Below are 71,574 nucleotides of genomic sequence, written 5' to 3'. Positions count from 1 at the left end.
AAATTGCGTATAGCTGCTGGCACTTTTGGGTACCAAGAAAAGTTGTTTCAGAGACAATATGCATTTGTCTGTCAAATGAACCCGAATTTGCTCGGGAGTACCTCCCGTGCCTTAAACTCCTTAACCAAGCGTCTTTTTCCGATTTGGTTCCTCGTCCAATAAAGGCAGAAACAAGAATGTGACTTAAATGTACCGCTACCACTGGACGCGCACGCGCAGACAGACACACAGACAAACCCCCCCCCCCCCCTCCACACACACACACATATTTGCGCGCGCGCGCGCGCAAACACACAAGCTGGTGTGTGTGAGTGTGTGTGTGTGTGTTGTGTGTTGTGTGTGTGTGTCTGTGTCTGTGTGTGTGTGTGTGTGTGTGTGTGTCTGTGTGTGTGTGTGTGTGTGTGTGTGTGTGTGTGTTGCACAGGTTATTTTTACATGGAGACTCAACTAAACTGTTGAATTGGGGCACTATCAAGAATTGTCCTGGCACTATTAAGTATTATCCTCGTTGCGTGAGATCGCAATGTTCACGTCCCCAACCTTTCGCTGAGAACCTGGGTCCTTTAACGTGTGAAAGCGTGCACAGACACCAACAAAGATCCAGGCAAAAACAAAGTAGGCTCCATAAAATATACCCTTTCTCGATACAGGGACTCAAAACTGCGTAACAGCAACACGCTTGTTTCAGATCAGACTGACTCACTCTTAATCAAGCTACACATAATTCAGTCCCTGAGGTAGAGATAGCAGTGGAGATACAATAGTTGAGATGTTACAGAGACATTGTAGGCTAGATCAGTGCATGCAACGAACTACATTTTGACCTAGTGTCACAAACAGCCCTAGTCCTTGCTTGACCCAAAGACCAATGAGATTGGTTGTTGTACCTGTCACACACACACACACACACACACACACACACACACACACACACACACACACACACACACACACACACCACCCCCGAAAGCGGCGTATGGCTGCCTGAATGACGGGGTAAAAACGGCCATACACTTAAAAACTCACTCGTTCAAACACAGGAGTGAACGTGGGAGTTTCAGCCCATGAACGAAGAAGAAGAAGAAGAAGAAGAAGAAGAAGAAGAAGAAGAAGAAGAAGGAGGAGAAGGAGGAGGAGGAGGAAGAGGAGGAAGAGGAGGAGGAGGAGGAGGAGGAAGAAGAAGAAGAAGAAGAAGAAGAAGAAGAAGAAGAAGAAGAAGAAGAAGAAGAAGAAGAAGAAGAAGAAGAAGTACATGTCACCATGACTGAGATTTCATGTCTGAGGTCGAAAAGAGTGAGCGTACTTTCATCGTGCAAGCACAGCGGCTGCCATGCTACATTAGTAAGGTGCGAATTCAGTGACTTGGTTTTGACTTATCCGCCAAGGGCCCGCGAGGTTGACTGTTCTGCATGCTTTGCAGCTCTACAATTCTTTAAATATATTGTTAACTAAGTCACTCAGAAAGGCAGCCAGTCCTTCAGTCGACCAGTCGGTCATTTAGTGATCGGAGCACTTAGATAGTTAGTTACTTAGTTAATGACTTAGTTAGTTAAACCTACGTGAAGTTCAATTTAAGTTGTCTGTCTGTCTGTCTGCGCATGCCCGTCCAGTGGTAGCGGTACATTTAAGTCACATTCTTGTTTCTGCCTGTATAACTACGTAATAAAAGAAGTGAGCGGTGGTACGGATCTCTAATATTACCATATATACGTACGTGCAACATTGACAAGAACACGGCAACAAACATCTGAAACCAAGAAACGTGACTTTGCTATCCACATATTGGACATAGACAAGCTACTTAGACCTTACTCCTTTCTCTTACCACGCAAGTTGAAAACGCTGATTTTTTTCTCATGAAAAATGTATTACACCGTTGTAATGTTTTGGAGTTGTTATGTCTGTTGCAAACTTGTCTGGACTAAATTCGCCGTCTCGGAAGGTGGTTACTCTGTGGTTTTTACATTAATTTAGTCAAGTTTTGACTACATTTTTTAACATAGACGGGGAATCGAGACGAGGGTCGTGATGTATGTGTGTGTGTATGGTTTAAACTGTTTTATTCAACGTTTGTGCATTATTTACAAAAAACGCATATTGAGTAAACAACAACAAGCATAATGCTTATAGTGGTGTTTACAGTTTTCTAGAAAATTACATATAAATGGCGGCTATTGTACAGTTTAAATGAAAAGCAAGCAAACATGAAAGGAAAATTGAATGAAAATTGTACATCAAAACAAAAATCCGTTTAAGAATACATATATAATATTTATGGTGTTAGCGAGTAAGAGATAGGGAGGGAGAGAGGGAGGGAGAGAGAGAGAGGGAGAGAGAGAGAGAGAGAGAGAGAGAGAGAGAGAGAGAGAGTGTGAGAGAGAGAGAGAGAGAGAGAGAGAGAGAGAGAGAGAGAGAGAGAGACGAGTAGACGTATCGATTTTGCTTTCACTTTACATGTTTATCTGTTCGAAACGGCCGGACTGTCCTATAAATTCCTGCACTGTTAAAAAGATTTGTGTGTGTGTATGTGTGTGTGTGTGTGTGTGTGTGTGTGTGTGTGTATGTGTGTATGTATACATCGATTCAGAGCAAACTACTGGACTGATCTTTATGAAATTTCACATGAGAGTTCCTAGGTATAATATCCCTAGACGTTGTTTTCATTTTTTGGATAAATGTCTTTGATGACGTCATATCCGGCGTTTTGTGAAAGTTGAAGCCGCACTGTCACGTCCTCATTTTTCGATCAAATGAAACGAAAATTTGGTCTGCATTTCAGCTTGGAGGCGTAAAAATTAATTGGTGAGTTTGGTCATTACAAATCTAAAAATTGTAATTAAAATTATTTTTGTATAAAACGATCCAAACATAATGTCATCTTATTTTTCATCATGTTATGATTGTAAAAACATATACATATGTCATATTTGGATTAAAAACCAGCTCTGAAAATTAAATATATGAAGTTTATATACATTAAGTGTCCGGAATCGATTTAAAAACAATTTCATCTTATTCCTTGTCGGTTCCTGGTTCTAAAAACATATACATGTAGATATGATATATTTGAATTAAAAACAAGCTCAGAAAGTTAAAACGAAGAGAGGTACAGAAAAGCGTGCTATTCTGCTCAGCGCAATCACAACCGCGCTATTCTGGCTAGTCAATGCCTTTGCCACGAGCGGTGAACTGACGGTGCTACGAGTATACAGTCTTGGTGAGAGAAAAAAAATGCAGTGCGTTCAGTTTCATTCTGTGCGTATGACAGCTTGAATAAATGTTGTATTTTCGCCTTACGCGACTTGTTTCTCTTGCTCTCTATTTTGTTAAAGCCGAGATATCGTCCTAGGCAGTAGCAGTTGCCTGTTTGTTCTTCCTTGTTGCCTACAACTTTCTATCGACACTTCAAGTATCAAGTGTCACGTAAACCTCTTCGTCCTCTTGCAATAATTTCCTCTTGAGATTGTAAGGCATAATGAAGAGTATTATATATATGTATAGGGAATTTTCATCGCTGCTCAAATTAGAAGGGCTGCCATTCGCAATCCGTCAGCTGAGTTGTCAATTTCAGTGCTGAGTTTATAAGCTCCGTTTTTCAACGAACTTGGTAAGGTTGCGTTTCTGTTTTGGTGCCTTCACTTTCCGTTTCCTACAAATTCACTTTCATTTCTGTTGGCGATGGCTTTTTTTTTCTGACTTAAAAAAACATGAAATAAAATAAAATAATTACCAATATTTCAGTTTTACTTTTCTTTTGACAAAACGTGTTTTTATTCTTGTTGTTGGGTTTTGGGTTTTTTTCCCTCTAAAACTGACTTTAAGGAAAAATCACGGATATTTCATTTTCTTTTCTACTGCATGGTGGCCAATTTTCCCTATAAAGTAGACTAACAAATAGCATGCTGCGTTACAAACGCGAAAGGACAACACGATTGTTTTCCTCAGAGGAAAATGGGAATTCAGATAGTGTTACTGCGAAAGTTAAAGTAGAATTAAGTTGACTTAAGGTGGATTTGTTGATGGTCTTTTTCCAGAAAGATCACGAAAGAAACTATGATAAGCAGCAACTTGCCTAACAGGTCTGTATTGATTCTATCTATCGAACTTTGATAAGGCTTGCAGCAAAACACAAAGAGTAAGCCAAACAAAACGTGCAAGTTTGTCGGGCATGATCTTCTTGGCATTAGGTCACTCTGCAAGTCACGTAGGCTTATGCAAGTACTTAGAATTTGTTCAAAATACCCCCCCCCCCCCCCCCCCCCCCCCCCCCCTACAAACTCGTCACTACCCGCCTTTTGTTGCTTCCAAAGTCTTCTGTCACGTTTGAGAGATATGTCGTGCGCGAACTAAACTGAGAATCAACTTGTCATCTTGAAAAGCAATATTACCTTGGGACTAATGTTGCTATGGCTTATTTTCTTCAGCAAATGTGCCAAAATGACCTTAAAAGTTCAGGCAATTCTTGGAAGTTTACGGCAGCTAGTCCTTTGCGTCATTTAATCTCCCACCACCGTACAAGAATTTTGGCAGCGCTGCCAAAATGACGGCAAAGATTTCTGCTATTTGAAATACGTTCAGCTTCTTCTTCTGCGTTCGTGGGCTGAAACTCCCACGTACAATCGAGTTTTTGCACGAGTGGAATTTTACGTGTATGACCGTTTTTACCCCGCCATTTAGGCAGCCATACGCCGCTTTCGGAGGAAGCATGCTGGGTATTTTCGTGTTTCTATAACCCACCGAACTCTGACATGGATTTAATACAGGATCTTTTACGTGCGCACTTGGTCTTGTGCTTGCGTGTACACACGAAGGGGGACAAGCCACTAGCAGGTCTGCACATAAGTTGACCTGGGAGATCGGAAAAATCTCCACACTTAACCCACCAGGCGGCCGCGGCCGGGATTCGAACCCTCGACCTTCCGATTAGGAGGCCGACGTCTTACCACCCCGCCACAACGCCCGTCGTATACGTTCAGCTTATTGTCAAGCAAATCCTGGTATTAATCAAATGTACGTCCTTGCAAGCAGACCAATGCAAGTTTTTTGTGAGATGGATAAATAACTAAAGGCACGAGATTCTGTTTAAAACACATTTTATAACTTGGTGGTCTCCCCCCTTTTGATAAAAAGCAGCCTGCCTGAAGATTGTTATGTGTTCACGTGGAAGGATGCTTGTTCTCTTTGCCTGCGCGCGTATAGTATGTTGGTTATGTTTGGTTATAGTATGTTTGCTTATGTTTGGTCGTTATTTTTGCCTGTGCGTGTATTGTATATTTGGTCGTTTTCTTTGCCTGTGCATGTATAGTTTGTTGGTTATATTTGGTCGGTTTCTTTGCCTGTGCGTGTATAGTATGCTTGGTCGATGTATGTATTGTAAAGCGCTAAGAGTAGACAATTTTCTAGAATAGCGCTATAAAAGTTTGCATTATTATTATTATTATTATTATCCCGTGGTAAAGCCTCGACAGATCTTTGGTGATTTTCAAGATCGTTTCAACGAGAAGAAAATAAACATTTAAAGGCACAGTCCTCCCCGTAAAAACTAATGACTTTTTTTTTTAAAGAAATTAATTCATAAAAGAAATTCCCACTCTTCTCAGAAAGCGGCCAAGCTGAAGATGTTTGTTCTGTGTGTGACAGGGGAGGGAGGCTACCGCTCCTTTCACAGCAGACTCTGCACCCGAGTTGTTGGCCTTTTAGTCAACACCTCTGGATTGTGGAATTCTGTTTGTGATGGGGTCTGGTGGTTTCCGATTGTCTGTATGTTCATGGAAACCTTCGGGTTTGCATAACTGTTTTTATAGGGCTAAGAAATTGGCCCTAACATTTTCAATCCTGTTTGATTGCACTTCGTCTCCCGAGGTGATAGTAGTGTTTCGGCACTCGGTTACATCTGTACAAGAGGAAGAATGCTTTTATCCCGTATCAAAGCCTGGGTAGATCTGTAATGTTGTTTTTTCGTTCATGGGCTGAAACGGCCCACGGCTTTATCGCGTATGACCGATTTTTTTACCCCGTCATTTCGCCAGCCATACGCCGCTTTCGTGGGAAGCATGCTGGGTATTTTCGTGTTTCTATAACCCACTGAACTCTGACATGGATTTCAGGATCTTTTCCGTGCGCACTTGGTGTGCTTGACTGTACACACAAAGGGGGATAAGGCACTAGTAGGTCTGCACATCAGTTGACCTCGGAGATCGGAAATATCTGTACCCTTAACCCACCAGGCGGCCGCGGCCGGGGTTTGAACCCACGACCTTCCGATTAGGAGGCCGATGTCATATCCACTAGGTCACTGCGCCAGTCTCGAGATCTGTAGTGATTTACATGATGGTTTCCACAAGAACGAAGGTAGCTTGAATTTCGTGTACGTCACTTCCTGATGATGTGTTCGTGACAGCAAGGTAAAACAGCTTTCCTTGAAACAGCTCAGATGTTCGTAACATTTGACATTTTCCTCTCAGCTTTCAAAGAAAACATGACAAAAGCGATATTAAGGAAAACACTTGAATCAAAAGATCCGGTACACTATTCACAGTGTGTCCAATTTCACTAAACTGGGTATATCATATGACGTACAGTGACGATGGCTCCGCATGTCGTGGTCTATGTCATCTCTAAATGAAACTATGTTACCCTGGCCGATATATTACTTCTCCTTGGATGAATGCGGCAATCTTCTTAACAAGCGCACGCAAGAAATGACTTCTTTCAGTTCGGCTGCCAAATTCTCCCTCCTCCTCCTCCTCCCCACTCGCTAGAGAGAGAGAGAGAGAGAGAGGGGGGGGGGGGAGAGAGAGAGAGAGAGAGAGAGAGAGAGGGGGAGAGAGAAGGAGAGTGACATTGTGTGTGTGTGTATGTGCTTGTATGTGTGTGTGTGTGCGTGCGTGCGTGCGTGTGTGCGTGTGTGTGTTTGTGTGTTCGTGCGCGCGCGTGTGTGTGTGTGTGTGTGTGTGTGTGTTCGTGCGCGCGCGCCTGCTTGCGTGCGTGCGTGCCACTGAGTGCGTGCGTGTGCAAGCTTGCATGCATAATGATGGATGTGCGTGCGGCGTTAGTGTGTTTTAAGAAGCCGATGTCGATGAATTGAGGGGCATAGAATCTACAGCAAACGAGGTAAAAGGGTGGGGAGGGGGGGGGGGGGGCAAGTGGAGGGAGCAGGGGACAGAGTAGGTACGGCATACCCCATTTGCACAAACCTAGATCTTGCGTAGATTTATCTATGTGTCAGGAACACAGCAGCGTCGAGTTTCTACTGCGTCAGGACATTTCATTGTAATCCCGATCGACGGGCAAAGTTACACCTCAACCCAACATAGACTTCATACGGAAACAACACACCGCCACCCGGTCACGGTCGGCTTGTTCCCCCTTTATACTCTGGCCCACGTTTTTCAAGGTATCAGTTGATGCAGCCAAAATAATAATATTCTCATCTAGGTCAAGGTCGTGAGGTCATCACGTCATTACTTTATGTCAAAAGTACCATTTCCGAAACAGCGCATTATTTTGTGTCAATTGCTTATTCGAAATAGATAATAATTATACTCCAAAAATAAAGACAGCGAACAGAAAATAACATTTGCAAATAATTCCAGTGCAACACAATAGAAGGGTGGGGTTTGAAAGGGGGTGACTAGTCTAGAATGCCCCCTGATTGGGAATCCCTGATTTGCCTTAAAGGTTAAACTTAGTGTTGCCGATTTGTACATAAGACGAATCGTGCATGGCACGACGAATAACGAACTATCATTACCTTTCTTACATGCGTGGACGCACACAGATAGAGAGAGAGAGAGAGAGAGAGAGAGAGAGAGAGAGAGAGAGAGAGAGAGAGAGAGAGAGAGAGAGAGAGAGAGAGAGAGAGAGAGAGAGACTCAGAGAGAGAGAGAGAGAGAGAGAGAGAGAGAGAGAGAGAGGATGACTTGTCTAGAATGCCCCCTGAACGGGAATTCCTGATTTGCTTTAAGGTTAAGAACTTGGTGTTGCCGGTTTGTACGTAAGACGAATCGTGGGCACGACGAATAAAGAACTAACATTACCGTAGAGAGAGACAGACAGACAGAGAGGAACAGATATGTTGAGATAGAGAAAGAGAGACACACGCAGGTGGGGGGGGGGGGGGGGGCGGAGGGGGCCTTTGCACCATCTGGTTAAACAGTCCCATGTCTTGTGTAACTAACAGTACAAGTATCGCTGGAATTTAAACCTTGACATGAATGACAGCTAGACGCCAGTGGAGTACGAACATTTAAAGATACCCTCCGTTCACGAAAACAATCGGGGATATGTGTAGGGTTTTAATCGGGGTTTTTTAATTAAATTTTTTATTTATGTATTTAAATCGTCATTTGTAGAAAAAATTCCGAAACAAATAGACTGTAATCTTCAGAGAGCAACCACCAAAAGTGCCTTTCCCTTTTTTTTTCTTTTAAAACAGTATTTGCCTTTTTAGTCTAATATCCATTAGTTGGAAGTATTGTGAATGTTTAGTATTGTCGTTTGTTTCAGATGTTCTGAAAATAAAAGAATCCTTTTATTCTTGGGTAGAGATGTTCAGGCTGAAGGGGGAGGGGCATCATTGTTTGTTTTAACTTGCCGCGTCTACAATTCCTTAGATGTACAGTAACTAACTATCTAAGTGACCCACTCACTAACTTACCGACTGGTCGACTGAATGACTGAGTCCCTTTCTGATCGACTTAATCAACAATTTATCCAAGACTGCAGCATAGCAAAGTAATACTGTGGCTGGGAGTGGGAAAATCAAGTGCACTTGCCATGTCATAGATCTGACTTCCGGCTGCTTCTTTCCGGTGACCTTCAGAGTAGTTTCCGGTTGACAATTGGGTCGTCTGTTGGTGTCTGAAATTGGAACGAGTTACACCCCCTTATGTAAATGTAAAGCACGGTCATGACATCTGTATAGGCATTGTGATCACGCTGTTATGTCAAAGCAGGACTTTGAATATAAATCTGTTATTGTTTTTTTGTTTTTTGTAATACCCATGGCGCCTCCGTTCTTGTTTTTTGTTTTTGTTTAATGTTGTGGGGGTTTTGTATGTGCATGTATGTTGGTTTTTGTGTGGAGGGGGGATGGTGAGTGTGTGTGTGTGTGTGTGTGTGTGTGTGTATATGTGTGTGTGTCTCTCTCTCCCTCGCTCTCTCTCTCTCTATCTCTTTCTCACACTCTTTCTCCCTCTGTCTGTCTGTCTGTCTGGCTGGCTGTCTGGCTGGCCGGCTTTCTTGCTGGCCGGCTTTCTTGCTGGCTGGCTGGCTGGCTGGCTGGCTCTCTCTCTCTCACTTTGTCAAAGTATTTTACCCAAGTTGATCTTCTGAATGAATGGTTCAAGTCCAGTTTCTTGCAGTTGAATGTAGGCAAAACAAAAGAAATGATTTTTGGAGGAAAGAGTGATAATTGTGGTCCCCAAAAAGTGAGAATAAGCGACAAAGAAGTTGAACTTGTGGAAACCTTCAAATATCTTGGGGTTTCAATTGACAATAAGCTGACTTTTAGTGATCATGTTCATGCTGTTTATAAGAAAGCTCAGCAGCGACTTTTTCTTCTCAGGAAGCTTAAATATTTTAATGTCAATCAAAGTGTTATGGAACTTGTGTATCGCAGTTTGATTGAAAGCATACTGACTTTTAACATTGTGACATGGTATGGTACCACAAATGTTAAAAACAAAGCTCAACTCCACCGCATTGTTGCGACGGCTAGCAAGCTTGTTGGGCAACCCCAACGACAGCTGACCAGTCTCTACGAAGCTGCCATTAAGCGGAAAGCTCTCAAAATTGTCCGTGATCCGATCCATCCTCTCAACCCCTGTTTCGAAATTCTTCCTTCAGGTAAACGTTATAAGATCCCTTTGGCACGCAAAAACCAGTTTAAAAAGTCATTCCTGCCTTCTGCAGTCACCATTTTAAATTCTTCTCGCATCACGTAGAGGCTGGTCGGCTGGGAAAAAACAAACAATGTGTACATGTGAAGGTGTGTGGGAAATATTTGTAATGTGATTACTCGGCTGTGAAACCCAACTCCTGTGATATGAGAGGGTAAATTTACATAGTGCAATATCATATTTGATTGTATCCCTTTTATGTTTTATGTTTTATGTGTGTCGTCCTATACAATTGTTGTTATAATCGTTTACAGGCAGACAGGGTGTGCCGAAGAAAAATTTCCATTTTTATGTAATATTTTAATGGACAATAAAGTGCTGTTATTGTTATTGTTATTGTTCTCTCTCTCTGTCTCCCTCTCTCTCTCTCTGTGTCTCTCATTCTCAATCTCTCTCTCTTTCTCTCTCTCTCTCTCTCTCTCTCTCTCTCTCTCTCTCTCTCTCTCTCTCTCTCTCTCTCTCTCACACACACTCTCTCTCTCACTCTCACTCTCTCTCTCACACACACACTCACACACAGTCGTGAACAGATCTTTGGCAGTGAACATAGTCATTCACTCGGAAAGGACAATACCTTGGAATCGATATAATGTGTCTGCTTAGTGTGTGTGTTGGTGCTTGCACAAAACTACACTGAATGACATTCTGGTGTTGTTGTTGGTTGTTCTCCTCAGCAACTGTATGATATTAAAACCCGGCAGTTTTGCTTTCATATTACACGCAATACGCCTTCTCTGCAGTGTACGTAACTCGTACGAACTGAATGACTGCACAACTCTTTCCCTGTTGCATACAGCATACACACAGCTGCAGTTATTGTTCCTGTGTCGTATATCTCGGCGTTAAGCAATAAAGCCTACTTCAGTGCCAAAGAGCTCTTCCCTGTCAGTCTGCGCAGTATTAAAAATTGCTATGTACTTCTTTACCCTTGATTGCCTGAATTGCCAAACACGGTTCCTCTCAGTGATTGTTGGGAAAGTGGTTGAAAACGACGTTAAACACCAAATAAACAAAAAATTGTTGGGAAAAGAAAAAAGTATTCCTGTCAAGTATCTTTAACGAGGCCTATTGGAATTTGATTCTTCTCCTGTTGGGGACAGTAAACAGACAAGCTATCGAGTGTCTTTTAAGGCACACTTCTCGTGAAAACAGATCGGCTCATCGTCTTGGAACTGGCCAGGCTTTTCATGGGATAAGACCATCCCTCCACTTGGTCAGGTACCAAAATTGAACGTCCTGAGTTGGAATAGTTTGATGATTTGATTATAAACAGCCACTGGTGGGGTTTTGGGTGGGTGTTTTTGGTTTTTTTTTGTTTTTTGTTTTTTTTTTTGGGGGGGGGGGATTATTTCATGAAAAAAGTCCAACTGTGCGTGCACAGAGAGCAGCAAAGTTGTTCGTTTTCGGTATGTTGCCAGGTGAAGAGGTAGCGTCATTGTTTGACAACATAGGTGACAGAACTGACTTTTTTGGATACAAATTTGATTGTTCTTTCCACTGACACACAAAACATATTAAATTTCAGCTTTCTGGTTTTGGTTTTGGTCGATTTTAACGTGGGAATCTTGCTTTTGTAAATTTCATTTTCGGGGGTGTCTGTCAGTGTTGTAGGTTGAACTGTATAGACACTACCACTGTTTTGACCAAGCTGTTTGCTGATTATCTAAGGGGAATGGACGGCCTTAATTTGCACGCAATTCTCTGGTTGGACAATAAATTAACGGCCTTGTCACGAAGTATGCAACACGGAAAGAGTTGTGGGGTTGATCAGTCCGTACACTGAGTTTTTGCGTTGCACTGAACAGACGGCATATTGCATGTTATCTTACAGCGAAACAGCAAAACGAAGCATAGGATGTGTCAATGTCCCTGTAAACCCCCTCAACTTGGTGGGTTTACCTTGCCATTGCACCCACCCCTGACTGGCACAGTTGTCCCTTCAAGGTATATTATATGCCACCTCTGAGTTTACATCAGTGCATTCTGATAATCCTCGCTCCACGGCTATCGCCAGTTGTCTCTCTGACCGAACGCGAAAGTCCTACGCGAATCTATCAACAGAAGAATACAGATTTTGTTCACGAGCAGTGTTCGCGAGACGAAAATGATTGCAGATTGGCCGACTTCGACAGTGATCTCCGTTCTGTTCTTCACAGTTATGATAAAGACATCGTTCTAAGGTCAAAATAAGTCGAAATTTTGGGACTGCTGCCAGAAGGAGACCGTAATATATGGTTGCATCACTGTCAAAAAAATCGTCTGCTCCAGCGAGGGCCGAAACCAAACGGTTGATTAACACGTGACACTTATGCCACATTTAGAGTTGTTTGCACAGTAAAGACATCCGCGAAAAAAAGCTCGCTTGAAACTGTCTAAAATAAAAATTCCTCTGTAATTTTAAAATTACAAAACACCATGAAAAATCATTATCGACGATCGCGAATCTGCTTACATCCATAACACATTACAAAAAGCTCTAAATATGTACAAAAATCGATTTTCTTGCCAGACAAGGAAACTCAAGGCATCCTGTCAGGGAGAGAATGAGCCGAACAGGCTCATTTTGACCTGAGGTCAGGATGACATCAGTGTTATTTCACACCAGTGTTCTATGTTTAGACGGTATAAAAAGTAGTGCGAACTTGGTCTCTAGGTCGGCGATTATCTGCTGATATGCAATACATATTTGCACGCACAGAGACCTAGAGATCTACTAGTGCTGTATGTTTGTCTTCGTGCACTCACATCTGTTTGCTATTTGTCTTCAAAATATCGCTTGGCTTTGGTATCAAAGTAACAGATATCCTAGACTGGCATTATACGGTTAAAAACTGACTTCCCAACCCCATCCCCAGTCATAAAGCAAAAACACACACAAAACCCACTTCCGAGAAGCCAAAACGTATGTTCTTTGCAGCTATAACCTTTAGCACAAGAACAGCTCTATTACAACAACTTTTTCTTGACTACACCGATGCATACGATCATACCCAACGTCATCCTCGCTTTTTACACAAGTACGCTTCCATAACCATCAACACAGCGAAATGAAGACCTGTGTCTATACTCTTGTGTCCACAGATGTCCTTCAGCTGTCCAACAGCTCTGACCTCTGCAAGCTGTCCCAGATGACCCTTCACCCTGCCACTGACCCCAGCCTTCACGACCGTAGCCTTGACGACAGTTACCATGGGGACGAGGTGATGATGTACACAGAGCTGACCAATCACTACCGAGAATTCAGTCCGGGCTCTACTGGGGACAGTAACCTGGAACAAGAATTATCAGGTAGGTGTGTGTGTGTGTGTGTGGGGGGGTGTATGTGTGAGTGTGTGTGTGTGTGTGGGGGGGTGTATGTGTGAGTGTGTGTGTGTGGGGGGTGGTGGTGGTGGTGTGTGTGTGTGTGTGTTTGGTATGTGTGTGTTTGTGTTTGTGCGTGTGTGTGTGTGTGTGTGTGTGTGTGTGTATGTATGTGTTCGTGTGTGCGTTCGTGCGTGTGTGCGTGTGCGTGCGTGTTTAGTGTCGGGGTCGGGGTCAGTGGGAGAGTGATAGGGGGATAGTGAGAATTGTGTGTGTTTGGTTTACTGTGGGAAACATCCGGCGGCGCTGAATCAGAATGTTCGTCGCCAAAGACCTTGCGGCGAGTATTGGTACTTAGGGTGTAGCAGTGCTGATAGCGGATGGGAGTGAATCAGCTGGGTGCCGTGTGGTAATAATAATGAATAATAATACAAATGCACACGATTTATAAAGCGCGTGTTTCCAGACGTAAACCCTGCTCAGTCAAAGCGCTGTACACTCATGGAAAAAACAACCCAATAACATAACATTACAATCCCACACATATCAATGAATAACACATTGCATTATAATACATTATCACAAACACATTTGGTACGTGATGGACGTACAGTGACGACTTGATGACTTAATAATCCGATTTATTGACGTCAACAGACTGTGGCAGGGGCAGGGAAAGTGACCTAGATTGGTTTTTTTGGTTTTTTTTGAGTTCGTGATTGATGATTATCGTTTCATGACACATAATTTGCATACAACTTTGTTGAACCAACAGACTGTGGCAGTGGCAGTGACAGCGGCCTGGAGTCCCCCGGCTCGGGGGTCCGGTGGACGACGATCGCCGAGTGTCCAGTGTTGGCTATCTCCATTGACAACGATGTACCCCTGCCCCCAGTGGGCGAGCTCCTCTGTCACAGACCCACCGGGGTAGGTCACACCTGTCCTGTCATCGCTGGCTACTGTTCGGTACAGAAGTCCCTCTCATGAGCGGACACCCTTGGGCCAGAGAAAAATGAAGTGTCGCTACATTGCAGGTGTCCACTTAAGGGAGGGGTGGCTCATAGGACTCAGAACGCACCTTCTCAAACACACGCACGCATGCACTCACGCACTGCACGCACGCATGCACGTACGCACGCACACACGCACACACACACACACACACACACACACACACACACACACAATAACAAACAGAGAAGCCCTCAGTGTTCAACATGTTTATTAGAAGTAATTGTATCACACAAACCAGATGGGTTCATGATTGAACGTATGATACAAAACATCATTCACAAGCACATCCACCTATCGTCTTTAAATGCACAATCCTTCCCATCCACTCACCGTCCCAGGCTTTTACATTATTATATCATTATATGAAGTCTTATATCGCGCGCGTATCTCCAGACTCGGACTCAAAGCGCAGGGATCTATTTATGCTGTGTGAGATGGAATTTTTTACACAATACATCACGCATTCACATCGACCAGCAGATCGCAGCCATTTCGGCGCATATCCTACTTTTCACGGCCTATTATTCCAAGTCACACGGGTATTTTGGTGGACATTTTTTTTATCTATGCCTATACAATTTTGCCAGGAAAGACCCTTTTGTCAATCGTGGGATCTTTAACGTGCACACCCCCATGTAGTGTACACGAAGGGACCTCGGTTTTTTGTCTCATCCGAAAGACTAGCACTTGAACCCACCACCTAGATTAGGAAAGGGGGGAGAAAATTGCTGACGCCCTGACCCAGGGTCGAACTCGCAACCTCTCGCTTCCGAGCGCAAGTGCGTTACCACTTGGCCACCCAGTCCACGAGATAAGACATCCCCCTCCCCCTCCCCACTTAGACACATGACAAAATTCAACACTTCTGTTCAACAGTTGGAATTTAGGCCTATGTTCTTTCAAACGAATAAATTCTTTAGTTTTAAATGCAACCAGTGGTGGTTTTTTTAACATAAATCTATTCATCAAAAAGTGCAACTCATGATCACCACGGCAAGCAGTCAGGGTGTTGACGTTTTGGTTTGTGGTCAAGCGGGGGAATTGTCGATTAGTTTCGGGCTTTGCTTTTAGCAGGGAGATGTTTCAATTTGAACATACAGTCGAACCTGTCTGAAGAGACCACCCAAGGGACTGAGCAAAAGTGGTCTCTTTACTGAGGCAGGTGGTCTTTGTGGACAGGTGATGTATATAGTCGGAATAACCGTCGGGGATCCTTTGGGGTGGTCTTAATGGGCAGGTGGCCTTAATGGACAGGTGGTCTTAATGGGCAGGTGGTCTTAATGGCCAGGTGGTCTTAATGGCCAGGTGGTCTTAATGGGCAGGTGGTCTTAATGGCCAGGTGGTCTTAATGGCCAGGTGGTCTTAATGGCCAGGTGGTCTCCAGGGCAGGTGGTCTTAATGGCCAGGTGGTCTTAATGGCCAGGTGGTCTTAATGGGCAGGTGGTCTTAATGGGCAGGTGGCCTTAATGGACAGGTGGTCTCCAGGGCAGGTTCGACTATACCAGACCTCGATATAAGATGACCGCACAGCGTTGTTTATCGTGACTATAATGCATCCATTTTGATCCATCCAGGATGACTTCCTGGGCCTCAGCAACCGGCGCCCACCACCCTTGTCCCTCATCAAGACAGAAATCCTCGACTCGGAAGACGACTGCTGCCTCTCCCCCCACGACCTCCACCCCGACGCCTTTCACCACCACCATCACCACCAGTGCCATATCATCAGCAGCGGAATCCACCACGACTATATCATGGCGATGAAAGAAAAGGCGGATGAGAACAACAACGACGTGAAGACTGCGAGTTCCCCGCGCAAAGCACCCCAGGTGAAGTCGGCGCCCCTCCACAGCGGAGAGAAAGCACAGAGGAAAAAGCCTGGGAGGAAGAAGGGACAAGGTTGGTAAAATTATTGGTTGTTTTAGTGTGTGTGTGTGTGTGTGTGTGTGTGTGTGTGTGTGTGTGTGTGTGTGTGTGAGTCAGTGTGTGTGTGTGTGACGGTGTGTGTGTGTGTGTGTGTGTGTGTGTGACGGTGTGTGTGTGTGTGTGTGTTCGTGCGTGTTGACCATTCCTTTGAGCACCACAACAAACCCTCACAGTACTGTAGCAAGCGGACCAAGGGACACAACCCCTCTGTTGCGGTAGTTCTAAAGGGCACAATTATCTCCCATCGACGATGACTGATTATCACCTGTGCTGTGTGGACTTCCCAGCTAGCCCATTGTGCAAGGATAATTTTAATATGTTTAATAACGTTTATTCTAATGTGAAACTTTTGAATATAGTGGGGTAAACAAAATGTTTGGAAGATAGTCTTCTGTAGAATTTCAACACATACATACATGTAAAAACTCAAAAATTCAGCCCTCTGTCTGAACTTGAATACTAGATTTTTTGTTTAAATAACTTCTCTCTCTCTCTCTTTCTGCCTCTCTTAAACACACACACACGAACAGACAAAGACATACACACAAACTAACACACACACACGGACACACACACATAGTGGTAGTAAAATAAATGTTTGTTAAAAAAAAATTTAATAGAAAGAAAGAAAACAAAACAAAAAATACAAAAACAAAAAAAAAGATAATAGTAATAACAAAATAAAAACGCAGTCGTTTGACCTCATCACACAACTTTCCCCCCCTGCAGTGTCCAAAGTGCTACACCTGTGGGAATTCATCCGTGACCTCCTGAACGACCCCAACACCTCCCCAAGCCTCATCACCTGGGAGAACGAGGAGGAAGGTGTGTTCCGCGTCATGCAGTCCTCCGAGGTGGCACGATTGTGGGGGGAGAAGAAGAAGAACAAACGAACCATGACCTACGAAAAGTTGAGCCGATCGTTAAGGTAAGGTGTTGAATGGGTGTTCATTGATCTTGACGTGCAGATTTAAACATACATCAGGGATATATATATGTAAAATGTTGAACCTGTCTTAAGGGACCACCCAATTAAGGGACTGAGCAAAAGTGGTCTCTTTAGACAGGTGGTCTTTATGGACAGGTGATTTATATACATGTAGTCGTAAAAAACGCCGGGGATCGCTATGCTAAATTTCTATCATTGTCCCCAGAATAAGAATCTATTTGGGACATGAGGTGGTTGTACGCTAGGAGCCGGGGATCTTTTGGGGTGGTCTTTATTTAAGGACAGGTGGTCTCCTGGGCAGATTCAACTGTGTAAACATTTATCGTCAGCAAATTTGCACAAAAATATCCATACAATTTTTTGCCATTTTTGGACGTTTAAGGCAGTCCTGATGTCACCTTTCCCTATTGTTTACAATTTTAGTAACTCTGGCAAAATGATGGCTGCAATATTTTTTTATTTCGAAATTTGCACGGGCGTTTTGTGAACTATTTCATATTCTACAAGCACTGTGTCTGACGACTTTCCAAAATCCAACCCGTAAGTTCAAAACAGCAGATAAGTTATGCCAGATTAATTTCAAGGGTTTACTTAATTTCAAGTGAAGACACGAAAAAGTTGAGTGTCATGATCGAGTCTGTTGATTATAATGTTCAAGTTGTGTTATGCCACTGTTATTTTGGTAAATCAAGGGGGATAATCATAAATGTAAACCTCTGCTGGTTTTTGTTTTATTGTTTTGTTTGTTCTGGTTTTTTTTAAATTTTTTTTACATGACTAAGAAAACAATTCCTTCACAACACCGTAACTGATTGAAAATGTGTCGTTTACCCAACAGGTACTCACGCAAGGAGGGGTACTTCGACTCCCTGCCGAAAGACAGAGGTTACCCCAAGAAACTCTGCTTCAAATTCGGACCCAAGTCACACGGTTGGAGATGCTCCAGATACTGAGATGTTCATCTTCTGCGCCGGAAAAAAACAATTAGCATCAAACAGCAAAGACCATTAAGACTGTGTTCAAAGCGACAGCTGGAGTGTCTGTTTGCTTTCTGTGCCTTAACCTCGACTGTGCCTTAACCTCGACAAAAAAGACAATCTTGCCGCCTCCTTCCACAGAGGCATTGCAGCAATGGCTTGATTGTCCTATTTTGTTGTAACCGTCGTTACCATCTCAGACTGCAGTGTTTATGTTCACTGGAAATTTTACTGGTATTTTACTGCTGAAAATGTGAAAGTACTGGAATCTAAATCCCAGGACATACAAGTCCTATGGTTTTGACGTATTTGACCTTTTTTCAGGTTCACAGTTAAGATATCTGATTATTTGTACCGGTGTGCCGAACTCAATGACCTGTTCTTCTGGAAACCATTTGTTCCACTTGTTCAAACTCTTCTGGTCTTCATTTACTTAGACACCTGACTGGATGCGCTAGAATTCTAGTGGGGAAAAATATAATAACTATAAGAATTGAACCAAACACATGAGCAAGGAAAGTGAAAAGAGTACATTTTCAAACATGTGCATGTTAAAATAAATTATAGTTGTAGGAAGACCACGCACTTTACAATTTTTTGGAAAAATATTGTTCTTGCTTTAACGAACCTGATATACATGGTTCGTAACTGGTTATATTTTCAGTGAAATAACCTATGGACATGTATTACTCTACGACTTTTGGTGTAGAACAAAAGATTTACCGAACGTTGATGATCTGCATTCCAATTATTTCATTTTTGCAACCTATATTTTACTCTGTTTTCAGCTAAGAGTTAGAATTGTTAAAATAAAAACATGTCATTGTTATTTATAATATATATGACATGCCGATTGTTCCTTGAGCTTATGCTATGTTTATATTATTTTCTGTAAGAAGACACACTTGCAAGCCTGTATTATATAAGTCTATATTAGTCTATGTAAAACTACAACCATGAGTGTGATATTGTACATTCTTTGTACATGTATGTGTATTCTCCTTTTGTTTGGTAATTTAACACAGCAGAATTGTTTCGTAGAAATTGCATAATGATTCAGCTTTGAAGTAGAAGCTTGGTTCTCAAAGTAAGAGTAAAGCTAGCAATCACAACAAAAAACAAAAACAAAACTGTCTCAAAAACACACAAAACATACTTACCTTGCCATAATCATGATGACCAAGAGGCCTCAACTTAAGTTAATATGAACTGTCACTTCTGAAGAAAAATAGTACATGTCTCAACGTAATGCTCTGGAATTACATTCTTGAAAGTGCTACTTTCACTTACAGTGCAATAAAATAAGCATTATAATTTAAACATGTTAAGCTCAAATCTAAAAAAAATCTGGCCTAATTTCTCTGTCAATTAATTGTAACTGATTTGGAAAGAAAGTCACTTTTTGGATGCAGGCTGTACAGTTCAAGATTCGCAACATTCCTATACGTACATTATACTGTTTATCCTCATAGCTTTCCAACTGTATAATTTGTTCATTGCCCATTATCTGTACATATTTTGAAACGTTATGCCATGTATGCATGTGTTGCTGAGTGTGGGAATGCATGTGTCCTGAATGTGCATCACTACTATGTATGCAACTTGTTACATCCATCATGATTCTCAGTCTATCATTACCATATTTATATAATGCCAAAAAAAAAAAATTGTCTGTTTCTGGTAACATGGCTAAAAAAAATAGGGTCGGTAGGTCGGGATTTTTATTTTTTTAAATTTTTTTATTATTTTTTTTTACCCCAAATGTAGACCAATAAAACTAACTTTAAAAATCGCGCAAAGAGACTGGATTCACTATACATAGAGACAAGACACTCAACACATTTACAAATCGTCAGCGGACTTTCGTTTTCACACGTTTTTGTTGTTCATTTTCTCACCCTGTCCTTTACCACCAAAAAACAAACAAAAAATTTTGAGTTTGGAAAAAAAAAGTTTAGGGTCGGCGCCGAAATTTAGGGTCGGTCGGGTGACCAGAAACAGACAATTTTTTTTTGTGGCCTAATGCAAATGTTCCTTCTTATACCTTTTGAGACGGACAATAAGATGTCTTTTCTTTTTTGAAAAGATTATGTACAACAAATCTGAACAGTTTTTGAGTGATCATTTACACAGTGCAGTCTGATGGTGTGTTTGTGCTGCAATGAGAAAAAGGTGTGTTAAAAGCATTAGAGAGAGAGAGAGAGAGAGAGAGAGAGAGAGAGAGAGAGAGAGAGAGAGAGAGAGAGAGAGAGACTGGATGTGTGTGTGCATGTGTATCACTGTGTGTGTGTGTGTCACTGTCTGTGTGTGTGTATGTGTGTGTGTCACTGTGTGTGTGTCACTGTGTGTGTACATGTGTGTGTGTGTGTGTCACTGTGTGTGTGTGTGTGTGTGTGTGTGTGTGCTGGCTTACACATCCACACATTCTCATGAGCATTAACTGAAACAAACTAAAACTATGCAAATCACACACAAAAACTCTTGAATATCAAAATGTTCACATTGTAATAGACATTCAAAAACATCTACTGACATCTATCAGAACATGGACTCATGTAGCTCGGACACTTAAAATAATACAAGTACACACACACACGCACACACACACAGACACACAGACACACACACACACCTCACACGTGCGCGCGCGCACACGCACGCACACATGCACGCACACACACACACACTCTGCTGGTTCTGCAAACCACAATAAGTGAATAACAAGTGCCAAACTTATTATACAATTAAATAATTGAGGGCTGCACTCAACTTTCACACAGCAATACATGTAGTCTATTTTGAACAAACTGCTCTGAAACCATCAGAATAATCAACAATGTAATGCAATTTTAAAAAAATTAAATCTTGAAATAGAACTTCAAGGGCACAATGCATCTAACTCAAAACAGATCTATAGCACACGATGTTCAATTATAACTCTGCCAAGGTTTTCATGTGTTGTTGGCTGACTATTGATAAGTTTTGTCCAGATGTATTGCAACTATAAAAGACATGATTGGGGAATATGCAAAAAACAAGAAGGGCAAAGCCCATACGACTCACATGCTTGACCTTGACATGACTTTGACCTTCAGGGTCAAGGTCAAATAACTAAACCTAGCAATGACATCATACACAGAACTGCTTTACAAATTTTGTCCTACCAAAATACATGTGACCTTGACCCAAGGACAAGGTCATCCAAGGTCATGCAACACAAAGCTGTTAATTCAAGACATAGGAAGTACAATGGTGCTTATTGGCTCTTTCTACCATGAGATATGGTCACTTTTAGTGGTTCACTACCTTATTTTGGTCACATTTCATAAGGGTCAAAGTGACCTTGACCTTGATCATATGTGACCAAATGTGTCTCACGATAAAAGCATAACATGTGCCCCACATAATTTTTAGGTTTGAAACAGTTATCTTCCATAGTTCAGGGTCAAGGTCACTTCAAAATATGTATACAATCCAACTTTAAAGGACCCTTGCGACCTTTTGTTTGTTTGTTTGCTTAACGCCCAGCCGACCACGAAGAGCCATATCAGGGCGGTGCTGCTTTGACATTTAACGTGCGCCACACACAAGACAGAAGTCGCAGCACAGGCTTCATGTCTCACCCAGTCACATTATTCTGACACCGGACCAACCAGTCCTAGCACTAACCCCATGCCGGACGCCAGGCGGAGCAGCCACTAGATTGCCAATTTTAAAGTCTTAGGTATGACCCGGCCGGGGTTCGAACCCACAACCTCCCGATCACGGGGCGGACGCCTTACCACTAGGCCAACCGTTCCGGTCCCTTGCGACCTTGACCTTGAAGCAAGGTCAACCAAACTTGTGTCCAAAGATAGGGCTTACATTGCCCTGTATAGCATACATAGCTAAGGTTGCCATTCTCGATAACTTCAGAAAAAAATGCAAAAATGTGAAAAATGGTCGTTTTTAAGACAACAATTACGGTCCCTGTGACCTTGAACTTGAAGTGAGGTCAAGTTGCCGCACATGTTTTTTGAGATCTTGTAACCATACACCATCAGGCCACATCAGGTGTTGATAGACTTAATAGTGTCCAAGAAATATCCAACGTTAAAGTTTTCCGGACGGACGCCGGGACGGACGCCGGGACGGACGACTCGGGTGAGTACATAGACTCACTTTTGCTTCGCATGTGAGTCAAAAAGGAGTTGTGTAAAACTCGATTTTGCAGACTTTGCCGGGAAAGTTTCTCTTCTCCGACACCCTGGGGATAAATCTCACACGAGCTTTGGTCAATAGAGAGCCACAGGTGACTGTGTAAACATATTTGGAGGGGTGGACAGGGGGTGGGGTCCTAATATGACTTTTTCTCTCCAAAAAAATGCACACCAGAGCTCAAAGTTCACTGCAACGTTCTTAGCATGCTCACATTTTGCCTCAGCATCAAGAAAGACAACTCTTTGACAGTGTATTAACCTTCACCGGGTCACGCTTTGGACTACTCAGTCGGGATGATGTGGGTCTTGTACGACCCATACTTTCCAAAGAAGGATTAAACGTAAAAAGTATGGGTCGTACACGACCCACGCCATCCGAATAGGGATAAAAAGCTTAAAATTCCTTCCCTAATTCTATATGGGTCGTCCACGACCCACATCGTCCGGACTGTGTAGTTCAACTTACGTCATCGTTTATTTGTTTATTTACAAAGATAATCTTTTAAAAGTTGGGCAATAGGAAGGTCGTACGGTGTTTTGAGATTACATGAAGTCTCAAATAAAAACTCACAATAGTTTCAGAGATAAAGACGATTTGGTGAGCTCTGGGTCGTCCATGACCCACAAAGCACGGTGAACCTTGACCAAGTTATTATATTGGGAAAATGGGTTTTCACACCGCAGTTCTACTTAAAACTTATACGTATAGGTTACAACACGAGTGGTTTTTTATATGGCTTGTATTTGAGTCAAGACCCAGCGGATGAATATCATCGGGAGACATGAGCCTCTGGCGAGTGGCTCTCGATTGATATTCCCGCTGGGTCTTGACTGAAATACAAGCCATATAAAAAACCACGAGTGTTGTAATCTGTATATCCCATTCTACCATCAAACACAAAGTGTAGACTACTAGCGGCACTGTTGCGATCTGTGCAGGGTAAAACTGTTGCCAGCGAGACTTAGCCCTTTTGCAACCTTAAACTAAGTGACCGTCGCTGAAAAAATAAAACGAATGAGTGCATCGATAAGTACGCGGTAACACTACTTTCAGACCATTTAAAAGCTTTAAGTAAAGGTTCATAAGTTGCAAGAAAGTAATGAAGTCGAATAGAAATTAATTTAGTTGAAGCGCACAATTCTTTTGTTTTGCGTTTCAGGTCGGCAGAACGGGCGAAACGGGTTTGGGACCCATTTGGCTTACTCGATTCAGAATCGATTCCACGTTGTTTTTCTCGAACGTGTGTAATTAGGCTTATTGACAGAGAAGCAAATTTTAGGGAACAAATATGTAGGTTTAGATTTAACCATTTGCTCCCTATTTGAAATGTATCTACGTGATAAACTGTTTTGCGAGTGTGTTTGCATGGATGAACTTAAACTGGTATGGCTTTGAGGAAAACGCGACCGACACGTCTGTCACCGCCGATTGATTGCATTTTGAAGGAATATGACTGGATTACGGAAAAATATGTGGACTTACTGCAGAGCCAGGCAAAAGAGTAGACTTGCTCGCAAAACACGTGAAACAGCCGATGTTTGATAGCTGAAGGCGCACACCAAAACACACTACCGACAGATTCTCAAAAGTCGTCTGCTAAGGATGCAAGGGGAGGGTACTCGTGTTTTTGTTTTGGTTCGCTAGCATCTGGTTATCTTGTAAGTTGAATGTTCGTTTTTTTCGACCTGCATTGCTTTCATAATGAAAGAAACTTTTGCTTATTGCATCTCATACATCAGATCAGTTCTGAGATTCATTTTTGCGTGCAACTGATATGGTTTTCTGAGCCGTGCAATACGATTTTAGAACTTCATACAAATGTGTCACATTGTTCGGCGCGAGGTCAAAGGTCGGAAGGAAAGTAGTCCTTTGCCCAAATCGGAATCTGCACTATCATATATTTTTTGGAGTTCATGATGTATTTATTGAGCTATAAAAATACAACATATATACCCATACTGAAGTAACAGAGACAAAGAAGGGAGGTCATGGGATACTTAGAGTTATACCGCCGGCTCCCCTTATCTTTGAGTGAACAATTTCTCTTTAACAACAGAGTCTCAGGTTTCACTATATTCTGCAAGGTTCTCTTCTCTTCTTCGTTAATGGGCTGAAACTCCCACCTTCACTCATGTTTTTGCACGAGTGGGTTTTTATGTGTATGACCATTTTTACCCCACAATTCAGGCAGCATACGCTGATTTCATGGGAAGCATTCTGGGTATTTTCGTGTTTCTATTACCCATCAAACTTTTACATGGATTACAGGATCTTTTCTGTGCGCACTGGGTCTTGTGTTTGCGTGTACTGTACACACAAAGGAGGATTAGGCACTTGCAGATCTGCACATAAGTTGACCTGGGAGATCGAAAAAATCCGCACCCTTAACCAACCAGGAGGCCGCGGCCGGGATTCGAACTCTCGACCTTCCGGTTAGGAGGCCGATGTCTTACCCACTTCGCCACTGCGAGCCGTCCCTGCAACGTTCAACAGTTATGTTTCAACCTTTTTTTTGAATTGTCTTGCATCTGCATCATTTTATCGCCCAATGCTTTTTCATGTGCCAGTCAAGGCTAGACTTCTGGACAAAGGCGGCCTCACACAGCTGACACTTATGTGGTTTCTTCCCTGTGTGTATCCTCTCATGAATGTTGAGGTGGGTCGTCTTCTTGAAGGCCTTAGGGCAGAACTGACACTGGTAGGCCCTCACGTCGCCTTTCTTGTGCCAACGCAGGTGACTCAACAGGCTGCTTCGAATACGGAATCTTTTCTCGCACAGCTCACAGGCAAAGCTGTAATCGTCTGCACTCGTCTCGTGCAATCGTTCCTTGTGGTGTTTCAGGGAAACCGGGCTGCTGAGTATCGCTCCGCAGACGTCGCATATGCGCTCCCGTTGGGTTGTGTGAATCTGGAAACAGAGATGCGGAAAAAAATCATGCAGTTTTAAACCCTCACTATATGTATGTGCCAGCAAACACGTTTGATTTTGCCAACACGTTTGTACTGCAAAGTACCTTGTAAGTCTCCAGTATCAAGCAAACGCCTTTTCAGATGACAAAAACTTGATTTTGCAGACATTGCAAGACTTTGCAAGAAGAGCTACTCTTCTCCAACATCCAGGGGATCCTTGTGCAAATTTTAAGAGGTTTTCATTTTGGTATTTTGCCCTAATGAGCGTTTGTTTGTGCCCGCATGTGCCTGTGTGTGTGTGTGCGTAGGTGTGTGTGTGCGTAGGTGTGTGCGGGTGTATGAGTGTGGATGTGGGAAAGTGTCCCATCTGAGATTGTTGTTGATAACGATAGTCATTTGAATTGGGTATTGTGTACGTGATTGTGTTGCATTTTTTTAAAGTTTATTTGTTTTTAAATGTGAAATTGTTGCTGTTATCAAGATTATCATATTTAAGATTGATTTAAGGTGCTTTTGTTGTGTATTGTTGCTGTTATTAAGATGATTATATTTAAGATTGTAAGGCGCCTAGAACTATTTTAGGATTTGCGCCCTATAAGTACCCTTATTATTATTATTATTATTAAATTCCGGCCAATAAAAAAGGCAAAAAGCTAAAGAATGCGAAATAAAATTGAAACAAAATTAAGCCTACTCAAAAATTTGTTAACCCCTTCACTGCCTTAAGACGGGTATACCCGTCCTGTGCCTGTGCATCTGCAGCGCCTTAGGACGGGTAAAACCGTCTTCTCCGTTCAGGAATTTTCCAGAAATGCTGCGTCACTGCTGACACACAAATACTAGCACAATACTAGTAAGATTAGTATTAGTATTAGTATTCATGTGTGAGTGCATGTGTATGTGTGTGTGTTGTATGTATGTGTGTGCGCCTGTCTGTATGCGTGTGTGTGTGTGTGTGTGTGTGTGTGTGTGTGCGTGTGTGTGTGTGTGTGTGAACGTATGTCTGTGTGTCTGTGTGTATCTGTGCATGTGTGTGGTGATAGCATGTGTGTGTGTATGCACACGCGTATGTGCGTGCGCACGCGTGTGTTTGTTTGTGACTGCATGGATTTAAACGATGAATTTGCTTTTGTACTCCTGTTCTTTTTGTGTCTTAATGCTGTATTTTGGTTTTGTACATGTGTATAGCAATGTCATTGTAAAGCGCTTAGAGCTTCTAGGTAAGCGCTCTATAAGTTTCCATTATTATTATTATAAGATACCTCATTCTCATGACTACATATAACTGGTGACCCGATTTTGTGTTATTACATCTGGCAGTGAAAGGGTTAACACTATTGTGACTAGCCTTGCCACGGCGTTAACGTCCTGCCTGCCCAAGCTTGCCACCAAGAAACTTCCCAAAAAACAGTAACTGTAAAGAAATCTGTCTAGCAAGCTTGAATTAAGTCCAATCACCACCAAATTTTGTGTACTAATTAAACAAGAAGGGCAAAGCCCATACGACTCACATGCTTGACCTTGACCTTTACATGACCTTGACCTTCAGGGTCAAGGTCAAATAACTAAACCTAGCAATGACATCATACACTAAGAACTGCTTTACACATTTTTCCTACCAAAATAATGTGACCTTGACCCAAGGTCAAGGTCATCCAAGGTCATGCAACACAAAGCTGTTAATTCAAGACATAGGAAGTACAATGGTGCTTATTGGCTCTTTCTACCATGAGATATGGTCACTTTTAGTGGTTCACTACCTTATTTTGGTCACATTTCATAAGGGTCAAAGTGACCTTGACCTTGATCATATGTGACCAAATGTGTCTCATGATGAAAGCATAACATGTGCCCCACATAATTTTTAAGTTTGAAACAGTTATCTTCCATAGTTCAGGGTCAAGGTCACTTCAAAATATGTATACAATCCAACTTTGAAGAGCTCCTGTGACCTTGACCTTGAAGCAAGGTAAACCAAACTGGTATCAAAAGATGGGGCTTACTTTGCCCTATATATCATATATAGGTGAGGTATTGAATCTCAAAAACTTCAGAGAAAATGGGAAAAATGTGAAAAATAGCTGTTTTTTAGACAACATTTATGGCCCCTGCGACCTTGACCTTAAAGCAAGGTCAAGATGATATGTATGTTTTTTGGGGCCTTGTCATCATACACCATCTTGCCAAATTTGGTACTGATAGACTGAATAGTGTCCAAGAAATATCCAACGTTAAAGTTTTCCGGCCGGACGGACGGACGTCCGGACGGACAGACGGACGGACGGACGGACGACTCGGGTGAGTACATAGACTCACTTTTGCTTCGCATGTGAGTCAAAAATGGATGCCCAGTTCAGTCGTGCTATTTATAAGTTTGTCACGCGATTTGTTTTAGCAAAGGGGGGGTGAAAGGGGGATAATTTGTGTTTTTTAACGGTTTTTTGTGTGTGTTTTCTTTTCCACTGCTTTTTTAAAAGTTATTTTTTAACAGAAAGTATTATAAATAATTTTATAACCAAACAAGGTGTAAAACCTATGAATTAGCTGAAATATTGTTAAAATTCTACACAGAAATAAGGAGACAGTACAAAGAAAAAAACAAGCAAATCCCGCATTCACTCACAGCATCCTGACTCAAATGAAACAAAACTGTGACACTCACCAAATGATGTCTAGGTAATCCATATTGAATATAAGTCACATTTTCACAACAAAGTCCCAACTGTACACCTATGAACATTTCCAAAAGGATTAGGAGACTCCAGCCATCCATTGTTATCAGTGCTGCCACGCCCCCCTTGCAACTACACATTCGAAGATTCATGCAGTACCACCCTAACACGTGTAGTTTGCCGACTCATACTAGCAACAACAGGACTGTTTCTTCCTCAATATCACCGCTATTGTCGCTTTCTTGAGGCGAAAACAACACGTCGGAATCATGATCTACAGGGTCCTCAAGATCCAACATCCGGAGAATCTCCTCCCGTGACAAGGCTCGCCTTCGATTCATTTTTTTCTCGAAAAAACCACACAAATCAGGCTAATTTTGCATATGGCGGAAGGGCAGGCCAAGTGTGCCAAGGGAAACAACTCATTTTACTGCAAGCTTCAAAAACCGGGAAGCAATCACGAGTCGTGTACCCTGTATGGCTCTTACTGAAAAATGCGCCCTATTGACCGGTATCGCCTTGTGTATGGCTAAAGAAAAGTACACATGTACCCAAATCGCTGTACAAAGAAACCTAACACTCCTTCTCTTGTGATATGCATGTTTCTGCTACTATCACCCTGGCGGAGTGTGCATGCGTGCGTGCATGTGCTTGTGCGTGTGTGTGTGTGTGGGGGGTGTTACAATGTATGCCCATTTTGCTTAGTGCTTTGTTGTTGTTCTATCTCAGTTATTTGTATGCTTTGTATGCTCGTTTTCTTTGAGCTAGTTGGTTTCAGAATGAATTTGTAAAGCGTCTGGAGCCAATTGATGGGACTCGCGCTATAGAAAAGTTATATTTTACATGTATTATTATTGTTACTATTTACAACAAAGTGCCTTATACTCCCAAAAATAGGGTAACGTTTTGTTCCATTTGCACAAAAGACGCCATACCCGGCTATGGATGCGAAGTCTGGCTTTGCTGTGTGTTTTGAAGGAGCACTGCTGGCAGCTGAACGAACTGTCCTGAGAGGGAGGGGCGCCGCCTACATAGTTGTGAACTTCTGTCATGTGCTGTTTTAACTGCCTGGAGCTCTGGAACGTCTTGGCACACACCTCACAGATGTACGGACGCAAATTGTCATGTCTGTTCAGGTGAGCTGCACAAACACAAATCCCACAGGACTTGATTTAACATGAGTTTAAGTTAATAAGGGCTGTAAAATGGAAAACAAAAACAAGAAAAGCAAATGCTGATACAGCTTGCCTTTTTTCATGTCCCATCACAGTAGAACCCCTCTTTTAAGACCTCCCCAATAGAAGACTCCCCAATAGAAGACTCCCCAATAGAAGACTCCCCGCCCCCCCCCCCCCCCCCCCCCCCCATCCCCATCCTCTTACTATTCTCCCGAATAATTTCTGGTTATCGGGAGCATTTCAGTGCTCTGTCAAAAACATAATAGTTGGACATTAACCCGTGTTAAAAGCAAGAACCACCTTCCAAATTATGGATGTTGCCCCTGTGCCATTTGCCTTTGAAGTCCATCCCACACCGGAAACAGCGAAGGTAGGGGGAGCCAGTGTGGCATCTGACGTGACAGTAGGCTTCCAGCTCCGACGTGAACCGTCTGCCACACTCTCTACACCGGAACTGTTTTTCGGAAATGTCCCTCTGTGAACCGCCTGGTTCCTGTTGAAAGGCAAAATGGAAAATTTCCTAGATAAATTTTCATTTAATTAATATACTTACCCGAATCACATTAGCATTGAGTCACCTGAGATGCTTATCACTGAAAAACGCTTACCCGGCTAAAAATTTTAAAGGGAAGCAACCCCATCACCAAAACGAAAGTGAAAGTAGCTTTGGTAATGGGCCAGCACACTGGGAGTTACCTCCCATACGGGTGTGTGCCACGTCACTTCCTCTAGTAACACGTGCCTATTCTCATACGGTCTTAGAAAATCTTAAAACCATACGCGGGGCAGGTGGGAGGGAATACAGTATGTGATTCGGGTAAGTATATTAATTAAATGAAAATTTATCTAGGAAATTTTCCATTAAATAACATATTCTTACTCCGAATCACATTAGCAGATAACATCAACAAGGCGGTGGGCTAGAAATGAATCAAAACTCACCATCAAGTTCTGGACAGGAACTGACCTGCTGCTAAGAGCGCTGGAAGGCCTCTGGAGCCATCCTGTCGAAGGGCCGAGACGTCCCGAAGATAAAAGTTTATGCAAACATCTTCAGAAACGCCAAAACGCAATAGTCAGCACCTCCTCTAGACATCTGGAGCGCAGTACTGCCAGAGAGGATGCCCACGCCCTCATTTCATGGGCTCGGGCCGAGTCAAGTGGCAAGGAGGGCATGACCCCCCCCCCCCCTCTTTGTGCGACTCCACTCATAAGCTTGCTTAATGAGCGAGGATACCCACCAGGCCAACGATACCTTCGACAAAACTTACTCGCGCCTAGAAAAGGGCGAGATAAACAGCAACTTCTGAGAACTAGACCGAAACGGCTGAGTCCGGGCTAAATACAGACGAAGAGCCCACACAGGGCAATTGACCGAATCAAGGTCATCCGGGGCCAACGCGCTGATCAGAGCCTTGACTCTAACCAGCAGAGAGGCCTGCCCCGGAGACTGATTCTTGGCCAGGAAAACGGGCCGGAAACGCAAATATGCGGAACCGTCCGACTAAAGGAGATATCTCCAGGCTGACCCGACAGGGCGTGGACCTCTCTACCCCGTCGGGCCGTTGCCAACAAAAGAAGAACCAGCGCTTTGCGAGTGACATTGAACAGAATGGCCTCGCTCAAAGGCTCAAAATCCGCAGAACGTAGGAATTCCAGGATTAAAAACAAGTCCCACTTGGGAGCGGGCAAACGAGCTTTAGCTTCCTTAAGAGCAGCCCTTATTAAAGACTGCAGCTATAACGCCCCCGACTCGAACAGACCGACCGATCTGCTTAAGAGTCGCCGAGATAGCGAAGCGCCGGACCCTCAACGAGGAGCCTGAGGCGCCCTGCGAAGACATGAAAGAGAGGCGGTTGGCGACCTGAATAGAACGCGGAGCCACCGAACTCACCCCTTTAGCTGAACACCAGGCAGTCCATGCCTTCCAGTGGGAAGCATAAACTGACCAGGTGGACGCTCTAAGCGAGCGAGCCACCAAGTCCAGACGGATGGAAGCCATCAGAAGAGGCAAAGTGGAGCGAATCTGAGCTTGGAGCTTGTCCACCCTTCTCTGAGAAGGCTGGACAGTCCACGCGACCTTGTCGAAAGACATCCCCAGATAAGTGAATGTCTGTGACAGGGTCAGCTCCGACTTTCCCCGGTTGATCGAGAACCCCAACAAATTGGATTCTCGAAGAACCATCAGGGTATCTTGCGAATAGCCGCTCTGGGACTGGTTCATGATGAATCAGTCGTCCAGATAAGCCCGCAGGAGGATACCCTAGGACCTCACCAGTGCACAGACCTGTCTCACCACCATGGTGAAAATCCAAGGTGCGAGGGACAGCCCGAAAGGGAGTGCGCGAAACTGGTAGATCTGATCTCCCCCACCGGAAACAAAGCCATTTCCGGTCGGCCGGATGCATAAGAAAGAAAGTATGCGTCCGTGAGATCGATCGAGGTCACTCAGTCTCCTGGGCGGAGAGAGTCTCGGACAGGGGCTGGCGTCTCCATCTTGACTTTTATCTCACTCAAGCGAGCGTTGAGGAGAGATAAATCCAACACGGGACGCCGACCTCCTGACGCTTTGGGAACGGCAAAAAGGCGCCCTTAAATCCCAGGGAGCAATGGATCCGAACTCTCTCCACCGCGCCCTTCTGCTCCAGGGAGGCAATCTCCGACTGCAAGACGGAAAGTGCTTCCTGCGAGAAGAGGGGCTTGAACCGCGGCGGCACTCGGGTAAGAGGCGCCTTTACCTGCCGCCAGAGCAGGCGGAAACCCGATCTCACAACTCCCACAATCCATTGGCTATCTACTACCGACATCCAATGAGAAAGCGCACGGGAGGGGCCTCCCGCCATCACCAAGGTGGAAGGCGGGAGGGGGGTGAGATCAGGAGCGCTTCATTGGGGGTGTGGCTTACTCCCGGAGTCGCCATACCCCCTCCCCGATGCCGTCCTCTTCTTCCCGCCACGGGCGACCGGCAGAGCCTGCCGCTTCTGAGCTGGCTTGGGGTTCGACAATGTCTGAGCCTGCTTATGCTTAGAAAGCTTAGACTGTTTCACCCCCTGCAGAGTTAAGTCGAGGAACTGACTGTCCTTGATCGACTGAATCTCCTTCTGTCTGGCATCTATTGCCAGAGAACAGAAGCGAAATTCCTCTGAGACCGGGGAGACTCTCAAGGTCTCCCTAGCAGCCAGCTTCGTGAACTGGGACTGCGAGAGGGAGAGATCCCTCCTACAGAGGACCACTTGGGTGTACTGTAGGGAGGAAAGACGCAATTGTTCCTCATTGACCTTGGCCAAGGCGGTCAAAAGCGCAGAGACGTCCGCATTTTGTTCTTCACTGAAAGTGAAAGGAACCAGCGAATCGGGCAATGTCCGAGACAGAGTCCGAACAAGAGTCTCCGCAACGGAGGACAGATCGATCTGCCGACGTCCAAACTCCTCGCAAAGAGGAGGAAAGCCTCAGAAACCGGCAGAACCGATCATGCTAGATCGGTTTAGCCAGAAAAGGCAGTAAATCCCGGAGAACCGGAAGGGTAGCCCTAGGGAGTGCAAAAGACGCCAGCCAGCTCTGGCTCTGAGTGGGCAAGCTAAGCTTCCTATTGCCCGTAGGCACAAAGGAAGAGGCTTGAGAAGCCGACGCCACCCACTGCTGAGCTGGTTCCGGAACTGGACCAAAAGGAAGCAGTAACGGAACAGGCACTGGCCGAATACCACTCCCCGCATATGCTGGACGAACCAGCGAATGCAAAAGTTGGTAAGCCACTGACGGAGACTCGGCGAACCGGAAGGAAGACACATCTTCCTGTGCCGGCCTGAAGTCCGCCATGACCGAAGGAACGAACGGAGCGGAAGAGTCCGCAGCCGCCACCCCTTCGGGGAAAAAACGAGACGCTACTTCCTCCGCGATGTCAAGAACAGACTTGAGCTTCGACGGAAACACGCCCCGAGACTCCTCGTTGACCACTGATGGAGCATCAGAATAGTCACCATGGAACCATGACCAAAACCACCAGTTCCGGAAGCAGAAGCATGCCCTGGCAAACCGTAACCGGAAATGCCTGTGCACGAACATCATCCTGCAACCGAGAACCTTGTGAAGGTAAGGGTAGGCAGGATGACCATCCGTAAAAACCCGGAGCTGGATGAGCTGACGTCACTCCCCCATCCGAGTGGAGTGATGCCTGCTCAAGCCTAGGCACTAAATGGCCGAAAGGCGTACGCTGAAATCCAACCTCTGGTATCTAGAAGGAAGCACCAGAAGAGGAAGCAGCGTGTCCGGCCGAAACCGGAAGTGTAGCCGACTAAACCGCGCAATGCGGAATTGAAGGCTGCACTGGTTGACTTCGTGATCCGAAAGGACCAGAAGTCAGTGAATCTCCATACTGCCGCAGCCGCCATAGCGTGCCTGCGTGGACAGATCATCCCTTCCGGCGAGTGCCGGTACGGTAGTGCAGCCGACAGAAACGCGCAATGCGGAAGCGAAGGCTGCACTGAAACCAAAACACCCAGTTCCGGAAGCAGAAGCATGCCCTGGCAAACCGGAGACCGGAAATGCCTGTGCACGAACATCATCCTGCAGCCCAGAACCTTGTGAAGGTAAAGGGTAGGCAGGACGACCATCCGCCAAAACCGGAGCTGGATGAGCTGACGTCACTCCCCCATCAGAGTGGAGTGATGCCTGTTCAAGCCTAGGCCTAACTGGCCGGAAGGCGTACGCTGGAATCCACCCACTGGTATCCGGAAGGAAGCACCAGAAGAGGAAGCAGCGTGTCCGGCCGAAACCGGAAATGTAGCCGTCGGAACCGCGCAATGCGGAAGTGAAGGCTGCACTGGTTGACTTCGCGATCCGGAAGGACCGGAAGTCAGTGAATGCTCCATCCTACCGCAGCCGCCGTAGCGTGCCGGAGCGGACGGATCATCACTTCCGGCGAGTGCCGGTAGCGTAGCCGACGGAACCGCGCAATGCGGAAGCGAAGGCTGCACTGGTTGACTTCGCGATCCGGAAGGACCGGAAGTCAGTGAATACTCCATCCTGCCGCGACCGCCTTAGCGTGCCGGAGCGGACGGATCATCACTTCCGGCAAGTGCCGGAAATGCGGCAGCCGAAACCGACTGCCGCCGCTGTTCGATCAAATCCGGGGCCTCGTAGGTTATCGCCGGAAATGAAAGATCAGCATGGTATCGGTCGTGACCCGATGCGAAAGAGCTGTCTCCCGAGAGAGAACGTCCAGGCGCCTCACGAGGGCTATCGGACCAGCTCAGCTTACCAGCCGCAGCAGAAGAGGACGCTGCTCCAAACCGGCAAAGGAAGGCAAAGACACAGAAGCCAACGCCCGGACGTCACTGCCAGTTGCCGGAAACGCCAAAAAACTGGCGACGGAACGCTGGAACTCTGCCTGCACCAAGCTGCGGATTCCCGGAACCAGTGTCTTAAACAGAAAGGAACCAACGCACCCTGCACAGGTGCTAACAACGAGGACGAAGTCTCCGTAGTAGAGAACCGGAGCAGACGTAAAAGTAGCGCTAGGCGCCACAAAAGATAGCAGAAGAAGTAACAGCGCTAGGCGCCGAAATAGATACAGACAAAAAGAGATACAGCAGTCCCTGCAATGTACGGCCCCCGGCGTGAGCGGACACCTGACATGTACGGACACATTTGCTCGGCACGGAGTGTTTTCCTTCTATATTTGCCCCCCCTTAAACGGACACCTGCAAAACGTGGACGCGGACACTCATTTTCGGTCCCAACAGCAGGTCATACCTCCAATGTACGGACAGACCATCGTCAAATTTTCACCACAACAAAATCGATAACAGAGCAGTCCGGCTCTTGGTACAAAGATCACAGCCGCAATGGTGTGATGACAGTCACTGATAACTTGAGTGCACGTGTACCCATCGTGTGTCTGTGTGTAACCTCTTTCATTGACAAGATACTCTTGTTTCCCCTCAGCCTTGACCAGTGAGTCGGTTGCCTAATCTATGAACCCTTCAGTTGTCTTGCTTTGTCAAAAGTTACGACACAGTCAACTGGTTTTGCTCTGAGTGAACAGTGCAGCTGGTCTCTCTGCCCACAGCCCCCAACAGTACATGGCTGGAGGGAGTGAGAGAGAGAAAGGGGGGGGGGGGGGGGTTAGCTGGCTAAACTCTGTGGGGTGTCGATGTCCGGTGTCACCGCATGTCAGCAGGAAGAGCATTGGAGAGAAATAGAGAGGTGTACTCTTCCACACAATTTCCAAGCATCAGTTGTCACGGCTTGGGGTAGGCATTAGTGAGGGAGAGTGGGAGCTGTGTTATGTACAGTGTATTTCCGACTGAAGAGTGAAAAGTCACTGCCATGCCACATGATCGGCATGCAGTCAATAAAGCCAGACAAGAAACAAATAAATTACTTGATTATGACATGCAGCTCTATCTGCTGCTATTTATTCAAACTGGTTTTCAAGCTTATTCTTGCAAAGCATCTGCACACGCTCCTCTGTGCTGTGTTTGTGTGGCTGCTTTCGTATGTCAGAGCATGGTGAGTGTGTTCACTGCCTTGAGGATTTATTTTATCTCTTCTTTTCAACACTTTTCATACAAATCATTTTTACAGAACGTTTAAAGAAGTATTAGGAGTTTATTGTTATTGTTTAGTAGCCACAAGAAGTGATTAGCATAGACTCAATCCTGTTGTTTGTGTGTCTCTGTGTGAGTGTATGGGGGAGGGGGTGGTGTGGTCACCCCTCCCGTGACCGGACACCTGCAATGTACGGACAGTTTTGCTATGGCCCAAGGGTGTCCGTTCATGAGAGGGACTGCTGTACGTACTTGGTCTGTACAAGTAAAACTGCTAAAGAAGAAGCCTTAGGCTTAAATTACCCCTTGGGGTCCGACTTGCAACAGCGCTTGTCTGAATCAGACATGCTATCAAATCCATGTAAACAACACGAAAACATTTTACTGAACATAAGTCTAAACGACTGAAAAACTCAGTAAAAAACAAACACTTTCGTGTCAACAAAATACAATAGCTACACTTGCCCAACAAAAACAGAGGCACGTAAAGCTACAAACAAAGTCACACGAGCTAGTAAACTAACTCACACCACAAAATGGCGAAACACGCAAGTCACTGACACACTGACAAGTCAACAACGCGTGGCAACGCGAAAAAATTTACTGAAACGTAAGTCTAAACGACTGAAAACACAGTAAACACACACTCTTTCGCGTCAACAAAAAACGATAGCTACACTTGCCCAACAAAAACAGAGGCACGTAGAGCTACAAACAAAGTCACACGAGCTAGAAACAAGCTCACACAACAAAATGGCGAAACACGCAAGTAACTGACACACAAGTCAACAACGCGTGACAACGCGAAAAAATTTACTGAAACGTAAGTCTAAACGACTGAAAACACAGTAAACACACACTCTTTCGCGTCAACAAAATACTATAGCTACACTTGCCCAACACAGAAAGGGGCACGCAGAGCTACGAGCAAAGTCACACGAGCTAGCTAACTAACTCGCACAACAAAATGGCTAAACACGCAAGTCACTGACACACAAGTCCGCAAAAAACGGACAAAGTACAGTAACGAAAACAGCGCAAAAAACCAACAACAAACGGGAACGAGCTCACCAAACTGTAGGCAAGGCGAGCAGAAAAGCTGGGTAACGTGGCCGGCGGGTGTCACTCAAACACACAAGGTCACCACAGAGCGTCAAAAAGTGAACCGTCCTCTCCGAGGTGAAAAGATCGTATGAGAATAGGCACGTGTTACTGGAGGAAGTGACGTGGCACACACCCGTATGGGAGGTAACTCCCAGTGTGCTGGCCCATTACCAAAGCTACTTTCACTTTCGTTTTGGTGATGGGGTTGCTTCCCTTTAAAATTTTTAGCCGGGTAAGCGTTTTTCAGTGATAAGCATCTCAGGTGACTCAATGCTAATGTGATTCGGAGTAAGAATATATTATTTAATGTCAATTATACAGTGGAACTTCCCATGTGAGGCCCCCCCCAAAAAAGAAAATCGGGTCTCAAAGCAAAAAGTCTTAAAATAAAGGTAAAGTTACAGCTGTTTACTGATGGAATCCTGAAAAACTAGGGTAAAAATATGAAAGGTGGTGGGGAGGGGGGAGTGCTGATGATATTTGTAAATCCGGGTTTCACTAGTATTGCACAAGATTAATCTAACCATCCATAAGTCCTGCTATTGTCACAGGAACTATAATTTACAGAACACTCAGAATTCTGCAGTGGAATAACTGAATGTGAATCGTAACTTCCACTCTGTGAACCACCTCCTCCCCCGCGGGTCAGGGGGAAGAATTTACCCGATGCTCCCCAGCATGTCGTAAGAGGCGACTAACGGATTCTGTTTCTCTTTTTACCCTTGTTAAGTGTTTCTTGTATAGAATATAGTCAATTTTTGTAAAGATTTTAGTCAAGCAGTATGTAAGAAATGTTAAGTCCTTTGTACTGGAAACTTGCATTCTCCCAGTAAGGTAATACATTGTACTACGTTGCAAGCCCCTGGAGCAAATTTTTTATTAGTGCTTTTGTGAACAAGAAACAATTGACAAGTGGCTCTATCCCATCTCCCCCCCCCCCCCCCCCCCCCCTTTCCCTGTCGCGATATAACCTTTGTGGTTGAAAACGACGTTAAACACCAAATAAAGAAAAGAAAGAAAGAAAGAACAACCTCCAAGCTTCTGTCAGAAGTCGTTTGGGATCTTGGTAAATAATATTCATATGTCCTGTTATTGTCATTAGTGGAAAGATAGTAAAAAACAAGTCGCGTAAGGCGAAAATACAATATTTAGTCAAGTAGCTGTCGAACTCACAGAATGAAACTGAACGCAATGCAACGCAGCAAGACCGTATACTCGTAGTCCACCGCTCACGGCATAGGCAGTGAAATTGACAAGAAGAGCGGGGTAGTAGTTGCGCTAAGAAGGATAGCACGCTTTTCTGTACCTCTCTTTGTTTTAACTTTCTGAGCGTGTTTTTAATCCAAACATATCATATCTATATGTTTTTGGAATCAGGAACCGACAAGGAATAAGATGAAAGTGTTTTTAAATTGATTTGGACACTTTAATTTTGATAATAATTTTTATATATTTAATTTTCAGAGCTTGTTTTTAATCCTAATATAACATATTTATATGTTTTTGGAATCAGCAAATGATGGAGAATAAGATAAACGTAAATTTGGATCGTTTTATAAATTTTTATTTTTTTTTTACAATTTTCAGATTTTTAATGACCAAAGTCATTAATTAATTTTTAAGCCACCAAGCTGAAATGCAATACCGAAGTCCGGGCTTCGTCGAAGATTACTTGACCAAAATTTCAACCAATTTGGTTGAAAAATGAGGGCGTGACAGTGCCGCCTCAACTTTCACGAAAAGCCGGATATGACGTCATCAAAGACATTTATCAAAAAAATGAAAAAAACGTTCGGGGATTTCATACCCAGGAACTCTCATGTCAAATTTCATAAAGATCGGTCCAGTAGTTTAGTCTGAATCGCTCTACACACACACACACACGCACAGACAGACACACATACACCACGACCCTCGTTTCGATTCCCCCTCGATGTTAAAATATTTAGTCAAAACTTGACTAAATATAAAAACAACCAGCCCCCCTTTTTAAGACAGCCTCCTCCTTGTTAAAACGTATTGCGTGGGATCCTGGTTTAAAAAAAATCTATAATCCCTACTATTGTCATTTGTGGAAAGAAAAATGCAAAAACGACACCCTTTTAAGAAAGCCTTCTACCCAATCCTCTTAAAAGGGAGGGAGTAAATAAATGAGGCAGGGGACAGGGGGGAGAGTTACTTTACTTTATTTGGTGTTTAACGTCGTTTTCAACCACGAAGGTTATATCGCGACGGGGAAAGGGGGGAGATGGGATAGAGCCACTTGTCAATTATTTCTTGTTCACAAAAGCACTAATCAAAAATTTGCTCCAGGGGCTTGCAACGTAGAACAATATATTACCTTACTGGGAGAATGCAAGTTTCCAGTACAAAGGACTTAACATTTCTTACATACGGCTTGACTAAAATCTTTTCAAAAATTGACTATATTCTATACAAGAAACACTTAACAAGGGTAAAAGGAGAAACAGAATCCGTTAGTCGCCTCTTCCGACATGCTGGGGAGCATCGGGTAAATTCTTCCCCCTAACCCGCGGGGGGGACAGGGGGGAGAGGGTTGGTGGGTGTGTGGGAGGAGGGGTGACTTTAGATGTGTTTCAGTGCAACTCTAAATTCTTAGTAAATGTGATACGGCTTAGTGATATTAGTTTTAAGTGCAATCTTTCATTCTTAATAAATGTGATGTATTTTATGTCTGTGATCGCCTGACACTGTATGGCAATTTTCCTTGTTTTTATTAGGACAGTAAACTTTTCAGTCTTGAGTCTAGAAAAAAAAAGGTTTCACTGTCACTCACATCACTTGCTGCAGCCACTGGACAAGTCTGGATCATTTCTTCCAGGGGCACATCTTGTGCAAAATGTTTTCTGAAACATTCACTGTTCTGAGCGTTCACTATACTTTCTCCTCTTTCTGCCGCTTCATTTTCACTATTTTCAACCAAGTTTTCCCCTCTCTCTGACAGTGACATTTGCTGGTGGTTGGAGTGGTGTCTTGGATCGCTGCTGGAATCACCGGACTGCATGTCCTCGTTGTACTCATTGGCACCCTCAGCGTGTCGTCGTTTCTTGTGGTGTTTCAGGGAAGCTGGGGTGCTGAGTATCGCTCCACAAATGTTGCATGTGCGCTTTAGTTGCTGTATGTGCTTCTGGAAACATTGATGAAAAAAAATTATGCAGCTTTAAACACTCATAGTAAGTGCTAACAAACAGACTATTTGATAAACCCAACCGTACGCACCGTAAAGTACCTTGTAAGTCCCACGCCCATCCCTTACTTTGTGTCAAACACTGTGCTTACAGTATCTAGGACCTACTAAAAACAAAACTAGACAATCAACTAGAGTCGACAATCAACTAGAGTCGACCTTTTCAACTCTAGTCTTCCTACTCTTGTGGTATGCCTGTCTCGATACTCCAGTGGGGAGAGTATGAAATCAACAGTCTTCACCTGAATTCAATGGATGGCTGGCGCAACTGATGTTAACCGGCTCAGCGCTTATGTTATCAGTCATGCAGGAGAGAAGCAGCGTCTGGACGCCTATATAATCACTTTCATTGAATTAATTAGCATATTTGAGGGGGGGGAGGGGGGGGGGGGGGGCAGGGACATAGCTCAGTTGCTAGCGCGCTGGCTTTGTAACTAGTTTGTCGCTATTAGCATGGTTCAGCGAGAGATTTACTTCTCGGGGGTGGGCGGGGATGTAGCTCAGTTGGTAGCGCGCTGGATTTGTATCCAGTTGGCCGCTGTCAGCTGTGAGTTCGTCCCCACGTTCGGCGAGAGATTTATTTCTCAGAGTCAACTTTGTGTGCAGACTCTCCTCGGTGTCCGAACACCCCCGTGTGTACACGCAAGCACAAGACCAAGTGCGCACGAAAGAGATCCTGTAATCCATGTCAGAGTTCGGTGGGTTATAGAAACACGAAAATACCCAGCATGCTTCCTCCGAAAGCGGCGTATGGCTTCCTAAATGGCGGGGTAAAAACGGTCATACACGTAAAAGCCGTGGGAGTTTCAGCCCATGAACGAACAAACAAACAAACAAACTTCTCGGGGGTCAACTTTGTGCAGACTCTCTTCGGTGTCTGAACCCCCGTGTGCACACATGCACACCAAAAAATCCAAAGTTCATAGCGATAGTCTCAGGGCTTGGAAATTATTAACACGCGCATGCATCATCTCTCGTCTCTGATTATTATGATCGTATCTTGATACTTTGACGAGACAAGCCTAATGCTGGCTTGTCTAAGAAGACAGCCACAGCGGGCTTGTTCGAGTCAAAGTGTCACACTCAGGGTATTATTAGTATTACCAATACCTGTCCCAATATAGGCCAACTGGTCTGAGGACTTTAAACCCTAATAGTCAGTCATTCAGTCATAGTTGAGGTGTTCTTTTCAAGAAAATTGTGTCATGTTCTTCTAAATAACATTAAACAGTACAAATGAATTTTCCAAATCAGCCAAATTTGCAAGAAACTCCCCCAAACGGCAAGATCAATGGTATCCCTTTTACCTAAAGTAAATTAAGCCTACAAAAATTATTTCACAATGTGTGTGTATGTGTCAGACCTGTTTACCCCCGTAAGTGTTTTGGAGTAATGCTCAGCCCCAAAAATAGTAATCCTGGCACAAAAATAGTAATCATCCAGCATTCGTCGCCAATTATAACGCACATGACAACTGTGTCTGCGAAACGCAATCATGCACATATACCCATCATTCACAAGCAAAACACATCAGTCAGTTTTTGTGGTCATCATAATTTCAAAGAAGATCACATCAAAAGCACATGCATCACTGATTCTTTTTCTTTTGCTCGTAGTAGGCCTTTTTCAGTGTGTCAAGCGCTTCTCTACTGAACTTGCGCTTGCCGAATGAGTGAGGGCGAGACTTCACCACAAGAATAAGGCTCTCCAGCGTCTCATCAGACAGATCTCTGGTCAGTCCTGTGCTTTTTCACCCCATTTTGCCATTGAAAAAAACAATGCCAAACATGTGAATTGATAAAAAAAAAAATTTAAAAAAAAAAAAAAAAATTTTTTTTACCTTTTTTTTTATGTATGAAAATCGTAGTCTTGACACGGATAGCGGAATGGCGTATTTTATGCAGAAAATCGAAATAAATTACGTCAAAATCGTAAGGGTAAACAGGTCTGATGTGTAGAGCCATTCAGAGAAAACTACTGCCCAAGTGACGCCATACCCGACGGTGGATGGTGAGCTTGGTCCTGCTGGTTGCTCGAAAGGAGCACTGCTGGCAGCTGAGAGAACTGTCTTGGGGGGCAGGGGCGCCGCCTACATAGTTGTGCATGAACGACATGTGCTGGTAATGCTGTCTGGAACTCTGATACGTCTTGGCGCACAACTCACAGACGTACGGTCGCACATCATCATGTTTGTTGAGGTGAACTGCAAAACAAAGATCACACAGGTAAGCATAACATAACATATGTAATTTGAGTTAATAAGTACTTTAAAATGGAAAACCAAACAAAAACAAAAACGGCTGTAGAAATACAGCACAATGAGGGAGTAGTAAACGGAATATTAACACACACGCACAGTGGAACCAGTGATAGGAGCTCACCCTTGCAGGTGGCCTTTCATGAGAGGGATTGTTTAATAGAATTTTTTTTATTTTAAATAAATCTGTCAGTGTCAGGATTATCAAGCATTGATGAAGAGTTGCGCCCCGTTTAGGGCGAGAAACAATAGCATGTGGCAGATCAGTTAAAAAAATCTTCAATTCATAATATTCAAACAAATAAACAAAGCTATTTTTTAGCTGCTTTTTACATTTAGTCAAGTTTTGACTAAATGTTTTAACAGAGACTGGGAATCGAGACGTTCGCATGCTTCGCAGAGCCAAGCGTGACCTGTCTCAGTATTCTGCTAGCCAAGACTTACTACATTTAGTCTCGGTGATGGCTTGTTTTTAATGTTGATCTTTCAGTTTCAACCTGACAAATTGACTAAATGTTTTGATATCGCTTCAAGCGACTTTTTATTTTATTGCACTGCTCTGAAAAAAAGAAGAAGAAAAAGAGACATAAATCCGTGTTTAAACCAAGTACTACCTTCCAAATTATTGGTGTTGTTCATGCGGATTTTGCCTTTGAACTCCATCCCACAGCGGAAACAGCGAAGGTAGGGGGAGCCAGTGTGGCGACTGACGTGACAGTAAGCTTCTAGCTCGGACGTGAACAGTTCATCACACACTCTGCACTCGAAACGCTTCTGGGAACCGTCACTCTGGGAACCACCTGGTTCCTGTTGAAAGGCCAATGCAGAGTGTAAATTATACAATGGAACCTCCCATTTCAGATCTAAAAAGAAATTGAGAAATCAGGTCTTAACAAAGGAGTTTGAAAATAGAGGCAAACTTACAGCTGTTACTCAGAATTTGTTAATTGTGAAAGAGAGTTGGTATATTTCTGGAAATGTATTTTTCCAGGCAACTCTGGTCTTGTTAACCAATCAAGAACTAAAAAAAAAAAACCACACACAAAAATGTAAGGCAAAATGCCAATTCTACATCGGAACCTCCCATGTGAGGCCAACAAAGAAAATCAGGTCTTAAGATAGAAAGTCTGAAATTGAAAATAAAGGTAAACTTACAGTTGTTTACTGATGGAAATCTAGAACACTTGGGTAAAACAACAAGAAGAGCAAACGCTCGATCGAGTCACTTTCGCAGTTCTGAATATTATATGAGGCATCAGATGGACAGGAAGAAATTGCTATTCACAACACAATGAGTCACGTTCACATAAAATTTGAGCCCGGTCACTTTTATAGTTTCCGAGAAAAGCCCAACGTTAAGTTGTGTGTTGCCGAACAGAAAAGGCTAGTTATCTCCCTTGTTTTTCTGATAACGTTCGTAAAAGGCTACAGATGTAAATACTTTGATGTAAAGAATAATCCTACAAAGTTTCAATCACATCCGATGAACTTTGTCAAAGATATAAAATGTCTAATTTTTCCTTTGACGCTGACCTGTGACCTTGAAAAAGGTCAAAGGTCAACGAAACCATCGTTAAAGTGTAGAGGTCATTGGAGGTCACGACTAAACAAAATATGAGCCCGATCGCTTTGATAGTTTCCGAGAAAAGTCCAACGTTAAGGTGGTGTCTACGGACGGCCGGCCGGACGGCCGGCCGGATGGCCGGCCGGACAGACTAACACTGACCAATTACATAGAGTCACTTTTTCTCAAGTGACTCAAAAAATGGTAGTGGGGGTGGGGGGGGGGGGGGGGGGGGGGGGGAGAGTGCTGGTGATATCCATAAATGAGTTTTTCAGGAGATGAACCATTCATCAGCCCTGCTATTGTGATACAGTGGTACCTACGATGAAAGGACACCCTTGGGGCCAGCCAAAAGTGTCCCTACATTGCAGGTGGCCTGTCATGACAGGTATAATTTGGTAGATATGATCAGAAAAGAGACAACAGAAGGTGTCCTTTTCAGGTTGGTGGGTGTGTTGGGTTGGGGGGGGGGGGGTTGTCTTAAAAAAGGTTTCACCATCACTCACATCACTTGCTGCAGCCACTGGAAAAGTCTGGATCATTTCTTCCAGGGGCACATCCTGTGCATCACGAATTGACAAATATTTCAGCTTGCTCCCAGGCTTATCTATTCTCTTGAGTTTCTTTCCGACAACGGATTGTGCAGGTACCATCTTTCCACTGTCACTCACAGCAACAGATACGTCAATGATACTGACAGGGACATGTACGTCACGGACACTGTCAGATGTCATCACGTCACTGAAAAATGTCGTCATGTCACCATTACGATGATCGTCCTCTCTCTTCACAGGGCTTTCCACATGCTGTGGTACTGTCACAACCTGTGCATTCTCACTACATTCGGTAGCATGTTGAGAATCTTGGCCAAAACAGTCATTCTCTACAAGGTACAACAGCTTAGGTTTAAGGCCCTGAAAGTATTCTTCAGGTAAGTCATTACTTGTTTCAGTCTGTGAGGTCAAAGTTAGTCGATGACTGTTCTGAGCGTTCGTTATACTTTCTCCTCTTCCTTCCGCTTCATGTTCACTACTGTCAACTAAGTTTTCCGCTCTCTCTGACAGTGACATGTGCTGGTGGTTGGAGTGGTGACTTGGATCGCCGCTGGAATCACCGGACTGCATGGCACCGTCTTCTTTGCTGTGCACACGCAGGTGTTTCATTAGGTTTTTTCTGACTTGGAATCGTTTCTCGCACAGCTCACAGGCGAAGGTGTACTCGTCATCTGCACCTTTAGCATGTCGTCGTCGCTTGTGGTGTTTCAGGGAAGCTTGGGTGCTGAGTATCGCTCCACAAATGTTGCATGTGCGATCTCGCTGCTTTTTGTGATTCTGGAAACACAGATACCAAAAAACAAAATCATGCAGTTTTAAACACTCACTGTATATGTGCAAACAAACAGTGGGGGTCCGGAGGCTGCAGAAGGACCCCTGTTGGGTTTAGGGGCAACGCCACAGAGGGATGGGGGGGGGGGGGGGGGGTGCTGCCCCTTGACGCTGAAGATTTTGCTAACATTTAAAGTGCAGAAAACGTCCATTCTGAGGATTTTGAGTTGTCAAAATCGTGTCAACTAAAGTCATTATTTTTTTTTTTTACAAATAATTATAAAAATGTAAACAAATGTACCGTATTTGACGGATTACAAGACACACCGTTTCATAAGCCGCACCCCCGACTTTTAACAAAAAAATTGGGACGAGCCACGTGTAAGCCGCGTCGCTATATTAGCCGCCGTCAAAAAAAATATAATCAGATCGTGTCAATCAATCAAAACAAAACAATCAGGCAAACGAAAGTACGGTATTTGGCGAAATCGGCTCCGAGAATAAACAAGTGAAACAAAGAAGAAAAGTGAAAAAGTTTGAAGAAAAATATCACACACACACAATTTGTAACCAACACACACATGTAGTCCCGCCCGGAATAAGCTTTTTTGGGATGATTTACGACTTTAGCGCACATTTCGAGCAGACAAAAACACAACATGGCGGCTCTCGCTCCTCCAACTATCGCAAGACACAAAAAAAACGAAATCTCGCGCGCGCGAGATCCTGATACATCCGGTGTCTCTGTTCGCTATCTTGTTGACAAACGAAGATTCGCGAAAGAGAAAAGCGCCGAGTCTTGAGTAGAGAGCTAATCTCGAGAGTTGCTGGCGGACGGATCGCCATCGTCGCACCATGGATTCGTTTATCCCCAGCTCAAAAGCAGCGCGCCCATCGTACGCGATTCTTTTGGTCTTCGGTATCGTACAGCCAGTACAGTTGTGTCAGTGCAGTGCAAAAGCAAACGGATACAAACGAATACGGGGACAAAGACAGCTCAGTTTCTTCGGACCAAATCGAGTTTAGGTAACGTTTTAGCCGCAGCTTTTTATAAGCCGCAATGCGATTTTTTTTGAAAAAAAGTCGCGGCTTGTAACCCGTCAAATACGGTACCGTTTTCCGGGTCATAAGGCGCGACTTTTTTCCTCGAGTTTGACCCCTGCGCCTTGTATAACAAAGCGCCTAATCCGTGTATGAAATACGAAAAAAATCAAAGAGACCGCCTGAGTACCAGTCACACAACTTGTGATAATGCATGTTTCAGCTACTAGGTACTACCCTGGCCAAGTTTCCTCTCAAGACATCAAAGAGACCGCCCCATAGGTTAAACTCGGTCACTGACCCCGGTGCAGGAAGTGTTTCCTCTCTCAGATATGACAGGGGAACCACCTCTCATAGCTAAAACTGGGTCATTGACCCCTGGGAAGAAGGTCAGTGTCTATAAACAAGGCAACCCAGCTATCACAATGGACCTGCCTTTGATCTCACCGCACACACAGAGCACACTTATTTCCACTCTGTATTCTTCCTTTGATGTGCGGCTTATTTTCATTCTTCGACCGTTTGTTACCGGTATACTTTTTCAATTTTGGTGCGCCCTATCGGCCCCCTGCGCCCAATGGGTGACTGGATTACAATTTTTTTTAAAAGAAGGGGGTGCGCCTTATGCGCTGTAGCGCCTTGTAACCCAGAAAATACGGTAATCAAACTGACAACCCAGCATCTCCCCACCCACCCCATCCCGCCCCACCTCACCCCCTACCTAGCGCCTAAAATAATGTGTATATATATTTTCTGCGCTTTGTGTCAGCACTGTTTGTGTGTGTGTAAATAGTACCGTTGACACGTTTTTATATAGAAGCCTACTGTGGTTCTTGTGCTTAGGCTGTGTATTGGACTGTCATTGTATGCCTGCATTATTAGTTGTCAGTAATTATTACATGTGCTGATTGTTCTCTTTGCCTGCGCGCGTATAGTATGTTGGTTATGTTTGGTCATAGTATGTTTGTTTATGTTTGGTCGTTATCTTGCCTGTGCGTGTATTGTATGTTTGGTCGCTTTCTTTGCCTGTGCATGTATAGTTTGTTGGTTATGTTTGGTCGGTTTCTTTGCCTGTGCGTGTATAGTATGCTTGGTCGATGTATGTATTGTAGAGCGCTAAGAGTAGACATTTTTCTAGAATAGCGCTATAAAAGTTTGCATTATTATTATTATTAACCCTAAAATGTATGTATTTTCATCAAACACAAACATTTCCTTTTTTTTTGTTGACTAAATGACGCCATACCCAATGGTGGATGGTGAGCTTGGCATGGCTGGTTGCGCGAAAGGAGCACTCCTGGCAGCTGAGAGAACTGTCTTGAGGGGCAGGGGCGCCGCGTACATAATTGTGAACGTACGACATGTGCTGTTTATGCTGTCTGAAACTCTGATAGGTCTTGGCGCACACCTCACAGACGTACGGTCGCACATCATCATGTTTGTTGAGGTGAACTGCAAAAAAAAGATCCAACATGTTAGCGTAACATGATACATGTAAAATTACGTGTAATTAGCACTTTAAAATGGAAAACCAAACCAAAAATAAGGCCTTTCATGAGAGGGATTGTTTATTAAGTTGTGGAGAAAAGCGACCACAGGAATAATTTGTCTTTTCTCCATAAGCATTTTTTTCTTCTAAAGTTTATAGAGTAAGAAAGAAGAGAGACGTGGGGAGCAGAATATATTATCTAGGTTAGTCTTGAAACTGTGTGGAGTTAAGATGCACACTCTAAATTCGGAATTGTTCTTTCTCTTAGTAAAGGGTTTGGGAACAGGTAGAGTCCAGTCCTTCCCACTGTTCTAGCATGGGCAAAATGTCCATTGTGCTCTGGCTGTGGGATTTACAGACCTGTTTACCTAATTGGAACAGTTGGTGTCTTTTCCACAGAGACCCATACATTGTGTTGAGTTTTTTATGATTGTTTTGTTTTGATTCAATACAATATGGAACTTCACTTGATTTTTGTTGAGCTCATATTCTGTTTGCAGGGTTCCTGCAGGGCAGAGCTGATACAATTCAATGAGTTTTCAAGGACATTTCCAGGACCAAAAAAAGGCTTTTCAAGGACATGATTTTCCCCAAATTAATGCAAAGCACCAAGCTTACCTTCAGTTACCTTCCCATTTTCCACGCTAAGACACAGGAAGAGATATAAAAATGCCACTGCGGTTCTCCGCGTCTGCAAACTATTAGTCATTTCGTAGTTTCCCTTGCCAACTTCCGGGAAGGGAAGCAACTACGGGTGACTAGTAATAGTTCGTCTGCTTTCGTTTTCACTCGATCTTTTATTCTCCCAAAATGTGTGTACTGTATTTGACGAAAAAAAAGGGGGTTGCATTTTTTTTAAGATAAGACAAGCTGCTGACAAAATGTATAGGCAACAATTTGGAAAAATCAAGTACTTTTCAATGACTATTTAACAAAACTCTATTTTCAAGCACTTTTCAAGGCCTGGAAAAGGTTTTCCAATTTTCAAGGAGTTTTCCAGGGTTCAAGGACTCTGTACGAACCCTGTGTTTGTCTGTCTGTCTTGTTGAGTAATCAATTGCCATCCTGACAAATTTGTTTGTTTGTTTGTTTGCTTAACGTCCAGCCGACCACAAAGGGCCATATCAGGGCGGTGCTGCTTTGACATATAACGTGCGCCACACACAAGACAGAAGTCGCAGCACAGGCTTCATGTCTCACCCAGTCACATTATTCTGACACCGGACCAACCAGTCCTAGCACTAACCCCATAATGCCAGGCAGAGCAGCCACTAGATTGCCAATTTTAAAGTCTTAGGTATGACCCGGCCGGGGTTCGAACCCACGACCTCCCGATCACGGGGCGGACGCCTTGCCACTAGGCCAACCGTGCCAGTCATCCTGACAAATGCCTTTCAAACCTAAATAACATCTAAGTAAGACACAGACACAGACTTAGAGTTAAATGTAAAGCTACGACTGCTCGGCTTTACAAATTCAATAGACATGTGGGTTTTTTTAAATAACTGTGTCAGGATTATCAAGCATTGTGGAAGAGTTGCGCCCCCTTTAGGGTGAGAAACAATATGTGGCAGATCAATTAAAAAAAAAAGGTAATTCATAATATTAAAAGACAAGATTTTTATTTGCTGCTTTGATAAAAAAAAGTTTTTATTGAATTTTGCTTTTTTTCACAGGTTTAAACCAAGTACTACCTTCCAAATTATTGGTGTTACTTGTGCGGTCTTTGCCTTTGAACTCCATCCCACAGCGAAAACAACGAAGGTAGTGGGAGCCAGTGTGGCGACTGACGTGACAGTAGGCTTCTAGCTCGGACGTGAACAGTTCATCACACACTCTGCACTCGAAGTCGAACCGCTTCTTGGAACCGTCACTCTGTGAACCGCCTGGTTCCTGTTGAAAGGCCAATGCAGAGTTCAAATTATACAATGGAACCTCCCATTTAAGACCTAAATATAAATTGAGTTCAACTTACAGCTGTCATTCAGACATCTGGAAAACTTGTGGTCTTAAAAATGGTGCTGGTGATATATACATAAATGAGGGTTTCCACAACAACAACAAACAAAACAAAATGCAAATGCTTAAACAACTGACGCCTTCGTTGAATGCAGATCGTATGCAGACCTAGATTTACAAAGGTAATCTAACAGATATGAACATAACATCAGGGTTTCATTTACTAGTGCGCCCTGCGCCATTGGCGCATTAAATCTGAAAATGTCCCATCACAATTCCCTTCAGTGCGTCAAAGGGCGCATTGAGATAATGTACCACTGCGCCACCAAATGCACACTTTACATTGGATCACACACACACACACACACACACACACACACACACACACACACACACACACACACACACACACACACACACATACAGAGATAACACAATATAGCGGCTAATTCTCAGATGGAACCATATAATATTGCACCATTTTGCATCTTTGGTCAAAGCGCTACTTGCCTTCGACCATGTCCCATCAGAATTTAGGTAGAGGGGGACAAATGTCCCATTGCCTTTTTCTCCCAGGCTAAACCCTGTAACATGTTTGTGAAGGGCTCAATGTGAACTTCCAAAAGTTGGCATTATATTGAAATGAGCGCTCCAAAGATCATGTTTTAGTCAGGGATGTGTCTTTCGAAACCAAGACTGAAGAATTATACTTCCAGGTCTTTGGACCCTCCAAGGACCCCCTATACATTTACGTTCGGGGTCTCAGGACCCCTCTTGGTGAAGCGTCTATGGGAAACCTGTGACAAGAATATTTCACTGCACAAGGTGGACTTGTCGTTGAACTGTAAAATAGACCCCCCTTTGAAGACTTCCACAAAAATCTGTGAAAATCAGGTATTAGTTCAAAAGGGGGTTGTCTTAAAATGGCAGGGGTGGGGGGGGGGGGGGTTAATATTTAATTACAGAGGTATTGAACACAAAATCTGAAGAAAAAACAGGGTCATAAAAGGACAAGTAAAAGGGAGGGAGTCTAAAATAAGGCTGGGTGGGGGGGGGGGGGGGGGAGAGGGTAGTAGGGGATTGGAGGGTAGGTTGTCTTAAACAGGGTTTCCACCGTCACTCACATCAATTGCTTCAGCCACTGGACAAGTCCCGATCATGTCTTCCAGGGGCACATCCTGTGCGTAACGTTTTGTCAAATAATTCAGCTTGCTCCCAGACTTGTTCCTTTCATTGTACTTTTTTCTGACAACGGGCTGTGCAGGTACCATCTTTTCACAGGCACCAACAGCGACAGGTACGTCACTGATACTGACAGAGATATGTTCGTCCCGGTCACTGTCAGAAGTCATCATGTCACTGACAGATTTTGTCACATCACCATTACAATGAGTGTCCTCACTCTTAATCGCTGGGTGGCTATCTCTTTCATTACCCACAAGGGGAACACTGCTTTTAAAAGCTAATGTTGGTAAATTCTTGACAGGGCATTCCCCATGCTGGTCTACTTTCAGTTTCACACCCTCTGCATTCTCACAAAGTTCAGTAGCAAGTTGAGAACCTCGCCTGAAACTGTTATTTTCTTCAAGATGCAACAGCTCAGGTTTTAGCAGCTGCAAATATTCTTCAGGAAAGTCATTACTTGTTTCTGACTGGGAGGTCAAAGTAAGTTCACGGCTGCTCTCAGTGTTCACAGACACTAAGCTTTCTCCTCTCTCTGACATTTCATGTTCACTACTTTCAACTACGTTTTCCATTCTTTCTGAGGGTGACATTTGCTTGTCATCTGAGTGCAGGTGTCTTGGATTGCTGCTGAAAACACCTGACTGGGTGTCACCTGGTGTAGCAGTTACTGTCTGCCGGTCTGATATGTCACTGGGTGTCACGCTGGCAGCAGCAGGACTAGGCGTTGAGCTGTCGGTGACGGCATTGAATGGCAGGGTGACAGGAATGCAGAATATGTCCAGGAAACTCTGAAGGTCTGCTTGGGCTATCTTCAACATGTCTGAAAAAGAGGACCAGATACATAAATTATAGATCTATCTATACTGTTGTTTTGCTTCAGTTATTTATATCACACAGAAAGAGGAAAGTTGTCTTGTGCCTTACCAGAATGCATAATTGAAAAACAGGTTAACTTAAATTTATTTATGCTTTTAAAGTTTGACCTTTTCAAAAAGAGATCAAAAACACTAAAAACAAGAAATTCCTTCGAGGTAGGAAAAACACCCCCGTTGGTCAAAGGGAAATAACCATTCTCACTGCCACCAACTGAGAAGGTTATTTCCCTTTGACCATTAATATGTCACTCTATAAGTCCTTGTAGAATCTTAATCCACCAATAACTCCCTAACCGTGTGTTTGACTGGTCCCAATTTTTGTAAGGACCGTCTCAGGAATGTATAGAACCTGTTCACCAAGTTTGGTGACGATCGGTCCGTTCATTCTTGAGATCTATATGCGAACACAAACACACAAACACACAAACACATCGAGCGAAACCTATACACACCGCTATACCGGGGGTGTAAAAAGTGAAAGGGTAAATTTGCTACTGTGTCAATAAAAGAAAGGAGAATAAAGAGGAAAACAAAATAAGGTTAAAAGATTTAAGAAACAAATCTTCTTTTTCTTCTGCGTTCGTGGGCTGAAACTCCCACATGCACTCGTGGTTTGCACGAGTGGAATTTTACGTGTATGACCGTTTTTACTCCGCCATTTAGGCAGCCATACGCCGCTTTCGGAGGAAGCATGCTGGGTATTTTCGTGTTTCTATAACCCACCGAACTCTGACATGGATTACAGGATCTTTTTCGTGCGCACTTGGTCTTGTGCTTGCGTGTACACACGGGGGTGTTCGGACACCGAGGAGAGTCTGCACACAAAGTTGACTCTGAGAAATAAATCTCTCGCCGAACGTGGGGACGAACTCACGCTGACAGCGGCCAACTGGATACAAATCCAGCGCGCTACCGACTGAGCTACATCCCCGCCCCAAGAAACAAATAAGAAAGAAACTTAGAAAAGCAGCAATATCAGGGCTCGAACTTGCAACCTACGTGATTCATTGTCTGAAGGACTAACAACAGGGGTGCCAAAAGAATGTATTCACATCGTTATGCAAAAACTTTTTTTTAAATGTTTTTTTTAAAAAATAAAACATTCATATTAAAATCTGTTTTTCTTTAGTCTACTCCATTGACTCTGGTTCCGGATCCATCCCTGCGTATTTTCAACAACTGTGGAATATTTCAGGTCAATATCATTAATAATAGTACTTTTGAAATTATCAAGTGAAAAACAAAATAAAGTGTTGATTTTCCACAACTTTTCAAATGCTTTTTCATTACGAAACCCGCCTATCTCACAATTTTAATTCAGCCCTGGCTTGATACTGAAAATTGACAGGGAAAATCTATTTTATCTTCAGTTTCATCCCCCCCCCCCCCCCCCCCCCCGAGTCTCCCTTGTCTTCTGGCAGTCCTTGGTTCATGTAAGCTCTCCTGGGCCTACTTATGTGCCTGTGTGACTGTGAATCCCATACCTGTACGTGCTTTCAAGTTTCATTTTGGGACAAAGATGATTGACTGATTCATTGGGGTTTTGAGTGTGTATGCCTTCTAATCATCTCTGATGAAGTTCTGTGGCACTGGAAGTCAGGTCCTTAAAAACAGATTTCATTGCTTCTATCACAGCCAGATTCGAAAATTTCAAAACTAAATTTTCATTTAATTAATATACTTACTCAACTCACATAAATGGCATTAACTTCAGTTCATTGCTAAGATATTGAAGTAGTACTCGACCCTGGTAAGGGGGGAAGTAACTCCCTAAGAAAAACAATCCGTAGTCAAGGACGGGAGTCACCTCCCCTACCGGTAACCCGCACATGCGCGGTCCTGCTACCGGCCGTCATTCCCCCACGGAAACACACACCTGTAACACATATAATGTTAGCGGGGATGGATGGGAGGGTATAAACGATGTGAGTTGAGTAAGTATATTAATTAAATGAAAATTTAGTTTTGAAATTTTCGATTCAATCACATATTCTTACCTCAACTCACATAAATGGCAGATTGCACATAAAGGCGGTGGGATACTCACATTAAACTCTTGGAAGTATCTGGCCTGCGGCAACCATGGCTGGGAGGCAGTTGGTACCGTCCGGGTGAGTGCTGGCAATGTCCCGGAGGTAGTAGCTGAGGAAGACATCTTGAGACGTCCAGTATGCAGCTTTGAGGACGTCTGACATCCTACCAGACTTGAGGACAGCTAAGGAAGTTGCCCACGCTCGAGCCTCGTGAGTCCGAGGTGATCGAAGAGGAAGGACTGACTGCCCCCCCCCTTGTGTCTGCCACCACTGATAGGCATGCCTTATAAGTGTGGAAGACCATCTGGTAAGCGTGGTTTTTGCAATGTCTTTATTTCGGGCTGTATTAATCGAAATAAACAACAACTTCTGAGCTGATGCTCGAATAGGAGCGGTACGCAACAAGTAAGCCTTAAGCGCGCGTACCGGACAGTTAGAAAGATCCGGGTCGCCGGGGGCTAAAATGTCCCGGAGAGGCCGAATGGAAATGATCGGTGAAAGTTGGTCAGGTTTTTGATTTTTGGCGAGAAAATCGGGACGGAAACGCAGTGAAACCGAGCCGTCTCTTTCAAAAGTGATATCACGGTCTAAACCCGAGAGGCCGTGGATCTCGCTGCCCCTTCGCGCGGAAGCGAGCAGTATGAGCATGAGAGTTTTGCGCGTAAGGTCAGAAAGACTAGCGTCTTGTAAAGGTTCGAAAGCACTAGAACGGAGAAATTCGAGTACTAGTAGAACGTCCCAAGCCGGAACAGAAGTTCTCTCCGTTGCAGAACTGAGGGCCGCGCCCTTTAGCACACTCGCGATGACTCCCCCGAGGGAGATGGAGCGACCAAGCTGCTTAAGAGTAACCGAGATGGCTGAGCGGCGAACGCGCAAAGTGGACGCGGCGCGTCCCTGAGCGGAGAGCCATGCCAAGTGGTTTGCGACCTGCATTGATCGCGGGGCAACCGGGACAACATTGTTGGCCGCACACCATCGAGTCCAAGCCAGCCAGTGCGACGAATAAACAGAGGAGGTGGAACGCCTGTGAGCCTTCTGGACTAAGTCCAAAGTAAGATCTGAGGCGCCTGAGCGCTTCAGTGATCGCCGAACAGTCGCCAGGCGTGAAGATCCAGGAACTCGGGGCGATCGTGAAGAATGCCCGTCCTGGGCTGTAGAAGCTCCCCTCGCCGAAGGCTGAGCGGAATTGGCGGGCCGCTGGCGAGCCGCAGGAGGTCCGGGAACCAATGCTGACTGGGCCAGCGCGGTGCCACGAGAAGAAGACGAGGCCGCTCTAAGTCGGCTTTTCGCAGGACCCTTCCGATGAGTGGAGTGGGAGGGAAGGCGTAAGCCACTAGCCCTGTCCAGCTTATCGTCATCGCGTCGATCTTCCACGCTTCCGGGTCCGGAAACGGGGAAACAAAGATCGGAAGGCGACGCGAGAACCTCGTGGCGAAGAGGTCGACCATCGGTCGCTCCACCTGCGCCCAAAGGCGGAGGAGCGCCTGATGTGTGATGGTCCACTCTGTGTGGAGGATCTGAGAGGACCGGCTGAGGGCGTCGGCCAGGACGTTCAGGCAGCCGGGCAGGTAGCGAGCCGAGACCAGAATCTGATGGCGAGCGCACCAAGAAAGGATCTCGCATGCTCGGCTGGACAACAGTTGAGATCGGGAACCGCCCTGTTTGTTGAGGTAGGCAGCGACTGTCGTGTTGTCGGTATGAATCAACACATGGGTGCCCTGGAGGGCGGAGAGAAAATGCTGAAGCCCCAAAAAGACCGCCTCGAGCTCGAGGCGATTGATGTGCCAAAGCCGCTGCTCTTGTGACCACCGACCGGACGTCGTGTGTGTGTCTACGTGAGCCCCCCAACCCTTCTGAGACGCGTCCGAAAAGAGATGCGTGGAGGGAGGAGGAAGCGCTATGGGCACTCCCTGCAGAAGCCAAGGGGTGTTCATCCACTGAAGCGTGGTCTGCTGAAACCAGACCCCGAGAGGAACTAAAACGTCCCAGCCTTGTGAAGTCGGATTCCAGACTGAACTGAGAGCCGCCTGAAACGGGCGCTTGTGGGATCTGCCTAGCGGAATAAGGGACGACATGGACTCCATCTGGCCCTGTACAGACGCAAGCGTCCGGGCTGGAGCTGACTGAAGCCCTAAAAGGGAAGACAGGAGAGCTTGCAGTTTGTCCACCCGGCGTTGAGTGGGACGGACTGTCCACTCCCGTGAATCGAAAACCATGCCAAGGTAAGTAAAGGTCTGCGACGGAGTCAACTCGGACTTGGTGTGGTTGACTTGGAAGCCGAGATCCTGAGCCTGGGCAAGGACAAACTGGGTATGCTGAAGGCAGAGCGCTTCCCGCTGATGAAGGATCAGCCAGTCGTCCAAGTATGCCCTGAGCCGAACCCCGTGCTGCCGAACAAGGGCACAAAGCTGGCGCACCACCATGGTGAACGCCCAGGGAGCAAGTGACAGCCCGAAGGGTAGGGCCCGAAACTGGAAGATTCGGTCCCCCCACAGAAAACGCAACCACTTCCGGTCCGCCTCGTGCATGAGGATGTGGAAGTAGGCGTCCGTCAGGTCGACGGACGTCACCCAGTCGCCCGGGCGAAGCGCCTCCCTGACGGTCGCCGGCGTTTCCATGGTGAACCGAATTTTGCGCAAAAAGCGGTTCAGTGGAGAGAGGTCCAAGACTGGCCGCCACCCCCCGGAAGCCTTGGGGACAACGAAGATTCTTCCGTAAAAACCCAAGGAGGAGTGGTCGAGAACCTCCTCTATAGCCTGCTTCTGCAGCAAGAGAAGGATTTCTGCCTGAATTGCCTCCCGAGCGTCGGGGCTGGCCGGAAACCGGAAGTTGGCCGGCGCTCTGGACAAAGGGGCCTTGCCTTCCTGCCAAGGAAGGCGGAACCCCAATCGAATCACCCCCATGATCCATAGGCTGCTTGTCCGAGACAGCCAAGCTGGAAGGGCCCGGGAGAGGCCGCCTGCTACCAAAAGGGTAGAGGCTGGGGGGGTGACTGGATCGGGGGGGTCTCATTGGGGGTTGGGCTTGCGCCCAGACCCCCGCTTCCCAAAGGAAGGTTTACGCTGGTAAGGGCGGGAACGTGAACCACCCCTACCTGCCTGAGACGACTTCTGCCCCGAGGACTTGCCCGCAGCTGGTGCAGAACTCCGTGGTTTGTTACCGTGCTGCTTAAGAGCGAGTTCCGTCAGTTGCACCACATGATGGTCACGAGCCTCCTCCGTTTGCTGCCGGAGGGCATCCAAAGAGCGTGATCCCAGCAACGCACCCTCTGAGAAGGGAGAGACTCTCAAAGAGTCTATGGTGGCCTTATCCGTCAGGCGTGAGCCGTTAAGAAAAGCCTCGCGCCTCCAAAACACAACCTGAGAGTAGAGCCGAGCAGCAAGAGTCATCTGACTGTCAGTGACCTTCGCGAGGGCCGCCAAGAGCATGGCAGCATCAGCCTCAATGGCATCGTCACGGAACCTAAAAGGTTCGATGGACGAAGCGATGGCTCTCGTGAGAGACCGGATGAGCGTTTCCGCCAAGGAGGTCAGTTCGAGGGAAGAACGCCCGCTCTCCTCCAGCCCGAGTAGACTCTGTTCCGTACACACGGCAGTCCTATCTCGGCTATAACCGTCCTGCCGTAAGCGAGCCAGTTCCGGAGTCACCGGAAGTGGAGCTGTGGGCAGCGAAAACGAGGAGAGAAGAGAATGTGGCCTGCTAGGCAGCCGCGATCTTCTTGAATTAGCTGGGAGGCCGCCGCCTGCCTGAGCCGAGGCTAACCAAGGCTGAGCAGACGGGGGGGCTTCTCCATGAGCAGCCAAGAGAGGGTAGGGTGTGTTAGCGTCCGCCAACACCTGAGCCATCACAAAAGGGACGGAAGGAGATTCCATGAACCGGAACTTCGCCTTCGTGTCCCCCGCGCCCGCAAAATCTGCCAAAGCAGAAGGAGGGGGTGCGACCACAGTAGAATCGGCGGAGACACCCTCAGGGAAGTACCGTGAGGTTATCTCCGCAGCCAACTCCAGAGTAGGGCCCAGTTTATTGGGAATCCGTAAGGGGGTAACAGATTCAGAGCAATCCTCATCCCCTTCCTGTTCCTCTCCAAAACCTTCCTGATCTCCATCAGAAGGAGGGTCCGGTAAACCGGAAACCCACCCGTCCACGGAAGCGGAAGTGGCTAGAGTCGGTTGAACAATAGACGGAAGCGCCGCAAACTGTCCACCAACAGCACCGCCGACAACCGGAACCGCCGCGGCGGAACCGGAAGTCGGGGCCGGAAGTCGATGCGTAACCAGGGACGGGATAGCAGGGACACTGCCACCGGAACCACTAGCCCGCTGTCCTCCACCGGAAGTGCCTGCCACAGCACAACCGGAAGTCGAGGACGACAATCCGCGGGCAGGCCCGACCGGAAGCCCCGAGGGGCAACCAGAGGAGCCTACCCCCTGCGAACTCCAACCAGGAACGGCGGCAGCCGAACCAAGAGCTACAGGTCGATGACCGCCGACAGAATCTTGTAGGCCAGAGCTGGGCAAACAAGACGCTGCTGCCTGCCCCCCAGAGGCCGGGACAGCCGAAACTGATCCCAGGGGGGCAGGCTGGCGCGCTACGCCGCTCCCTAGCGCACCCGCCACGTGATGGACGGTGTACTGCCGGGGAGGAGCCGTCTGCGAACCCGGTGACGCAAGAGCGTAACCCGGGCCCGCAGGCAAGTGTGAGCCCCCAAAAAGATGGGGACTCCCACAAACGCCGCCCAACGCCGAAGCGCTGGACCCGGGCGGCGCTAAGGCCGCGAACCCCCCTGAAAAGGCAGGGGAATCCGCAACCAAACCAGAAAAATCCGGCCCGAGATCAGCCGACGTGATCGTCGCGGACGGCCGCAGCCTAGAAAGAGAAGCCACCCCCCCCACGCCAGGCGGGAGGGGAGCGACAGGCCTTTCCGCCGAATGTAAGGCAACTAGGTCATGTTTCAGAGTTGCAAACATAGCCAGAATTTCTTCCCGCGACACGGACTCGCTAGACCGTGGCGTCTGCGAGCGCGAGAGAGGAGAAGTAGAACGTTCCCGCGTAGGGAAAACCGGTGACGGTGACGTAGAGTCGAGCGACACCCGTTCTGTCTTCTTAGTCACCGGGTCCGTAACCAGAATTAAAGAAGTAGGCTGTGAAGAAGACACAGAGGCACGCGTCTTTGATTTAGACTTAGACTTGTCTTTATCCTTCTCTTTTCCCGGTGAAGAGAGTAGGGAAACAAGTTTGCCCTTGCTTTTTGAGTTTTTGTCCGCCATTTGCAATATCGAACACGCGCACGTGGAGATGAATTACAACAGCGAAAATACTCAAACGAACGAAAATACTCGAACGAACGCAGCGAGAGATAGTGAAACGATCTTACCTAAAGATAGCAACGCAAAGACCAGGGTCAAATGGCCTTCCACGAAAGGCCAAGGCAAAAAATATGCCGGAGTACAACAACACGTCTGTGCAGTAGTGTTGAAGTGGGTGGAAATGACGGCCGGTAGCAGGACCGCGCATGTGCGGGTTACCGGTAGGGGAGGTGACTCCCGTCCTTGACTACGGATTGTTTTTCTTAGGGAGTTACTTCCCCCCTTACCAGGGTCGAGTACTACTTCAATATCTTAGCAATGAACTGAAGTTAATGCCATTTATGTGAGTTGAGGTAAGAATATGTGATTGAATGCTCTTAATAAGTCTTATGTTTATTATAGTCTGCTAGACAGTTTTCCTTTTCTGCCTGTTTGGAAGTACGCTTCTCAAGTTGACAAGGGAGGTAATTTGTGTGAGGGAGTGGCTTATTATTCGGAAATTTATACATGTAGTGAGAGACGAAAAACTGATATACATATATTTAAAAAAAACTATCATTATTAGGGAGAAAATAAATAGAGCTTAAGTCACAAACCAAATGTAAAACAAAACAAAATAAGATGTTAGCAAAAAATCCAGCGAGCAGTCGGGCCTTAACTATCTGTAGGAGCCGAAAAAGCGGTCTCACTAAAACTCGAAAAGACACGAAAAGTCCTGGTACATGTAACTGTTTTTAGTCGAGATTGGTGATTTAATATGAACAATCATCAAAACATGCACACTCTCTCTCTCTCTCTCTCTCTCTCTTCCTCTCTCTCTCTCTCGCATACATGTGTGTGTGTGTGTGTGTGTGTGTGTGTGTGTGTGTAATTCACTAATTGTGTGTGACTGTCCATTAATTAGAGAGAGGAATTGGGGGTACGCTGGTTTATCATCTGACTTGCACCCTTTTATGTATGTGACAGGGTGACCAGTCACCAATTATAGAGTAGAATTTTTTGTCATTGTCCAGTCTAGTGTTTGTAGTTTATGTTGCCGATCGCTTTTATTTTTTTTGTAATGCCATTATCTGTTAACTAACAGTGTTGGTATTCGCTAGCCGTGTCCAGCCAGCTGCACACAATTAACAGTCTCCTTTGGGTGAAGGAAGTCCTTATCTGTTTGAAGTGGGCGGTCATTTGTGAAAAGCTCGCCATAAACGGATCGCTTGGGCCCCAGGTGGTCGTAATGTAATGTGCCGCCAGCTTGACTGGGTATGTTGAGGGAATCGGCGTTTTGTCAAGTAGATGTTAATTCCTTTGTCGGATCGGATGGATAGAATACCAGCTCAGCTGGCGTGTGGTCAGTTGCGTAACTTTTATGAGTTACCCGGGGTAGCCGCTGATAACACGTTCGTGTGGGAATGTTTGATGCGCTTAGATCAAAGCCTCATTTAAGAGATAGCGAATTCCGTTGCAAGCCCCTGGAGCAAATTTTTGATTGGTGCTTTTGTGAACAAGAAACAATTGACAAGTGGCTCTCCCCTTTCCCCGTCGCGATATAACCTTGAATGGTTGAAAACGACGTTAAACACCAAATAAAGAAAAGAAAAGTGAGGAGGTGATTGTTACAAGAAGGTGTGAATGCACTGTGTGTGTCAATGGTGAAAGGGTCAAAGGTGTGTTTTCGTGTATTTGTGCGTCTTTTCGTATCTATTTGCTGTCTTTTCGTGTCTTTTCGCGTCTTTTCGAGTTTTAGTGACACCCCCGAAAAAGGTATGTTTATTTTGAGAGCTACTGTTGACTAGTCGGTTCCCGAGGCACTCCGTAATATCTTATAGTGACACAGGACTAGGAATACTTACAGTTACTCTTGCTGCTTAATATGAGCGTATTGACGAGGTAATCATCTATTTCGTCCTCATTTTTGACCCTCCTGTCGGTGTGGATCCTATTCACGTTACCACAAGAACACAAAATGTCGAGAACACTGGCCAGTCCTACTCGTGTCTCTCTTCGGGTTCGTCTCAAGTCCAACAACCCCTTGCACTGTGTGCAGTCCATTTGGTTCGCCAGGTGAAAGACATCCACAATTCTCCGGCCTCTTTTCCAGGCCGTATCAACATAAAACTCCATTGCGATGTGTGAATGAAGTCCAACAGATTGCAAAGAATCAGTGGAATCTGTAGCATCCACAGAAAGCAAGTCGTCTTATTTTCAAACAAATTGTTCATAAATTTCCTTTCAAACGGAAGTAGAACGAAGGGAGATTACTTGCACTTGGATTGTTGGATCCTGTTGTGGACTTCACACTGGATTTGAGATATTGCTTTGCTGAGAGGTTCTTTGCTTCTGTCGTGTATTTTTTACAGACGTTGTTTTATTTTGTTTTGAATGTTTGTTTTTTCTTGTTCTTGTTTATGTGTTTCTTTCTTTGTGGTTGTTGTCCTTTACCTTTTATGTCAATTCACATTTTTACTCTTGCAAAAAATAAAATTCTGTTTCCTAAGAAAAATTAGGTTCTGCAGGTCGCCTCCTATAAACAATTCTTTTTAGAATGATTTTTATTGAAGTTTGGTTTTCTATTTACAAAGTTGCATGTGGCTTTTAATTTGCTGGAAATTGTGCGAGCTCTATTACCTGGATGTCAGAGATGAGACACTTTCCTTGTCAAGTCTACAAAATCGATTCTTTTTTAAGTACATTTTTTTTAAGAGGATCAAAAACAGTTCTCGGGTCAGGAGAAAGAAAAAAGGGTCAGTCTGGGAATCTGAAACACTTATTTTTGTCCAAATTAATCTTTCTTCTTGTTGAGCACTTAATACAAGTTGCTTTGATACATTTCTTTTCAATCTACCTCCCACTAACAGTGAAACCTCCCACTAACAACCTTGAAAATGTCCAGAAAAATCGGCAGTAAAAAGGAGGGCTTTATTGGGAGTTTGAGGGTAGAGTTCTGTTGGTCTTTTTATTAAATGTACGATTTTATCCTCTTCCAGACTTTTTGCGATTCTGATCACTTCACCTTTGTTTTTTCTCTCTATTACTTTATCTTAATCTTCTAGCGTCATAGTTTCAGTTTTTGTTGTTGTTAAAGTCACCACTGCTCAACAATTTAAAATGAGGCTGAATTAAGACAGAACATTTTGAAAAACAACAGCTCACAAACTCAAGTCAAGAAAAGTGTTCAAATGTTTATTCATGATAATTCATTCACTCAGTTGGTGAGCACACAATCACAGAATTCATACACAAGCAATTGAGTTGTTTTTCAAACTCCCATTCCCCTTCTACATCCCCCTAACTTTCTCGAAAGGCGGTCTTTTAATTGTTCAAGCAAAAGGTGACACAGGCCACATGATTTGCACGCACCACTGATTACCATGGCCCTGAGTTATGATGGTCTGTCCTCCATGCAGGACTAACAAGGGGCGTGTGCAGCGCTGCGTAATTACAAACTTTTACAGTCACTCGTAATCTGTTGAAAGTTGTTATTGACCCTTTGTATGAGGTCAGTCGTCGGAAAAATGAAGGCTTCATCACTCGGTGGTTAGTTACAGCGTGAAAGGCAACCTTGAAGAATATCAGTTGGCAAACTTTCTTTCTTTTCTTTATTTGGTGTTTAACGTTGTTTTCAACCACGTAGGTTATATCGCGACGGGGAAAGGGGGGAGATGGGATAGAGCCACTTGTCAATTGTTTCTTGTTCACAAAAGCACTAATCAAAAATTTTAGTAATAAATTTTCATTTGATTAATATACTTACCCAACTCACATATAGCAATTAACCCTAGTTCAGTGCTGGTAACGCTGTACGCGTCCCCTTGGTAACAAGGAAGGCGCCTCTAAAAAAAGAGTGACATGAGACCCGTAAGGGTGTCTAAGCCAGCCCGGAAACGAGACTGCCTTCCGTATGCGCGCGCATACACCGCCATATGCAATTCATTCTAAAGCGAAGCCCAACTCACTCCTTTTTTAGACCCAAACACCCACCACAGCGGGGAGGCGGGAGGGAATAAACGATGTGAGTTGGGTAAGTATATTAATCAAATGAAAATTTATTACTAAAATTTTTGATTAAATTACATATCTTACCCAACTCACATATAGCAGATTGCTACTATAGGTGGCGGGTATATAGAGAAATCATGAAATTAGAACCTGTTCCAAGGCTACCATAACCGGTAACGCGGAACTGCCGTCCTGTCCCAAGACGTCTCTGAGGGAGAGGTTAATAAAAACCTCCTCAGACCGCCCGTAAGCCGACTCCAGTACTTCAGCCAAACGGCCCGACCAGAGGACTGTCAAAGAGGAGGCCCAAGGCCTTGCCTCATACGGTGAGAGGCAAAACTGCCCTAACATCTCCAGAGTGTGTTAATCACCAGGTAAGCACCTGTCTGATCAAAGTGGAGACTCACTTGGTTAAATAAACTTTCGCAATATCCCTACACCTTGCTGTGCTAAGTGATATCATAAAAGCTTCAGATTTTCTGACCCAATGCCGAGTCCGTGACAGGTACCTTCTGAGAGTCCTCACGGGACAAATAACCACATCAAGCTCCCCAGGAGCAAGAGTCCAGTGTCGCAGTCCATCTAGGTAAGGTTGACTTCAAAAAGTCATACCCCTACCAGAGTAGATAGACCTGTACCCACCCTAAAACAGTGTTTAACGTCATTTCCAACCGTTCAAGGTTAAATCAAGACGGAGACGAAAGATAAGGCAAATGGCCTTTAATTCAACGATCTAACAAGGTCCGTGAAAGTCAGAAAATTTTTCGAAAATCGAAATATTAAAAGAGCCAAACCTGACTCTACAGGAGCCAAAATCTTGCTTCCTGAATTGAAAATACAATTGGAAGCTGGTTTTCCCCGTTTTCCGCATAAAAGCCAAGGTAGAATCACGATGGAGATGAAAGATAAGGCAAGTAACCTTTGATTCAATGATCTAACAAGATCCGTGCAAGTCGGAAAAAACTTCGAAACCCGAAAAGTTTTAATTGACTAAACGTGACTCTAAAGGAGCCACACCCTTGCTTCATGAATTGAAAATGCAACTCGAAGCTTGTTTTCCATTTTTGCTTAAATGCCAGAAAATTTCGAAGCAACCCAAAAGCCATAGATCAGTCTTTCTTGAAAAAGATGTCCATATTCAAAATAGCCAGAAAGTATGCTTACTCCCACTTCTCACAGAAGCTACTAGAGTAAGCTTGGCCGTTTTCCGTGTAGATCCGCCAGGCTAGCCTTGAAACGGGTTAAAGCAACGCTGCACCAAGCCGTACCAAAGTGACAGAAATTACATAAAGTCTTAAAAATAAGACATGAAAGAAAAACGGAAACCCAGAATAGGTGGATCGCCACCTGCATTACACGTAGAGAAGAGGAGTTCATTCCGTAAGAAATAAGCGCTTCGAACCAAGCCAGTCTAAGTGACAAGCGAACAAACACGCCCAAAACCCCTATAAAGACTCTGAATCAAATCCAGAGTTGAGGCGGAAGCCCCTAAGTATCCCAAGGATATCCTTACAGAAGACATCCGTGTAACTGGAATGTGAGAAAGCAAAGACGCCTTCTTGCCAGCCTTAAGAGGTCTGGAACCAAGATAGCAAAGACCCGTACTGTGCGACCAACAGGTCGCCAAAACGATCTATGAGAAAGATCCTGTGAAAGCGAGGGTATAGAGCCAAAAGCTAAAGTAGATAACAGCCAGCCTGAAGCTTTTCGTTTGGAAACAAACGACAGCCAAGGCCTGCCTTGCGCTTCCCTTTTACCGTGAGCGTCTCTTTGATAGATAAAAGCCCGCGTGCATAGAAGGGGTCTCAAAAAGAGACCTTTCAAACAAGAAAGAGATTAAAGCCTAGCCAAAAGAACAAAACTTTAAAGGCAGAGGCCTACCCTCAGGTAAAAAACCGGCAAAGTTAACTCCTTTGTATCTGCGTCCTGTCAGACCACAAAGATATCCAGTTAGAACGTAACCACCCAGGCGAGAGTAAAAGCGCGTTTTGTTCAAACGAGCCCATCATAAAAACCCGAAGCCACAAACTCCCCGAGCTAGGAGATCTTGATCTTACAGACACTTTCTCCTAGCTATCCAAATCCAGATGGATTTTTAGCCAAACCCGAGGGCGGTTCCGTAGAACAAAAACAGAGAACCTAAGTTCTTAAGTTTGGAGTTAACCGAAGCCTACAGAAAGCGCTCCGCGAGTGACACGCTCTTAAGCGTAAGACACAAGCTAAAGCAACGCCGCCGCAGGTATAAAGCCGAACGTTGTCTACACAGGTAGTGGTGACAAAGAAGACTCGCTTGTGAAAACTCCACAAGTACAAAAAACCCCGCCAGAGGATCTAAGAACTTAACACTCAAAGATTCTCCTCAGAAGGCTCAAATCAACTTCAAAATGCCGCGAACAGCGACACAGCTGAAGTATAAGCCTCCCCTCGTTCAAAAGCATCATAACAATCATCGAAATGATGAGAACCAGTCACCAATCCCGATAAGGCAATACTTGCCAAAAATCGGAAAAGTTTTGAAAAAATTCAACACCGAAACTCCATGACCAAAACTCCATCCACCTGTCTCCTTCCAGCGGGAAAACTGGAAAAGGAAGTGGACACAGCCTGAATAACAGCAAAGGAACCGCAGCGACGGAACCGACAGCCAAAGGCTGAAAGGTGCCGACTACCAACACCCCAGTGTTAACGGTAGAAGGCTATCCCATCCTGTACCGGAAGCCACAGCCACAAAAGCGGAAGCGAAACCGGCCGTGGATTAGTAAACATCAGAACCCACAGGTAGCATAAAAACACACCGGACGATCCCGTAGTCCTCAAACCATTTCAGCTGCGAGCACCACTGCACTTGCTAACATGAAACGGAACCTAAAATCAGGGCTCTTCAGTAATGCGTAAGCACCTTCATCTGAACAGCCGTCAAGCACAACCGTGCAATCCGGAAGCTGACTCCCTGTTTGACTTAACTGTCCAACAAAGAACCAGCCCTCCGTTCGCTACCTGCCCCCCGTTCCTGTCAAAACCTAAATGCCGTTTTCCACTGACCAGGCCACTGCGCTGGACAACTTAAACGGCAAGTTAAGCTGGGTGTCATCCACCACCGTGGACACACCCTCACAATCCTCTCCTTCCTACTTGGTTACAAAGTTAGGAAGATGACCCCCAGAGAGACTTGCATGGTCAATCCAAGAATCACTCAGACCAACAACCTCCTGCCCCCAGGGCGGAAGCTTACGTTGCCCAGCCACGAAAATGCGTGCCACATTCCTCCTGCGAACGTACACCACTTTCACCGGAGAACCCGGCTACATGCGGCCAATTGCCAACTCCAGGGCAATGGACAACAAATCCAGGAAGCTGAAGAGAACATCCTGTTCCTCCGAACTTCCAGAAGTCGGAACCAGATAGAGGTAGAGTAAGTTACCCCTTTGTTCTCAACCACCCCTTCCGGTCAAAACTTAAATGCCGTTTTCCGCCGCCCACGTCACTGCGCTGGACAACTTGAACGGCAAGTTAAGCTGGGTGTCGTCCATCCCCGTGGACGCACTCGTTATCCTTTCCTTCATGCTCGCAATGGCAATCAGGAAGGTGACCCCCGGAAAGACGCTCCCGGCCAAGCCGTTCGCGGTCGATCCCAGAATCACCAACTTCCACAATACCTAAATGCCGTTTTCCGCTGCCCACGTCACTGCGCTGGACAACTTGAACGGCAAGTAAGCTGGGAGTCGTCCACCACCGTGGACGCCCCCTCGTTAACCTCTCCTTCATGCTCGCAATCGCAATCAGGAAGGTGACACCCAGAAAGACACTCCTGGTCGATCCAAGCACCACCTAGTTTCGCACACAGTGCCTAAATGCCGTTTTCCGCTGCCCACGTCACTGCGCTGGACAACTTGAACGGCAAGTAAGCTGGGAGTCGTCCACCACCGTGGACGCACCCTCGTTAACCTCTCCTTCATGCTCGCAATCGCAATCAGGAAGGTGACACCCAGAAAGACACTCCTGGTCGATCCAAGCACCACCTAGCTTTGCACACAGTAAACCAGTCGTCTTGCACTACCATGCAATCCGAAAGCTGACTCCCGTACTGACACCATTGTCTAGCAGAGAACCAGCTTTACTGTCTACCCCCCGCCCAGAGGGCGGGGTCGGAAGCCACACACACTCGCCCCCGTCCCCAGACTGAGCAGAGTGCAGTGGAACTTCCTTACGTGTACCAGGGCTCTTACTCCCCACTGAAAGGCCGCCAAAGCGGGTTGAGTCAGCCGAGAGATAAGAACTTTCGCCCGGCCGCCATGCGCCTGAGGCTACTCGCTCCTGACCACGTGCCGAGTTTTGGCCGGAGAACCCGGTTACTAACTCAGCAGACATACCTTGTGTACGAGACGGAACGCCGGAATGCGAACCCAAAAGCGGACACGGCACAATCTCCTCATCCTGAGAGGCATGCACCTCCGCTCTCGTGACTGTAGTGGCAGGAGACGAGCGAACGTTGGCAAGCGAAGAGACGCCAGCCACACCCGAGGGAAGAGAACGAAGCTCCGCTCTCGTCGAAGTAATCTCGGCCGCTAAAGTAGACACCTGCGAACTAAGAGATAACAACAAAGCAGCAACATCAGCGGATGCCAACCCCGGCACCACAGGGGGAGAATCCCCCTTAGCAGGTTTATTCACGTGAGCGGTCTTGTCAACCGGCTTAGCCGACAAAATGGCCGCTGTCTTGTCTACCGGCTTAGCGGGCAAATCAACAAACACATCAAAAGATTTTTTGCAAGAGTATCATCACCAGAAACGGATTGTTTAGTCTTCCTAGAAGATTCTTTAGAAGAAGTGGGCGCAGCAGCTACCTTTTAGGCGTACACCTCTTCTTGGCATTGTCGGCCATGACACAACAAAGACTCACGAAAAATTTTTGAAAAAATTTTGCAAGTCCAAAAAGCGACCAACAACGCTGCCAAAATCAAGAATAAACAAGAACGACCTCACCCCAACAGCAGTAGAGAAGTCCAGATGCAAGAAGATACCAAGAGGAACAACAAAGTCAAAAGACTAAGTCAAAACGGCTGAAACAGCCGGAGCGTACATCAAATGCGACCAGTCTCACTGGCGCTGAGCTTTGGAATGGATTGCATATGGCGGTGTATGCGCGCGCATACGGAAGGCAGTCTCGTTTCCGGGCTGGCTTAGACACCCTTACGGGTCTCATGTCACTCTTTTTTTAGAGGCGCCTTCCTTGTTACCAAGGGGACGCGTACAGCGTTACCAGCACTGAACTAGGGTTAATTGCTATATGTGAGTTGGGTAAGATATGTAATTTAATCAAAAATTTGCTCCAGGGGCTTGCAACGTAGTACAATATATATTACCTTACTGGGAGAATGCAAGTTTCCAGTACAAAGGACTTAACATTTCTTACATACTGCTTGACTAAAATCTTTACAAACATTGACTATATTCTATACAAGAAACACTTAACAAGGGTAAAAGGAGAAACAGAATCCGTTAGTCGCCTCTTACGACATGCTGGGGAGCATCGGGTAAATTCTTCCCCCTAACCCGCGGGGGGTATACATTGATTGTTCAGCGCCTCGCAGACAAACATACACAACCATTCCAGTTTCACATGCTTTCTTATACACTATTGATAATTTTTCATTGGGAGAACCGGTGACAGTTCTAAACTACCCATCCTAAAAAGGCAGATATGTTTAAGGGCAGATCTCTTCGATGAGGCTGTTTATTGTAAAACCAGTTAATGACTGGAAAGGCCATTCACTGCGCTACCATATTCAACAAACAGATTGAGATTACATCAGTTACTGTCTATACAGTGGAACCTACAACACGGACACCCCCCAAAATCAAATTCGCAAAAGCAGGTTCTCACGTTTAAGTTCATTAAAAGGAAAAATCAAATTTGTTTCCAAAACAGCCAGTTCTATTCCATTATCTTCTCTTAAAATGATGTTTTTGCGAATTTGATTTTGGGGGGTGTCTGTGTTTTAGGTTCCACTGTATCATGATAATAAAAATAATGAGGATATTCATATAGACACTACCTTTTGTAACATCAATCTGTTTGCTTTATATTGTAGGGAAATAAATGGCCTCTCCAGTCATAAACTTGGTTTACAATCAATGGACACATCACAAAGATCAACACTCAAACGCATCTGCCCAGTTTGTTTTATGACGCGTAGTATAGAATTGCACACACACATTGGACAGCAAGACATTACACACCTAAGGTAAGAAAGAGTTTGTTCTATGGAATTGAAACTGTCGACCAACTCCACTTGGAACTTGGCCACATTTTTTTTTTCTTTTCATTTTTCATTTTCATTACTTTATTGTCACATCGCTGAGAAATTCAGGTCGCTTCCTCCCAGTGGAAAGCTAGCAGCAACAGAGTCACGCTACCCAGATGTATGCGTGTTCAGGTGTGATCAGCCACCTGCACTTATGGCAGAATGACCGAGGTCTTTTAAGTGCCACAGTGGTGACACGGGGGTGGAACATGGACACCGTCTCTGAGTCTGCGCATAAAGTTGACCCGAGTCCGTCCCGGCCGGGATTGGAACCTGCGAGCCTAGGATCACAAGTCCAGTGCTCTACCCACTGAGCTACCGGGCCCCAGGGACATGCTTGATCATAGAGGATGGAGCAATGAGTGGAAATACCTATTACATCAGTGATCATGTTTTCAAACTGGCTTCGTGTTTTAGGTTTGAGTGAACCATTTTTTTGTCCACCGAGTCTCTGGTTTGACTATGCTCCGCAGAGTCAACTATTATGTATTACCCTTTAGTATGAATGTTCTAGTATCAATTATACGCGTATATACATCACTTTACCACCCCATGCTTCTTCATGTGCCATTTAAGGCTTGTGTTCTGGACAAAGGCAGCGTCACATAGCTGACACTGATATGGTTTCTTCCCTGTGTGTATCCTCTCATGAATGTTGAGGTGGGTCTTGGTCTTGAAGGCCTTAGGGCAGAACTGACACTGGTAAGCCCTCACGTCGCCTTTCTTGTGCTCACTCTGGTGTTTCCATAGGTCTTCGCTTACACGGTATCGTTTCTCGCACAGCTCGCAGGCGAAGCGGTACTCATCTGCACGTTTATCATGCATTCGTTCCTTGTGGTGTTTCAGGTTAACTCGGCAGCTGAGTATCGTTCCGCAAACGTCGCATATGTGCTCTCGTTGGGTTGTGTGTATCTGAAAAAAAAGCAAACCAGCAATGCAGTTTTAAACCCTCAGTACTGTATATAACTAAGAAGTATGAGCCATCAGCCAGACGGTTAATTCAGCCAACACATGCACCGTAAAGTACCTTGCAAGTCCCCAGTATCAAGCAAACACCCATCACCTACCTAAGTGTCAAACACTTTGCATAACACATCTTGTACAGTGGAACCCCCGGCACGGCTCTTCAAAGGGATTCATTTCTGCTTCTTTAGCTGCAGGCTATTTTTAGCACCCATCCTTTCCCCACAGCAGAGATAACACAGCAGCTAGTAGCTCGCTCAGTGCTAGGCAATGAGCAGGTTCATCTCCCAGTGTAGTGCGTAAGCAGTAGGGTATAACAGGCAAGCGAGTTTAACAGTGTGCTGGCTGCAACTGTTGGTAGCCAAACTATTCCCCTCTGCTGGGCTATTTTTAACTCATACTAAAACACAAGCTAGGAACAGCCGTGCCCCCTGAATTTAAGATGGACCCTTCCTTTTTACATTTAGTCAAGTTTTGACTAAATGTTTTAACGTAGAGGGGGGAATCGAGACGAGGGTCGTGGTGTATGTGCGTGCGTGTGTGTGTGCGTGTGTGTGTCTGTGTGTGTGTCTGTCTGTGTGTGTGTGTAGAGCGATTCAGACTAAACTACTGGACCGATCTTTATGAAATTTGACATGAGAGTTCCTGGGTATGAAATCCCCGAACGTTTTTTTCATTTTTTTGATAAATGTCTTTGATGACGTCATATCCGGCTTTTCGTGAAAGTTGAGGCGGCACTGTCACGCCCTCATTTTTCAACCAAATTGGTTGAAATTTTGGTCAAGTAATCTTCGACGAAGCCCGGACTTCGGTATTGCATTTCAGCTTGGTGGCTTAAAAATTAAATAATGATTTTGGTCATTAAAAATCTGAAAATTGTAAAAAAAAATAAAAATTTATAAAACGATCCAAATTTACGTTCATCTTATTCTCCATCATTTTCTGATTCCAAAAACATATAAATATGTTATATTTGGATTAAAAACAAGCTCAGAAAATTAAATATATAAAAATTATTATCAAAATTAAATTGTCGAAATCAATTTAAAAACACTTTCATCTTATTCCTTGTCGGTTCCTGATTCCAAAAACATATAGATATGATATGTTTGGATTAAAAACACGCTCAGAAAGTTAAAACAAAGAGAGGTACAGAAAAGCGTGCTATCCTTCTTAGCGCAACTACTACCCCGCTCTTCTTGTCAATTTCACTGCCTTTGCCATGAGCGGTGGACTGACGATGCTACGAGTATACGGTCTTGCTGAAAAATGGCATTGCGTTCAGTTTCATTCTGTGAGTTCGACAGCTACTTGACTAAATGTTGTATTTTCGCCTTAAGCGACTTGTTTCTTCTTCTTCTTCTGCGTTCGTGGGCTGAAACTCCCATGTACAC

General features: G+C 45.0%; 3 protein-coding genes and 1 long non-coding RNA gene across 5 annotated transcripts in view; 1 reads left to right on the top strand and 3 right to left on the bottom strand.

Moving 5' to 3' along the window:
• The first annotated feature begins 15,970 nt into the window (after positions 1 to 15,970).
• LOC138970166 (ETS-related transcription factor Elf-5-like) lies at positions 15,971 to 18,867 on the top strand. The gene is made up of 4 exons (XM_070342656.1): positions 15,971 to 16,115; positions 16,872 to 17,070; positions 17,930 to 18,021; positions 18,857 to 18,867. The coding sequence occupies exons 1-4, from the start codon at positions 15,971 to 15,973 to the stop codon at positions 18,865 to 18,867; spliced, it is 447 nt and encodes a 148-aa protein (XP_070198757.1).
• A 1,691-nt stretch (positions 18,868 to 20,558) lies between these two features.
• Positions 20,559 to 23,575, bottom strand: LOC138971051 (uncharacterized). 2 transcript variants are annotated; one of them, XR_011457154.1, is made up of 2 exons: positions 21,882 to 23,575; positions 20,559 to 21,566 (listed from the first exon to the last, which is right to left on the bottom strand). It is a non-coding gene; the product is annotated as an uncharacterized lncRNA (long non-coding RNA). The 2 variants fall into 2 exon arrangements; XR_011457155.1 differs by having other exon boundaries at positions 20,559 to 21,558.
• A 120-nt stretch (positions 23,576 to 23,695) lies between these two features.
• On the bottom strand, positions 23,696 to 61,137 carry LOC138971050 (zinc finger protein 721-like). The gene is made up of 11 exons (XM_070343654.1): positions 60,767 to 61,137; positions 50,648 to 51,528; positions 49,259 to 49,457; positions 47,322 to 47,527; positions 44,216 to 45,040; positions 42,760 to 42,952; positions 41,886 to 42,091; positions 39,478 to 39,828; positions 29,329 to 29,521; positions 28,786 to 28,991; positions 23,696 to 25,176 (listed from the first exon to the last, which is right to left on the bottom strand). Exons 1-11 carry the CDS (start codon positions 61,035 to 61,037, stop codon positions 24,802 to 24,804), a joined length of 3,906 nt encoding a protein of 1,301 aa, XP_070199755.1. The 5' UTR covers positions 61,038 to 61,137; the 3' UTR covers positions 23,696 to 24,801.
• Positions 61,138 to 62,082: 945 nt separating this feature from the next.
• The window catches only part of LOC138971049 (zinc finger protein 420-like), a 30,234-nt gene continuing 20,742 nt past the window's right edge, over positions 62,083 to 71,574 (bottom strand). The window contains exon 8 of the mRNA XM_070343653.1: positions 62,083 to 70,129. Coding sequence (XP_070199754.1) covers positions 69,755 to 70,129 — 375 coding nt within the window. The 3' untranslated portion in view covers positions 62,083 to 69,754. The remainder of the gene's footprint in view (positions 70,130 to 71,574) is intronic.

Source organism: Littorina saxatilis, linkage group LG7 (genome assembly GCF_037325665.1).
Source record: "Littorina saxatilis isolate snail1 linkage group LG7, US_GU_Lsax_2.0, whole genome shotgun sequence".
NCBI classification, from domain to species: Eukaryota; Metazoa; Mollusca; class Gastropoda; order Littorinimorpha; family Littorinidae; genus Littorina; species Littorina saxatilis.
Note: the sequence above shows the minus strand (reverse complement) of the source record. Positions and strands in the feature narration are given on the sequence as shown.

Excerpts from the sequence above, each read along its gene's own strand:
- LOC138970166 (XM_070342656.1), top strand. The coding sequence starts at position 15,971 with ATGGCGATGAAAGAAAAGGCGGATGAGAACAACAACGACGTGAAGACT. Across the intron at positions 16,116-16,871 it reads TGGGAGGAAGAAGGGACAAG|TGTCCAAAGTGCTACACCTG; the intron begins GTTGGTAAAATT and ends CCCCCCCTGCAG. Across the intron at positions 17,071-17,929 it reads AAGTTGAGCCGATCGTTAAG|GTACTCACGCAAGGAGGGGT; the intron begins GTAAGGTGTTGA and ends TTTACCCAACAG.
- LOC138971050 (XM_070343654.1), bottom strand. The coding sequence starts at position 61,037 with ATGGAGTTTTATGTTGATACGGCCTGGAAAAGAGGCCGGAGAATTGTG. Across the intron at positions 42,953-44,215 it reads CAGTGGCTGCAGCAAGTGAT|GAACCAGGTGGTTCCCAGAG; the intron begins GTGAGTGATGGT and ends GCCTTTCAACAG. Across the intron at positions 42,092-42,759 it reads CAACACCAATAATTTGGAAG|TTCACCTCAACAAACATGAT; the intron begins GTAGTACTTGGT and ends TTTGTTTTGCAG.